Source organism: Pristiophorus japonicus, chromosome 13 (assembly GCF_044704955.1).
Source record: "Pristiophorus japonicus isolate sPriJap1 chromosome 13, sPriJap1.hap1, whole genome shotgun sequence".
NCBI lineage: Eukaryota > Metazoa > Chordata > Chondrichthyes > Pristiophoridae > Pristiophorus > Pristiophorus japonicus.
In genome coordinates, this window is record NC_091989.1 from 61528007 (window position 1) to 61600095 (window position 72089).

The 72089-nt window shown below is 44.2% G+C and overlaps 1 protein-coding gene across 1 annotated transcript; it reads right to left on the minus strand.

Annotated features, from left to right (window-relative positions):
- Positions 1-4171: 4171 nt before the first annotated feature.
- On the minus strand, positions 4172-43946 carry slc15a5 (solute carrier family 15 member 5). Its single transcript, XM_070896669.1, has 9 exons — positions 43577-43946; positions 37612-37834; positions 34399-34568; positions 25009-25229; positions 20701-20887; positions 10847-11035; positions 9290-9421; positions 4394-4502; positions 4172-4316 (listed from the first exon to the last, which is right to left on the minus strand). The coding sequence occupies exons 1-9, from the start codon at positions 43944-43946 to the stop codon at positions 4172-4174; spliced, it is 1746 nt and encodes a 581-aa protein (XP_070752770.1).
- Positions 43947-72089: the final 28143 nt, after the last annotated feature.

The window sequence follows — 72089 nt, forward strand, 5'->3', positions numbered from 1 at the left end:
GCCAGCGCCTCACAGCCAATCTGGCGTGCTTTGATGACCCTAAGATGCTCAATGCCCACAGCGCTTGGTTTGCCCTCCAGGCCTCCATAACCAGTGCCTGTGAAAAGACACTTGGTTACTCAACCAGAAAACACCAGGACTGGTTTGATGAAAATGATCAGGAGATCCAAGAACTAATAGATCATAAGCGCAGAGCATTTTTGTGCCTCAAGCAAAAACCAAACTCGGGTGCTACAAAGCAATGTTACAGACGGCTCAAGGCTGAGGTCCAACAAAATTCCCAGGACCTAAAGAACAAGTGGTGAATGGAGAATGCGCAGGTGATACAACAACTAGCCGACAGCCACGACATACGAGGATTCTTCACTGCAGTCAAGGCCACCTACGGTCCAAACTCCCAAGGCCTCACCCCACTCCTAGCAAAGAACGGGGAAACACTCATCAAGGACACCAAGTCTGTCAGGGCCCGCTGGAAGGAGCACTTTGAAGATCTCCTCAATCGAGACTCTGCGTTTGACTCGAGTGTTCTCAACTCCATCCCGCAGCATGCAACCCGTCACCACCTCAGTGAAACTCCAATGCTGCAAGAGGTAGGCAAAGCCATAAAACAGCTCAAGAATAACAAGGCTACGGGTTCGGATGGAATTCCTGCTGAGGCGCTAAAATATGGTTGAGAGGCGCTGTTGGCGCGGATACATGACCTCATCTCTCTCATTTGGAGGGAGAAGAGCATGCCAGGGGGTCTCAGAAATGCAGTGATCATGTCCATTTTTAAAAAGGGGAACAAATCCGACTGTGGCAACTACAGGGAATCTCCCTGCTATCAACCACTGGGAAGGTTGTCGCTAGAGGCCTCCTCAACCGCCTTCTCCCTGTGGCCGAGGAGCTCCTCCCGGAGTCACAGTGTGGATTTCGTCCCCTACAGGGAACAACGGACATGATCTCTGCAGCACGACAACTGCCAGCCCTTATATATGGCCTTTTTCGACCTTACAAAGGCCTTTGACACTGTCGACTGTGAGGGCTTATGGAGCATCCTCCTCCATTTTGGGTGCCCCCAAAAGTTTGTCAACATCCTTCGCCTGCTCCACGATGACATGCAGGCCGTGATCCTTACCAGCGGATCTGTTACAGATCCATTCCACGTCGGACCAGGGTCAAACAGGGCTGCGTCATCGCTCCAACTCTCTTCTCAATCTTCCTCGCTGCCATGCTCCACCTCACTGTTAACAAGCTCCCCGTCGGAGTGGAACTAAACTACAGAACCAGTGGGAAGCTGTTTAACCTATGCCGTCTCCAGGCCAGGTCGAAGACCACCCAAACCTCTGTCGTTGAGCTGCAGTACGCGGATGATGCCTGCATCTGCGCACATTCGGAGACTGAACTCCAGGATATAGTCGATGCATTCACCGAGGCATATGAAAGCATAGGCCTTAAACTTAACATCTGTAAGACAAAAGTCCTACACCAACCTGTCCTCGCCGCACAGCACTGCCCCCCAGTCATCAAGATTCACGGCGCGGCTCTCGATAACGTGGACCACTTCCCATACTTCGGGAGACTCTTGTTGACAAAGGCAGACATTGATGCGGAGATTCAACATCGCCTCCAGTGCGTCAGTGCAGCCTTCGGCCGCCTGAGGAAAAGAGTGTTCGAAGTGCCCTCAAACCTACTACCAAGCTCATGGTCTACAGGGCTGTAGTAATTCCCGCCCTCCTATATGGGTCAGAGGCATGGACGACTTACAGAGGACACATCAAATCGCTGGAGATATATCACCAACGATGTCTCCGCAAGATCCTGCAAATCCCTGGGAGAACAGATGCACCAACATCAGTGTCCTCGCCCAGGCTAACATCCCCAGCATTGAAGCACTAACCACTCTCGATCAGCTTCGCTGGGCAGGCCACTTAGTTCGCATGCCAGACACGAGACTCCCTAAGCAACTGCTATATGCAGAGCTCCTTCATGGCAAACGAGCCAAAGGTGGGCAGCGGAAGCGTTACAAGGACACCCTCAAAGCCTCCCTGGTGACACCTGGGAGACCCTGGCCGAAGACTGTCCTAGGTGGAGAAAGTGCATCTGGGAGGGCGTTGAGCTCTTCGAATCTCAACGCTGTGAGCGTGAAGAGATCAGGCGCAGGCAGCGGAAGGAGTGTGTGGTAAACCAGTGCCACCCACCCCCCCTTCCCCTGCCGAATATTTGTCCCGCCTGTGACAGAGTCTGTGGCTCTCGTGTTGGACTGTTCAGCCACCAAAGAACTCACTTTAGGAGTGGAAGCAAGTCTTCCTCGATTTCGAGGGACTGCCTATAATGATGGTGTTTAGCCTTTCTGAATGGATACCTCATCTTAGATACATCTCAGATGCACCTATTGGATAAACACTTGTTCTGATTTGTTTTCCTTTGTCCCAAGCTTTATGGTGCTATACACTCGTCATACTGTTCTTGGCTTCTTCCAATATGATTTGGTAGCGGGGGCACAAAATTCTAGTTGCATTTGCTTCCTCTTGGATAGCTAACACAAAAACTGCAACAGGGACCTTCAAGTCACAATTCCATTGTTATTTTTGATGGTATACATCTCAGGAAAGGATGAACAGGATGGATCTCTTTTCTCAAAAAAAAAGGCTGAGGGGTGACCGAATAGAAGTCTTTAAAATTATGAAAGGTTTTGCTAGAGTGGATAGAGAGAGAATGTTTCCACTTGCAGGGAAAAGAATAACCAGAGACTATCAATATAAGATAGTCACCAAGAAATCCAATGGGGAATTCAGAAGAAACTTCTTTATCCAAAGAGTGGTGAGAATGTGGAACTCGCTCTCACAGGGAATGGTGGAAGCGAATAGAATCGATGCATTTAAGGGGAGGCTAGAGAAGCATCTGAGGGAGAAGAGAATAGGAAATTACGCTGATAGAGTTAGATGAGGAAAGACGGGAGGAGGCTCGAATGGAGCATAAATGCCGGCATGGACTGGTTGGGCCGAATGGCCTGTTTCTGTGCTGTATGTCATATGTAATCCTATGAAAGCCTTTAACTCTATGACCATTGCAGCATCGAGTGTTGAAGATACCGAGAAAATCTGTTGATGGACTAACAACAAACTGGTCCTCCTCACAAGAAACAGCTGCCATCAAAAGATCTTCTGCATAGTTATGTTGCTGCATTTCAGGACAAAAAGGCACATAACTAATGGTTACAGTGCCTAGACATAAACAAAAACTGGCTCTAATGGTAATTGATCCAAGCGCTCACCCAGAACTGTAATTAACATTGAGCTGTAAATGACGTGTGTCTTTTGCGTTCAGAGTATTCTATCTCAGCTCCAGTCATTGTGAAAGAACTAATAATAATAATACACGTGTGAATGGCATGATTAATAAAGATTTGTCCTTTGAAACGGAATGGACTCGACAACACCAGACAACTCCTGTACTTTCGGCAGGTGGAATTTACAGCAGTACTAGCTTTGAAATAGATTGCATTTATTTTTTTTAAAACTTTTTCCATCATTGTAATATTGTTCACGCATTAGTAGTTTCTAAATTAAACTATTTTTGTAGTATGAAATGTAATATTTTTACATAAGGAAAAATACCAGATGCAAATGAAATATTACTGACATATTAAACTATTATATAAATCTACACTGTACAAAAATATTTTTTATTTGCCCAAATATTTAATTTTGTTTCATTTGTAAAATTGCACAAGTTCATATCATTATTTCAGTTTGCCAACCAAAAAAAAAACATAAAACGAAATAGGAAGTGACAATAGCAGGCCTCTCATCCAAAATGATGCCAGCTTCTGGGAAAATCACTGCAAAGGAAGATGAGTCAGATTTTGCACTGACTGGTACTGATATTCTTTGGAGAATTTGATTGCATTTCCCATTTTGGGGAGAGCGGGGGACAGGCGGAAATATCTGCATGTGTGAGAATAGGCGCATTTGCAGAACTGACAACACAACAGTTACAAACATTGGCAACGACTGCATTTAAAAGCGTTGGTACTTCAGAGTAAGGCCACAAGTTGACAAGCATAGTTATATAAAATAAAAATCAGGTATCCTTTCCTTGGCACAGTTTATGGTAATACATATTTAAGAGAATCAGGCTGTCTCTTTAAACACAGGTAATGCCAGCACCACCCACTTTGGACTTGTTCTCATAGAACTATCTCCACAGGATAGAAGGTGGAGGAACATTCCAGCACACTGTCATAGAATTTCAGAGACTTTTCATGTTCTATTAGTTTCTCCATAAGACTTCCTTTAACACACTGGTCATCTTCCTGGTGAAGGTCTCTGTACCTGTGTGACAGGGCAGAGATATTATTTGTCTGCAACAAAACAAAGTGAAGCATGGACTTTCCTCTCAATGTAAATACCTGTGAGAAATTCGCCAGAATCCCAGAAGGTTTAGAAGCATGAACGCAGCCACGAGGAAAAAGAATTTATCCAAATTCCCAACATTCAGATTATTTGGAAACCAATTACCTGATGAGGAAGCAATAGCCAGTGTAAAAGGAAACAGCAAAGTAATGAAACCAACTGAATCGATCCAGCCCCGATCAGAATGAATCCCACTTCTATCTGTCGCACATTCAAGGGACACCATCATTCCAGTTGTGCTTGATAAAACCTGCCCGATTCTAATTATTTTTATGCATAATTTTGATTCAGAAGAGATCTCCAGCCAAGAAAAGTTGAAACAATTAACGTTGACGAAAATGTCCGATCTGGTAGAAACCGCTTAATAATGAAAATACTATGGGCAAAACATTCCCTTTATCCAATCATTCATATTAAGCAAATACTGCAGAGAATGTGGGGAATGAATCACTGACTGAACAAATGTTCTCTTTAAATGAATGTTCCCATTAACAAGATGCTCATTAACTCAATGTATGGTACTTAAACTGACATTTTCTCTGAAAAATGAAATGGCCATTTAAAAATTAGATACTTAAAAAAAATATAATTTTGTTTAAAAAAATCTACATATTCATCTTTTCAGGGTGAGTATTTTTGGCTGGTTTAAGTAGTTTTTTTGTTAAAACTGTTGCATTAATAATCAGGTTTAATCCAGGTTCCCTTTAAACAGAGCGCACAGCTGTTGGGTGAGGGATGATGCTATAAATGGGATAACAACTAGCTGAATAAGAGCACACAAGGGCAGTGATCAATGTGGTCATTCTAATTGGATAACTGTGACCAGTGGAGTTCTCCAGGGATTACTCCTGGGGGCCTCTGTGAATCACAAAATATTTATAAATGATCCTGCATAAAGTATTAAAAATAAACTATCTAAGTTTGCAGATTATGCCAAATGAAGTGGAAAAGATCAGAGGAAAGGGATAAAATTCAAAGGAATGCACAAAGGCTTTGCAACTTGGCAGATGAATCAGAATCAGGACTTAATATTGATAAATGTGAGGTGGTATGATTTGTATTAAAAATATTAAATATGATTAGAAAAGAAGGATATATAATTAAATGGGATTCCCAACACGATCTCAGTATAACATCTGACTAAACACTGACATTATTTTCTCAGTGCATGGCAGCAGCTTCAAAGGTTAAAACAATGTCGGGGTATTTAAGTAGATCCAGAGAATATAAATCCAAGGAAGTGTTGTTGACACTTCATGCAAGGTGTTAGCGAGACCGCATATAGAATATTGTCTCCAGCTGAGTCCCTCTGCTTCAGAAAGGATGTTGAAGCAGGGGAAAGAATTCAGAGAAAAGCAATCAAGATGATCCCAGGTCTTGGATCTACCAGTTATGAAGAGAGACTAAGGAAATTAAATATACTCCCTATTACAAGGGAAAAGACTAAGAGGGATATTGTTTGATTTTTGAATAAGAAAAAAATGTCTGTGTTGGGGGTGGTGGGGAGGGGCAGGGAAATAACAAAAGCCTGAGTGATAGAATGAGCTGAATTCCATCTTCTTGTTTCTAGCTTACTACAGTGTTAGCGTTCTTCAGTGTTAGCAATCCTCTCTCCAAGTTACGAGGCTGTGGTTTACATTGCACCAGAGGTCCTCAGCATAGAGTTCAGGTTGACACTTCAGTGCTGTACTAAGGGAGGGCTGCCTATTGCTGGAGGCTTCCACTGAAGTGACCGGGCCACCAGCATGCAGCCCTGCACCCCCTCCTGGGTGCTTGGCCGCTGGCCCGGCTGACACCCTCCCTGGTGGCCCAGTGTTTGCCACGAAAGAGGTTGCAGAGTTTGCAGAGTTTGCAGTGACCCTCCCTTTTAAAAGAAGTGGGTACGTTGTGAGGCATCACTGCGGTGCTGATGTGCTGACCGTCGTGACCTGTGAGCGCCACCCAAACCCGGGGGAGCATTCCGTTACCACAGGAAACAGTTTTTTTTTAAATCAAAAAGCCCAAAAAAACAACTCTTGATCTCACTTTGCTTGCTAGCTATCGCCCCATCTCCAACCTCCCTTTCCTGTCCAAAGTACTTGAAAGTATCGTCGCCTCCTAAATCCGTGACCATCTTTTCATGAATTCAATGTTTGAATCCCTTTAATCTGGTTTTCGCCCTTGCCACAGTAACAAAACGTCTCTGATCAAAGTCGCAAATGACATCCTTTGTGAGTGTGACAAGGGTAAACTATCCCTCCTCATCCTTCTGGACCTGTCTGCAGCCTTTGACACAGTTGACCACTTCATCTTCCTCCAACGTTCAGCTGGGTGGGACTGCACTCATCTAATTACATTCTTATCCATCTAATCGTAGCCAGAAAATCTCCTGCAATGGCTTCTCTTCCCACTCCCGCATCGTTACTTCTGGTGTCTCCCATGGATTTGTCCTTGGCCCCCTCTTATTTCTCATCTATATGCTGCCACTTGGAGATATCATCCGAAAACACGGAGTCAGTTTCCACATGTACGCTGATGACACACTGCACCACTTCTCTCGACCCCTGCTTGGTATCTAAATTGTCAGACTGCTTGTCCGACATTCAGTACTGGATGAGCAGAAATTTTCTCCAATTAAATATTGGGAAGACCGAAGCCATTGGCCCGAAAATTCCGGTTGGAGGCTTCCGACCGGAGATTTTTAATGAAAGTACCTGGTGGTCTAGGAGGCGCCCCGGATTCCGGTGGGGAGGCCTTCTCCTCCCGCGCTGCAAAACGCACTCCTGCCCAGAGGGTTCCGACGCAGAAGATGCAGTCACGTGCGACTGCTCAGCCAATCAGGTAGGTAGTTCACAGGTTCCCATTAATAACACAGAGACGCGGATAACTATGAATTCTCAGTGCTATTAATGGGAAAAAAACAAACACACACTAATAAAAAATAAAAAACAGACCTCACATAATTAAAATTAATTGAAATTAAAGTTAATAAATGTCTTAGAAAAAAACAATATATTTCGGATTTTTAAAAAAGTTTTGTAATTCGGGTTAAAAATAAACTTACCTCAGTGGGCAGAGTTTTTAACAATACAATGTGTTTATTTTATTTAATTTTATTGTGTATGTGTGTTTTTAAGCACTTGTGTTTGTAAATATAGGCTATGTTACTTTCAGGCGCAAGATTTTTGAAGACATTTGCTGGGCAAGATATGCATAAATCCCGCAATCTTGCCCATGCAAATGTCCTCACTCCCGATCTGCGGATGATCTGTTAAGTTCCAGCTTAACAGATCGGAAAAGCCGGTTTTCAGCGCATGCGCATTGCGCGCTGAAAATCGACTTTTCCGATGCCTTCCCAAATCCGTAGAAACTTCGTTCAGGCCCAGGACGTCGGACTATTCACCCCATTATATTTGGTCCCTGCCACAAACTGCGTTCCCTAACCACTGACTCCATCTCTCTCCCTAGCATCAATCTGAGGGTGAACAAGACTGTTTGCAACCTAGATGTCATATTTGACCCTGAAATGAGTTTCCAGCCACATATCAGCGGCATAACTAAAGCCACCTTTTTCCACTTCCGTAACATTGCCCGCCTCCGCTTCTGCCTCAGCTCTTCTGCTGCTGAAACCCTCATTCATGTCTTTTTTACCTCTCGACTTGACTGCTCCAACTCACTCGTGGCCGGCCTCCCACATTCTATACTACATAAACTTGAGGTCATCCAAAACTCAGCAGCCCGTGTCCTAACTCGCGCCAAGTCACGATCACCCATCACCCCTGTGCTTTCTGACCTACAATGACTCCCAGTTAAACAACACCTCGATTTCAAAATTCTCATCCTTGTTTACAAATCACTCCATGGCCTTGCCCCTCCCTATCTCTATAATCTTTTTAAGCTTCACAACCCCACAAGATGTCTGCGCTCCTCGAATTCTGCCCTCTTGAACATCCCTCATTATAACTGCTCAACCATCGGTGGCCGTGCCTTCAGCTGTTTGGGCCCTAAGCTCTGGAACTGTGTCCCTAAATCCCTCTGTCTCTCTTTCCTTCTTTAAAACCTACCTCTTTAACCAAGCTTTTGGTCATCTGCCTTAATTTCTTCTTTTGTGGCTCGGTGTCAAATTTATCTGTTTTGTCTTATAACACTGCTGTGAAGCGCCTTGAGACGTTTTACTACGTTAAAGGCGCTATATAAATAAAAGTTATTATTATAATAATAAATCTGTGACGGGGCTGCGCTGGTGCAAAAACAAAATCAGTTTTAGTGAAATGACCACCCCAAATCCAGCGCGGGGCAATTTCAGCCCCTATATTCTTGGACACCTGGTCAGTGATGTAACGTCAGGCGAGTTGCATTCGATAATAAAGGGCCATTTGATTGGATAGGCCATCAAGGTTTGAAAGTCAATATCATTCGATGTATGAGTAAAATCGGGCGGGGTGTAAAAGTGGCATTTGACCCAATCCAGTAGGTTTCTTGTCAGCTGGGTTAGGTTAAAATGACCCCAGGTGTTTCTACCTGAACACTAACAATTCAGTAGCTTTGCATTGACATATCTAAGTCCTGCTGTTCCAGAGACATCTCACCAGATTGAAGCCTGGTTGTGAAGTTCCATCATTTGTTTAGAGGCTTGAGCAAAATGTGTTCTTCAAAAGTTTCCAATGGCAGAAAACAGGCTTCTAAATCATTCTTAAGCAACACTAACAAAGAACAGAAAGCTTTGGAGAAAGAACTCTGAAGCTCATCAACACCAACTTTATAACTCAACACAAGACCTACACTTCAGCCTATGTTTAAAGTCATTTGTGGTTGTATCATAGCCTTCCTGTGCTAAGTTATGCTTTTTAACTGCATTCAAAGTGAAATCATGGAATTTCCTTTAAGTACATCCTGTAAATAACTGCTCTTACCTCCAGATATTTGGTAGATAGTTTGAATAATAATTGCTCCCACAAAGCAGCCTGCACCATTGAAGAGAGTCATGAAATGCATTGCAATGCCTCGAATGCTCCTTGGAGATAGTCTGAATGTAATCAGTGTACCTGTAAACAAAGGTAAGAATAAGACTCAACCACTTAAAGTAACTAATTCACTTTCAGAGTGGTTTATGTTTCAATGCCATGGAACGTTGGTTCCTTTTCACTGCTGCTTGCTTGAAATAGACCATTTTAATTAACATCTGTATTTTAATCAATTCATTTGTACATATAAGCATTAGCCAATCTTATATGACAAAATATGAAGTCTCTGTGGAAATTAAAACTGTGAATGGAATTCCTGCACACTAATTGTTTAAGACAACAGTTTGATAATACAAAATGAGCTGAAGATGAATTTCAGTGAATTCTATTTTAGAAGTGGTTTAGCTGCCATATTAAAAGATTATTGGGGAGTAGACCATTATGAGGAAATTGCTTTAAGTGCATTCGTTGAGGGCTGTATACAATATTTTGCGGAGAGAACAGCATAGCTGGAATATGAATTTATATTTTATACATATTGGGAATGATGTTCTGTGCTTGTGCCAGCAGTAGGGAGCTTTGGCCATCAGTCGTACATGTCAGGACAGTAAGGTTCATTGACGGAAAATCCCAATGTTCACATAAGAATTTTTTTTTAAGAATTAGGAACAGGAGTAGGCCATCTAGCCCCTTGAGTGGTTCCTCCACTGCAACACAACTTAGAAAATCAAGCCTAATGTTCTACGGGAGCAGTAGAAAGGAAATTGACCAAGTACACCCTCACCAACAGTGACCGCAATTAGCTGCCCTCCACAATAACCTCATTCACAGGGCAAATCATTCTGCACATAAAAAGCGCATTTCTTGGGATGTGGTTGTCATTGGCAAGGTCACATTTATTGAATCTGAAGAGGTGGTAGTGGGCCTTCATCTTCAACCTCTGCATTCCCTGTGAAGATGGTGCTCCGACAATGGTACAAGGTAGGGAATTCCAGGATTTTAACCCAATAACAATGAAGGAACGATGATATTTGTCCAATCCAGGACTCGGAGGTGATGGTGGTCCCATGACATTGCTGCTCTTGTCCTTCTCGGTGGTAGAGGTAGCAGGGTTGGAAGGTTCTGCCAAAGTGCTTATTGAGTTGGTGCAGTGCACTCCTGTCCAGCAAGGCTCCACACCAAAAGCAGATCATTACAATATTACCCCATTAAAGTGAGCATTTCTGTTATTCCTTCCATTAGAAACATTTCAATTTTTGGAGGCTTGTTAAGCAGACAACGCATTACCCTTGCTCCTAGATTTCAGCACAATCTCTTCCTAATGAGCTAGGATGCATGAAGATCTGTGCATTGAGTGTTAAACCATAAAATCTACCCTGTGAATCAAAATTAAAACATTTGTCAAACTACTGGAGTTAAAAAAAGATTTTGGGAAATTTGCAAAAGTAAAGTTTTGGAAATCATTTCTAAAACGAATCACTAATCACATTACCGACTTGTACTTACAAGCAGGTGTGACCAGTGCCTCAGCAATTCCGAGCAAAAGATACTGAGGAGCGAGGTGGAAACAGGGCATTGAAGACACAAGGAGCACCTTTCCAGATAGCATCTGCTCCACAAGCAGAAAGTTCCTCCTGTGCACCTCTGATATCCCAGCGACCACCACGGACAACACTGCGCACAGGTGACCGATAACTGGAAGAATTTAAAAGTCATTGTGAGTTTACATAGGATTACATAGGATATACGGCACAGAAACAGATCATTCAGCCCAACCAGTCCATGCCACCATTTATCCACCACTCGAGCCTCCTCCCGTCTTTCCTCATCTAAGTCTATCCGCATAACCCTCTTTTCCCTTCGCCCTCCAATGCTTGTCTAGCCTCCTCTTAAATGCATCTATACTATTCGCTTCAACCACTCCGTGTTAGCAAGTTCCACATTCTCAACATTCTTTGGGTAAAGAAGTTTCTTCTGAATTCCCCACTGAATTTCTTGGTGACTATCTTATAGTGATGACCTCTGGTTATTCTCTTCCCTACAAGTGGAAACATTCTCTCTATCAAAACCTTTTATAATTTTAAAGACCTCTATTAGGTCATCCCGCAGCCTTCTTTTTTCAAGAGAAAAGAGACACAGCCTGTTCATCCTGTCCTGAAATGTATATTCTTGCAATTCTGGTATCATCCTTGTAAATCTTCTCTGCACCCTCTCCAGTGCCTCTATATCCTTTTTATAATGTGGCGACCAGAACTGTACGCACTACTTAAAGAGTTGTCTAACCAAGGTTCGATACAGGTTTAACATAACTTCCTTACTTTTCAATTCTATACCTTTAGAAATAAACCCCAGTGCTTGGTTTGCTTTTTTATGGCCTTGCAACTTTTAGTGATTTGTGTATTTGTACTCCGAGATCGCTTTGTTCCTCTAGCCCATCTAGACATGCACCCTCCAAGTAATAAGTGACCTCCCTATTCCGACTAAAATGTAATACCCATCTACTCAACTTTATGTTGTTTCTGCTGGTGTCAGACAAAAATCTACCACAAAGAGGGATAAAGATGAGGGAAGCCATTTTGACCATATTCGAATTTTTGAAACAAACATATAGGCCTGGAATTTCCACTTTGGGCGCAAATTGCAACCAAAGTTGCACTAGTTTTGAGGAGTGTTTATTATCCTCAAGTTTCTGCTCAAACTCATTTGCACATCGCCGAATTTAATATCTGCCATGAACCAGCCCAATTGGGCAGTGTATTAGAATGTAATCTTTACAAAAATACCTATTACTTAAAAAAATATGCCTTGATGTATTTAAGAGTGGTAACCCGGTGCAGTTTAATTAATACAGCCGAAAATGGGTTTAACCACAAAAAATAAGCATTTTTAAATCGGTGTCTAATCCACCACATGTGAGTAAGCTGATTTTAAAATCACTGCAAAATGACTTTAATAACTATACAGTACCATCTGCTGGATATATTGATGTACAGTAGTCAGTTTCTTAGTAATTAAAAAAAAATTACATTCAAAAGTTTTTAAAACATGCCAATTAGTGTCCTTGTGCTTAAAAAGCAGCTTAATTTTAAGGGTCTCCTCGATGGCTCGCAAACGGACACAATTAGCAGAAACTCAAGGGTGATAAATTCGATTTGAGGGTGTGGCCAGTTTTATGGGCCAGCTTCTAGGACAATGTTTTTTGAACTACCGTAAAAGTCACACAAACTGAACGCACTGGATGTAATTTGCACTTGAAATGGTAGAAGTTGCTTTATCAAGTATCAATGTAGAAGTTATCAAGACCAGGGAATTTGTTGACTCCATGATAAATTTGTCAACAAAAAAAATGACTGCTTGGGTTTTTAATTGTGCTCTACGTAATGGTTTGACCATTTTCAGGCGACTTGCGCTGCAAAAAACAATGCAACCTAGCAGAAACTCCAGGCCTATATTCTCCCATTTCATCATCTGTCCCTTGCGTGAGTTTGAGATTTTTGTCTCCTTTAGCCTATCTGAAGACCAAACCTGGATCACTCTTTGATAATAACTCCAGTCATTTATCTCTTTGCTATTTGTGGGACCTCTCTGTGCACAAATTGGCTGCTGCATTTGTCAACTTCACAACACTTCAAAACTACTTAATTTGCTGTGAAGTGCTCGGAGACATCCTGAAGTTGGAAAGGTGCTATATAAAGATGTAATTTCTTTCTGTACTTAACTGACTTGATAATTTGGCATTCGATTTGCTTTGTTTATTACTGCCCCACAGTGATGTAGTAATTGCCAAACCTATAATTACCTCCAGATCCCATTCTGCTCAACAGTTAGTTACTTCTACACCATCCATTGTATATTGTGATACTCATTTTTTCTTCCAATGCACTTGCTCTTGTCTATATTGAGCTTCATCTGCCCTGGATTTGTCCATTTGCTTTCTCTGACTGAACTGCCCCACCTACAGTTTAATGCCAACTGCAAAACTGACCAGTTTGCACTGGGTTTCTGAATCCGTTAATGTAGACTGGAAACAGTACTGAAGCCCGTGACACTCCACATAGTACTTCCCCTCACCCTGGCAGCAATCCTCTAACAAGCACCCACCACCTCTTTTTTTCTCAGCTAGTTCTTTATCCACCCTCTTGCTTTGCCTTGAATTCCCACTGGTTCTCGGCAAACTTTTGCAAGGAAGTTTTATGGAAGGCTTTAGGAAAGCTACGTAGACCATGCCATGTGGTTTTTCACCGACCACACGGAAAGACATTTCCTCAAACAATTCCTCAAAATTGGATAAGCTATTTTTCTGGTTAGACACAGTTTGTTATTCCAAATACATCAGCTCTGGGAAAAAGTTGTTTGAAGGAACTGGTAATACATAAAACAAACAAGATGAATAAATCATTACTAACAGCCAGGCTGTAGAATAAATAAGTTATTCAAGGGCAGATGTGACAGCTTAATATTGGCGCTCATCACCCTTGAGATATGTAGATATTAATCTTCAGTAGTATAAGAGCACAATATGATGTGTGCACTGTCTATTGAATAACTAACCATTACTTCCACTAAAGTCACCCTGATGTGAAAGAAGATGTTTATAAAATTCATTGCGGAGATGAAAGAATCAGCAATTATATAACGTACTACAGAAATCAACAGGAGGTATTTAAAACTGTAGGGCTGGTTTTCCGAATGCTCATTAGTGGCACAAAACTTTACGTTCCCATCACATGCATTGAGAAAGTGCCCATAATCTGTTCATTTCTTGATCTGCATGGCAGGTGGGCAAAGCTTCTTGCTGCACATTCAGAGAGTTGCGCCTTGAGAATAAATTATTTCCTTTCTTCCTTCTCTCCAGTTTTCTCCCCTTGCCCCCCGACATACCAGCATTTTCTCAGATATAGCTCCACCGGTGTGACCAGGTCTCCAATACCTCACCCTAGTGGCCAATTTTTCACGTGAACCTGGACGGTGAGTATCAGCAGGCACAAAACCCATCACGGGTAAGTCCAATTCTGACTTCACCCAATGTCCACACACATGCACGTCCCAGCAGAGGAGGGGGTCACTAGATAGAATTTAGGAGCAGGAACCTTTGCTGATCTTTTTCTCTCCCAAGTAATGAAATCAATTGTAGCACCACATACTGCTGCTCAGGCTAAGATAACTAGTCCACCACAGATCAGAATTGAACCTGGAATCTTCGGTCCTGTGTAACTTAGCTACTGCTTGATGAAAAAAGTCCAAGGTCCATCTAGTTCACCTTCTACCATCCTGATAGCTGCATGATACACCGATAATGGGAGTTGTTGACTAATCGCGGCAATCAATCTTTATCAATTAGTCGACAACAGACCCAAACATGGTACAAGGAAAACCCCAGTGGTGGAGCGCTTTGGGAACCAGAGGTCCAAAAATCACTTCTTCCTCCCAAGCATGCTACACTTACCATATGTTATGCATGAGTCAAATTACTCAAATACTGTATCCCAAAATGTTGTTTTCTGAAATTTTCTTCGTATAACCTTCATGGGAGCTATTTCTGTGTCCTTAATAAATACAATTCAGCTTTACTCAGTTGAGAACACTATATATCTTTGAATCAGAAGGTTATGGGTTCAAGCCCCATGACAGACTTGAGCGCATAATCTAGGTTGACATTTCAATTAGTACTGAGGGAGTGCTGCTATAAAGGCTCAATGTGGCGGCAGTCGGGAGCAGCGTGAGGAGGTGTGTCGCTGAGGCGTGAGTTCCGGGGTCGGCGAGTGGCCGGTGCAGCTACAGGGAGAAGGCAAAAAAGAAGTAGAAAGAAACAGAAAGGTGACGTCACAGCCAAGGGGGTAAGTGATTGGCTGGATTGGTGAGTAGTTTTTCTTTTTTCTCTTCTATAACAATGAGTAAACTTTAACATTGTTGTTGCCAATTTAAGTGTATCTAAGGGTTAAGTCATGACAGGAGAGCTCGGTCACGTGATATGCTCCTCCTGTACCATGTGGGAACTCAGGGACACTTCCGGTGTCCCTGACGACTACGTGTGCGGGAAGTGTATCCGCCTCCAGCTCCTGACAGACCGCGTTGCGGAATTGGAGCTGAGGGTGTATTCACTCTGGAGCATCCACGATGCTGAGAATGACATGAGTAGCACGTGTAGCGAGTTGGTCTTACCGCAGGTGAAGGGTCCACAGCCAGCTAGGGAATGGAAGACCAGCAGGAAGAGCAGTGCAAGGAAGGTAGTGCAGAGGTCCCCTGCGGTCATCCCCCTGCAAAACAGATACACTGTTTTGAGTACTGTTGAGGGGGATGACTCATCAGGGGAGGGCAGCAGCAGCCAAGTTCATGGCACCGTGGCTGGCTCTGTTGCACAGGAGGGCAGGAAAAAGAGTGGGAGAGCGATAGTGATAGGGGATTCGATTGTAAGGGGAGTAGATAGGTATTTCTGTGGCCGCAACCGAGACTCCAGGATGGTATGTTGCCTCCCTGGTGCAAGGGTCAAGGATGTCTCGGAGCGGGTGCAGGACATTCTGAAAAGGGAGGGTGATCAGCCAGTTGTCGTGGTGCACATTGGTACCAACGATATAGGTAAAAAAAAGGATGAGGTCCTACGAGACGAATTTAAGGAGCTAGGAGCTAAATTAAAACGTAGGACCTCAAAAGTAGTAATCTCAGGATTGCTACCAGTGCCACGTGCTAGTCAAAGTAGGAATCGCAGGATAGCTCAGATGAGTACGTGGCTTGAGCAGTGGTGCAGCAGGGAGGGATTCAAATTCCTGGGGCATTGGAACCGGTTCTGGGGGAGGTGGGACCAGTACAAACCGGACAGTCTGCACCTAGGCAGGACCGGAACCAATGTCCTAGGGGGAGTGTTTGCTAGTGCTGTTGGGGAGGAGTTAAACTAATATGGCAGGGGGATGGGAACCAATGCAGGGAGACAGAGGGAAACAAAAAGGAGACAAAAGCAAAAGACAGAAAGGAGATGAGTAAAAGTGGAGGGCAGAGAAACCCAAGGCAAAAAACAAAAAGGGCCACTGAATATAAAGGGGCTGCAGGAGGGGTGAAAACTAAAAATCATGGTTTAAAAACTAGTATTAAAACACTCTACCTAAACGCACGCAGCATTCGAAGTAAAGTAAATGAGTTGACGGCACAAATCATTACAAATGGGTATGATTTGGTGGCCATTACAGAAACGTGGTTGCAGGGTGGCCAAGACTGGGAATTAAACATACAGGGGTATCTGACGATTCGGAAAGATAGACAAGAAGGGAAAGGAGGTGGGGTAGTTCTGTTAATAAAGGATGATATCAGGGCAGTTGTGAGAGACGATATTGGCTCTAATGAACAAAATGTTGAATCATTGTAGGTGGAGATTAGAGATAGTAAGGGGAAAAAGTCACTGGTGGGCGTAGTTTATAGGCCCCCAAATAAAAACTTCACGATGGGGCGGGCAATAATCAAGGGAATAATGGAGGCATGTGAAAAAGGAACGGCAGTAATCATGGGGGATTTTAACCTACATATCGATTGGTCAAATCAAATTACATGGGGTAGCCTGGAGGAGGAATTCATAGAATGCATACGGGATTGTTTCTTAGAACAGTATGTTACAGAACCTACAAGGGAGCAAGCTATCTTAGATCTGGTCCTGTGTAATGAGACAGGAATAATAAACGATCTCCTAGTAAAAGAACCTCTCGGAATGAGTGATCACAGTATGGTTGAATTTGTAATACAGATTGAGGGTGAGGAAGTAGTGTCTCAAATGAGCGTACTATGCTTAAACAAAGGGGACTACAGTGGGATGAGGGCAGAGTTGGCTAAAGTAGACTGGAAACACAGACTAAATGGTGGCACAATTGAGGAACAGTGGAGGGCTTTTAAGGAGCTCCTTCATAGTGCTCAACAAAAATATATTCAAGTGAAAAAGAAGGGCGGTAAGAGAAGGGACAACCAGCCGTGGATAACCAAGGAAATAAAGGAGAGTATCAAATTAAAAACCAATGCGCATAAGGTGGCCAAGGTTAGTGGGAAAATAGAAGATTGGGAAAATTTTAAACGACAGCAAAGAATGACTAAGAAAGCAATAAAGAAAGGAAAGATAGATTACGAAGGTAAACTTGCGCAAAACATAAAAACGGATAGTAAAAGCTTTTACCGATATATAAAACGGAAAAGAGTGACTAAAGTAAATGTTGGTCCCTTAGAAGATGAGAAGGGGGATTTAATAATGGGAAATGTGGAAATGGCTGAGACCTTAAACAATTATTTTGCTTCGGTCTTCACAGTGGAAGACACAAAAACCATGCCAAAAATTGCTGGTCACAGGAATGTGGGAAGGGAGGACCTTGAGACAATCACTATCACTAGGGGGGTAGTGCTGGACAGGCTAATGGGACTCAAGGTAGACAAGTCCCCTGGTCCTGATGAAATGCATCCCAGGGTATTAAAAGAGATGGCAGAAGTTATAGCAGATGCATTCGTTATAATCTACCAAAATTCTCTGGACTCTGGGGAGGTACCAGCAGATTGGAAAGCAGCTAATGTAACGCCTCTGTTTAAAAAAGGGGGCAGACAAAAGGCAGGTATCTATAAGCCAGTTAGCTTAACATCTGTAGTGGGGAAAATGCTTGAAACTATCATTAAGGAAGAAATAGCGGGACATCTAGATAGGAATAGTGCAATCAAGCAGACGCAGCATGGATTCATGAAGGGGAAATCATGTTCAACTAATTTACTGGAATTCTTTGAGGATATGACGAGCATGGTGGATAGAGGTGTACCGATGGATGTGGTGTATTTAGATTTTCAAAAGGCATTCGATAAGGTGCCACACAAAAGGTTACTGCAGAAGATAAAGGTATACGGAGTCAGAGGAAATGTATTAGCATGGATAGAGAATTGGCTGGCTAACAGAAAGCAGAGAGTCGGGATAAATGGGTCCTTTTCGGGTTGGAAATTGGTGGTTAGTGGTGTGCCACAGGGATCGGTGCTGGGACCACAACTGTTTACAATATACATAGATGACCTGGAAGAGGGGACAGAGTGTAGTGTAACAAAATTTGCAGATGACACAAAGATTAGTGGGAAAGCGGGTTGTGTAGAGGACACAGAGAGGCTGCAAAGAGATTTAGATAGGTTAAGCGAATGGGCTAAGGTTTGGCAGATGGAATACAATGTCGGAAAGTGTGAGGTCATCCACCTTGGGAAAAAAAACAGTAAAAGGGAATATTATTTGAATGGGGAGAAATTACAACATGCTGCGGTGCAGAGGGACCTGGGGGTCCTTGTGCATGAATCCCAAAAAGTTAGTTTGCAGGTGCAGCAGGTAATCAGGAAGGCGAATGGAATGTTGGCCTTCATTGCGAGAGGGATGGAGTACAAAAGCAGGGAGGTCCTTCTGCAACTGTATAGGGTATTGGTGAGGCCGCATTTGGAGTACTGCGTGCAGTTTTGGTCACCATATTTAAGGAAGGATATACTAGCTTTGGAGGGGGTACAGAGACAATTCACTAGGCTGATTCCGGAGATGAGGGGGTTACCTTATGATGATAGATTGAGTAGACTGGGTCTTTACTCGTTGGAGTTCAGAAGGATGAGGGGTGACCTTATAGAAACATTTAAAATCATGAAAGGAATAGACAAGATAGAGGCAGAGAGGTTTTTTCCACTGGTCGGGGAGACTAGAACTAGGGGGCACAGCCTCAAGATACGGGGGGAGCCAATTTAAAACCGAGTTGAGAAGGAATTTCTTCTCCCAGAGGGTTGTGAATCTGTGGAATTCTCTGCCCAAGGAAGCAGTTGAGGCTAGCTCATTGAATGTATTCAAGTCACAGATAGATAGATTTTTAACCAATAAGGGAATTAAGGGTTACGGGGAGCGGGCGGGTAAGTGGAGCTGAGTCCACGGCCAGATCAGCCATGATCTTGTTGAATGGCGGAGCCGGCTCGAGGGGCTAGGTGGCCTACTCCTGTTTCTAATTCTTATGTTCTTACGTTGGAGGTGCCATCTTTTGCATGAGATATTAAACAAAAGCCCCATCTGTCTGCTTGGGTGGATGTAAAATATTCCATGGGACTATTTGAAGAGGAAAATGGCCCTGGTTTTCATGAGCTGCAAGGCCCACCCATTTGCAACTCAAAGGACTGCCGATGGCCGCCAAGAGACCAGGCAGTACTTTGGCTGAAAGATTTCTCTAAAAGAGGTGGCAGTACCACCTGGCGGCAAAATAACGACTTACGCCATCAATCTGGGTGGCAGCGGGCGTGAACTCTCAATCTCGGCGGCAAATGAGCTTGCCGCCCAAGTGCAGCCGAGGATGGAGTCGGGCCCAGGGAGAGGGGAGCTCTGAAAATTAAAAAATATTAACAAAACAAAACACCGGAACACCTTCAGGGGACCCCATCCAGGTAAGTCACTGTAAAAAAATGTTTTTAAAGGTGTTCACTAATCTTTTCTTTCATGTCTTCATACCTACCGGCGGGGTAAGAGCAGCCTCCATGCAGCAGTCCTTCCCACTGCTGGCGCTGACTCCCGCCCGCATCAATCTGGCAGCTCGGTGGGCGGGAGGCCACTTACGTGACTTGGCTGCCAGAGGACATCAGCGGGCAGTTCCCAGCGGTGCTCCCTTCCCGCCCGCTCCAGCCCAAGTGGAAACTGGGAGAGAGAGGAAAACGGCAGCAAAACTCGGCGGCAGTCGGTGGCAGCAAGCGGCAGTGGGCAGCAAGGCCACCAATATCAGGGCAAGGGAGCTAAACATAAGAACATAAGAAATAGGAACAGGAGTAGGCCATAAGGCCCCTCGAGCCTGCTCCACCATTCAATATCATGGCTGATCTGATCATGGACTCAGCTCCACTTCCCTGCCTGCTCCCCATTATCCCCTATCATTTAAGAAACTGTCTATCTCTGTCTTAAATTTATTCCATGTCCCAGCTTCCACAGTTCTCTGAGGCAGCAAACTCCACAGATTCACAACCCTCTGAGAGAAGAAATTTCTCCTCATCTCAGTTCTAAATGGGCGGCCCCTTATTCTAAGATCATACCCCCTAGTTCTAGTTCTACCTGTGTGCTGGCTGCTTTGAATCCATGAACCAATATTGCCAAAAACAGATTATCTGCTCATTCATTCATTTGCTGATTGTGGGGCCTTACTGTGTACAAAATAGCTGCTGTATTTTCCTGCACAACAATAGCGACTGAATGTCAAAAGTGAGCCTCTTGGTTCATTTTGAGGTTGTGGTAAATGCTATATAAATTCAAGTTCTTTCTCAATTGTAGAAAGCCATCAGCCCAGGCTAGAAAAACAGTCTGCAATGAAACATTTCGTGAGGCAACGTTAGTATTGTGTTGACTTCCTAACACTTACCCATCTGTGCCAATGGTGATATTGGGTCTCTACGAACAGACAGTAAGCAAGCTCCAATATATTCCAGGAAAGGTGCAAGCAGCAATACAGGAATGAGCCCTATTACATTCAGTGCTGCTATTGGAAGGAGAAATCCGCTCAGGTTCAGATTGGAGTGCATTGTTTGTATGAAGTATGCCGACGGGATCTGCGGTTATAAATGATAATGTTAGCACGATTTTAACAAGCCTTTATCTTGGAATACGTAACCAATGTGAGCAAAGGCTTCTAAATATCATTGTGTACATAAAGTTCACCTGAAATGTTTCCTCTGATCAAATTACATAGAGAGATGAAATTTGTAGACTAGTATTCAATATAAGCAACACTTCAGCATTATCACAATATCAGCAAGAGCAGAATCAACAACAGCAACACCTTTTATTATTTTGGGCTAAAATTCCACATTTAATAGCACAGTTTTTGGGCGTTAATTGCGATTAACGGCCTTTTTTTAAATTCTGAAATAATGGCAAAAAAATAAGGCTTAAGTTTCGGCAAAAGTTTAAAAAATTTTGTCGTAGTGTTAACGTACCACCGTTTATAAGGGCGGAGATATATTTTTTTGCGTTAAAAATAACGCCTGTTCTGTGCATGCCCAACATTCGAATCATTTACTTGAGGCTCTCAAGTTAAAATGCAGGCGGGGAGATTACTCTGACCGAAAAATTCCTTATTCTCTGCTTTTGATATTGGTGAATGCGGGGGGGGGGGGGGGGGCGGGGGCAGTATAATTTTCCTAAAGAATCATTTTAAAAGCAAGCAATGTTTCTCTCTGCCTCCTGCACAGATGCCATTCAGAATGCCTCAGAGAAAGCCCGGTCACACATTTGTAAATCTTGCGTACTGTCAGGAATTGTCAGCGAATTCTTCCTTAGACATTGTTCACAACACCTATTATGTAGTAGCCCACTTTCACTATGTATTATCGACTGGAGCAGTGTTTGCTATCAATGTTGACTTTATTCACTGATTCCCACTATTCTCAGGATATACTCTTCAGTCTACTTGAACAAAAACCCAATTCTTAGTAATATTTATCGGAGTAAATTTAACCTTCTCCCCTCAACATTTTCTGGGCTTAGCTGGAATACCACGACGATATTCCGATTACCCAGACACATTTGCCCTTTGAAATACAGTCTCCTCAATCGGTTCACTAATTTCCTTAGACACTGTGATTATATTCTTATTGATCATTTGAGAAGCATTTGCCTCAAAACGAGAAGTTCTATCTGTGGAATTACCTCAGAAAACCCCGAGTTGGAAGGATTCCCACTGACTCGATTATGGATGGCAGAGATTTCAGCCACCACCGAACTGTTTACGTCCCGTCTCCGCTGCTCACCGGGCTCGGCATGGAGGCACACAGGTCAGCACGCCGGCCGGCAGGATCGCTCCCTCGGCTGGACACATGTGCTCGGCGCTCGGTTCCCACCTTCCCCCAGGCAAGTACCTCTCCTCCCCGGTCTCGGTGCATGGGCACTCGGGTAAGTCTTGCCTTTCTCTTCCAATGATTTCGAGTAGATTTTATTTTAAAAAGGCGAATATGTGTTACATGTAGGGCCCACCTTAGAGTTGTTGGAAATGTGTGTTTAAAAAAACCCAATGATTTTTCAAAACCACGAGAGTTTGTTCAGTACATTTCTGCAGAAGCTCCGTTTCCCAAGATGGCGCCATTAACGCCGATTTCAATGGGACTCAACCAGGTAAGGCAAGCTTTTTCAAATCAGTATTAATCACTGTCCTTAAAAATGTCCTTATTGGGGAAACTCTCAAAAACGGCGTTATCGTTGGTTTTGACTCTGAGTGACATCACAAAAACGGTCTAAAAAAAAAATCGGCTCCTATTTTTTAACGACGGCATTACACCACTGGTGAAACTAGCAAAATGGCCTTAAATCTATTTAGCACCAAAAAAAAACTTTTAATGCCAAAAAATGGTAGTAAAACGTTCCAAGGTGCTTCACAGTAGTGTTATAAGACAAAACAAATGCATTTTACACCGAGCCACATAAGAAGAAATTATGGCAGAAGACCAAAGAGATAGGTTTTAAGGAGCATCTTAAAGGAGGAAAGAGGTAGAGTGGCAGAGAGGAATTATACAGCACAGAAGGAGGCCATTCAGCCGATCGTGACTGTGCCAGGAGCTAAATCAGTTAGTTTCATTCCCCTGACCTTTCCCCACATCCTTTTAAAATTTTACTTTTTTTCCCAAATATTTATCCACTTCCCATTTTAAAAGTTAATATAGATTCTGCTTCCACCATTGTCTCTGAGTAAAAACATTCTCCTAACCTCTCCCATTGTTCTATTGGTAATGATCCTAAGTTTATGTCCTCTAGTTACTGATTCACTAAACAGTGGAAATAGTTGTCCCCTATTTACTTTATTAAAACCGCTCTTAATTGTGAATACCTCTATCAGATCTTGTTAACCTTCTCTGCTCTAAATAAAAGAGCTCCAGTTTCTCTCGCCTCACCTCATAATTAAAGTTTGTTATCCTTGGTATTATCTTAGTGAATCTCTTCTGCACCCTCTCCATGGCCTTGACATATTTCCTAAAATAAGGCATCTAAAATTGGATATAATATTCTAACTATGACCTAACCAATGATTTGTACGCATTTAGCATTACCTCTTCACTTTTGTACACTTACCCCTATTTATAAAGCTTAGGATCCCATGAGCTATATTTTTACAGTTTTATCAACTTGTCCTTCACCCTTTAAAGATTTGTGTATCTGAACCCATAAATCTCTCTAGTCCTCTACTTCTATTAATGTTTCGCCATTTAGTGTCTATTTACACTCCTTATTCATCCCCAAAATGCATCATCTCATATTTCTCCACATTAAATTTCATCTGTCATCTATCTATCCAATATACTAACCTGCCTATAACTTTCTGAAATCGCAGTCCTCTTCATTGTTAACCATGCTAACTATTTCTGGGTTGTCTAAAAAATTTTATATTGTGCCCCTATACTCAAGACCAGATCATACATATACATATATATTTATTTTATTCAGATAGATATTGAGAACATTCATGGTCTCAACATTGCCCCTGATTTACATTTGTCCAATCTAAAAAATGTCTTTTACCCAACTTCCTAGCCATATTGCCACATTCACTTTAATACCATATAGCTCCTCGGCAGCACCTTATCAAATGCCTTTTGAAAATTTAAATACACAATATCCATTGCATTTCCTTTATTAATACACTCCTTTATTTCCTCAATAAACTCTATTATGTTTGTCAGACTTGATTTAACATTTTCAAATCTATGCTGGTCGTCCTTAATTAACCCATATTTTTCTAGGTTTGCATAAGTTTTATTCAGTTTTATGAAGGTAAACATTACTGATGTTAGGCTGACTGGTCAATGGTTACCTGGTTTATCATACTTTCCCTATTTTGAACTGAATTGTTACATTGACCTGTCTTCTGGCACAACTTCCATAGCCACAGATGTTTCAAAGATTGTGGTCAGATCCTCTGCTATTTCTTCTCTGACTTCCCTCAGCATTGTGGGATGCATGTCCCCAGGGCCTGGTGTTCTTTCCACTTTGAACTCTACCATTTTTTTCATTTTTACTTCCTTATCTATCATTTTCCTATTGACTCATTCCTCCTCCTTTCCTTGTACCCCTCCATTCCTATTATCATTCTTCTGTGAAAATCCAGGCAACGCACTCATTCGGTATCTCCACTATTCCTTCATCCTCCAAAAGAAGATTTTCTTTGTCATCTTTAATCGCCCCTACCCTTTCTTTAACTATTCCTTTACTTATTTATAAAAGTCATTGCTTTTCCCCTTTATGTTCCCCGGCAGTTTTTCCTCAAACCCTCTCTTAGCCTTGCTAATGTTTTGACTTCCACTTTGTATTTTCTATGTGCTGCTGGGTTTTATTTTGTATCATTCGCCCTAGTTTTGTCATATGCCTCTTTTTTCCTTCATTTTGCTTTTCTCTGAATGAGAAAGAGAGTGGTAAAGGGGAATGTGAGCCCATTAAAGACAGATCCAGGCAAGATTATAATGGATAATAAGATAATGGCAGACTTGGTAAATGAGAGGACAAAATACAGTGGTACAAGGGAACCTAAAAGTAAGTTAAGGGGAGGATAATTCAAGAGACCCTCTTCACCTTCAGAGAACGTCTAGTTTTTAACCTTAACATCTCCTGCCTGAGCATTTCCCATGAAGGATTCGCTCAGCTTATTTGAATACGCTAACTGTTGCAAAGTGCTGAAGAGGCTTACCTGGAGTATGCAGAACCTGTATAGAATCTGAAAGGCAAATAGTGGAATTAATCTGACAAGGCATTTGACATTGTCCACATGAGCTTCGCTATACCAGCCACCGTAGTTCTCCTTAGCTCGGTCCAACCAGCTGCTCACGTCTCCACTGATGTGACGGTATCTTATACAACACATCTTCAGAGCGTTCACTAAAACACCAAAAGTTGTTATCAGGGAGCCACCTGCAAATAAAGATTCACGGGTAAAAGTATGTCAGGGATCACTGTAACATGTAACAGTTACGTCTGGTACTCTCTAACATTGTGCAAGACTTTTAAAACAAGCTTATGGTTCACTATAGAGCAGGTGTTGTGAGTTAGTACTCTTGGTGCAGAGCTGTGAGTGACGGGAGCGGGCATTGGGATTTCTGGTGTGGAGCTCAGTGGACTCTGCACAAGTTTCTATTTATAATGGATGGAAGATCGTTAGGGGATCGCTGACTTCCATGCCCAAAATCCCTGTATACGTTTGCATCACGTGAAGCTCTGTACCAGAACTAATAGTTTATAAAATCTACGTCCTCCGCATCAGTCCATCTGCTTAATGCACAGCAACAATCACTTGTTACACATCTGATTGTATCGCACTCTTAAAAGGCTATTGTGTAATGTGCCTCAAGACACCGTTTGAGAGTTAAGAATTTATTAAAGAATAAGTCATGGATTCTGAAAATATGCAGAGAACTGTTTTTGGGTGGAATTTACCATCACTATTCGCTCAACCATTAACCTGACACCAATAGTGCATCTCTGCACACCATGAAGTAAAGCTCACACTACACGCTTGACTTTGTCACGTGCATTTCCAATGTCCTTCTGCTTCCATCAGAGTCCCATCCGAGAAGTACTTAACGTCGCCCATTCCGCAAAGAACCACAAGCTTCAATAAGGCACTAAAAGTGGTCCAGAACATTCCAACCCCTTTATCCACTGGCAGACAGCTTCTCATTAGTCTTTTATCAAAATGTTTTTTTTGATATAGCTTTAAAAGTGTCCTCGGTGTATGTAGTGGGTATGGTACTGGACAACAACCTAAAGGTCATGCCTTCAACTCCCACAGTAGTTTGTTGTGAAATTCAATTCAGTAAATCTGGTAATTTGTGGGATGGTATCAGAAAAAAATGACCATGAAAGTGGCTGGATTGTAGTAAAACCCAATTGGTTCATTAATGTCCTTTAGGGGAAGGGTATCTGCCAGCTCAACCTGGTCTGGTCTACATGTAACTCCAGTCCCAAAATACTTGGTTGACTCTTAATGACCTACAAATGCAAGACAAAGTGGAACTCCAGCAGATTGTGGGAGCTATAAAAAGCAACAAAGTGATACAAAGAAAGGTGCAATAAGGGAATAGGAAAAAACTTGCAAGGGGTATCAAAGCCAACAGGAAAACTTTTTATAAATACATTAAGAGAAGAGTGGCAAAGTGGAATTTGGCCCCGTTAACGACTGATGCAGGCGAGACTATAATGGTAACAAGGAAATGGCAATCTTGTGAAATGAGTACTTTGTATCTGTTTTCACAGTGGAGAAAGAGGACAAAATACCAATGGTACAAGGGAACCTAAAATAAGGCAAGGGGATTAATATAAGTTTAAAAAATGTTATGGGGAAAACAATGGAAATTAAGATAGACCAGTCTCCAGGACCTAATGTTCTCATTCCAGGGTATTAAAATAAATAGTTGAGGGTATAGTAGATGCACCAGTCATCATTTTCCAAAGCTCTCTAGATTCAGAAATTGTGCCTTTGGATAAAAAATTGCAAATATTACTTCATTATTTAAGAAGGGAGGGAGAAACAGGTAATGACAGACCTGTCAGTTAAACTTCAATTATGGCAACGTTATTGGAATCTATCATGAGACAGAGTGCCTAAGCATTTGGACAAGAATCAGTTGATCGAAGAGTGTCCGCATGGATTTGTGAAGGGCAGATCATGTTGTGGTATTGTAGTGAATGTTTATGGGTATTGTCTATATGGACTTCCGGAAGGCATTTGATAATGTTCTGCACAAGAGATTATTAGTAAAAATGAGAGCACATGGAATTGGGAATAATCTTGTGATGTGGGTTAGTAATTGGTTTGGAGTTGGGAGACAGAGAGTAGGCATAAAGAGTTTGTACTCTGATTGGCATGATGTAGTGTTCCCTAGGGATCTATACTGGGACCTTTGCTTTCCATCATATATATTAATGAAGAAAGAGAGAGTTGCATATCCAAGTTTGCAAATAACACTAAATTGTAGATAGCACAGTAAACTGTGTGGATGGGAGCAGGAAGTTACAAAGGGAGGGAGACTAAGTCAAAACTATGGAAAATGGTGTTCCATGTGGAAAAATGTGTGGTCATCCACTTTGGAGCTAAGAAAGACAACATTTTCTTAATGGCGAGAGACTAATAGCTGTGGAGAAGTAAAGGGATTTGGGTATCGATGTATACAAATTACTGAAAGCTAGTGTACAGTAATAAACATAATCAAAAGGGCTAATTGGCCTTTATCCTAAAAGGGTTGTATTTAACAAGTGAGGAAATGATGCTCCAGTTGTACATCATCATCATAGGCAGTCCCTTGGAATCGAGGAAGACTTGCTTCCACTCTTGACATGAGTTCTTAGGTGGCTCTACTGTCCAATATGAGAACCACAGTCTCTGTCACAGGTGGGACAGATAGTCGTTGAGGGTAAGGCAGGGTGGGACTGGTTTGCCGTACGCTCTTTCCGCTGCCTGTGCCTGATTTCTACATGCTCTCGGCGACGAGACTCGAGGTGCTCAGCGCCCTCCCAGATGCACTTCCTCCCCTTGGGGCGGTCTTTGGCCAGGAACTCCCAGGTGTCAGTGGGGATGTTGCACTTTACCAGGGAGGCTTTGAGGGTGTCTTTGTAACATTTCTGCTGCCCACCTTTGGCTCGTTTGCCGTGAAGGAGTTCCAAATAGAACACTTGCTTTGGGGGTCTCGTGTCTGACATGCAAACTATATAGTCTGCCCAGCGGAGCTGATCAAGTGTGGTCAGTGCTTCAATGCTGGGGATGTTGGCCTGGTCAAGGATGCTAATGTTAGTGCGTCAGTCCTCCCAGGGGATTTGTAGGATCTTGCGGAGACATCGTTGATGGTATTTCTCCAGCGACTTGAGGTGTCTATTGTACATGGTCCATGTCTCTGAGCCATACAGGAGGGCAGGTATTACTACAGTCCTGTAGACCATGAGCTTGGTGGCAGCCTCCGACCGCAGTTTTTCTCCCAATTATACGGCAAATGATGCGGGTCGTTATTTGGGCCTACCAATCTATACGCTCTGACAACCGGACTCCCTCCCCCAAGCCTGGCAACACAGGCAGCATCATGTCCCATGGATAAGATATTTCTCAGTTTACACTTGTCACTGTGAGTCCTAGATATTTATCCAGTTCTTTCACACTATGATCATATTGTTCCCATATCACGAAGATTGATCGCATTTTCCTCGAGACCAATTTTCCCCCCAGTCCTTCCTAACTCGCCTTTTTCTATTTTTTTCCTATGTGCCCACAATAGCGAAATGCACCAAAAACTCAAAACATTGGAATATTTCTCTCACTAAATCCTAATTAAATACAATATAGTTCAGATTGGCAAATTGAATTAATCTACAAGTGTCACAAAATGGGTGATGAGGACTGAAATAACTAGTTTGCTGAAGACTGGTTATAAACTTATGCATGTTGCACATAATCCTATTTCACACACTTTGTAAATCACTACAATCTATTATTTCATAAGAGGCGAGGGCCCAGGGGCAGCACGGGCCAACCCACACTGCGATATGTGTGTGCACTAGGTCCGTGCAGCAGAGCTGGTCTCCAGTCATCTTGGATAACCCTTGCCACTGGACCAAGGCCTTGCTCTGTCAAGCCTGTGTGGTGGCTGATGTGCAATGGCCACCCCACATTAATAAAATCTACACACAGGCATCTTCCGCCTTTCAACATGTCGTTCGGGACCTGGAATATTAGGTCCTTCATTGAAACACCTGTGAACTCATCCTTTTTTGGTGTGGAAGCAAGTCATTCTTGATACGGGGGACCGCCTATGATGATGATGATGATGATAATCTCATAACACGGTAGACCTCCTCCTGTCTCTCACTCTTTTTCATTCCCTTGTAGAATGTAGTCTCTCATTATTTGTCCTTTCTACCCAGCGCAGTGTTCCTTCAGTACATGGATACATTTTCCTGTAAAGTACAGAATTTCTTGGGGGATATGTGAACACCGTGATCTCCAAACGTCTTGGATCCCCTTGCCACTGGACTAAGACCTTGTTCCGCCAACCCTGTGTGGTGGCTGGTATGCAACGGCCATCCCACGTTAAAAGAATTCACGCACACGCATCTTCCACCCTATAAAGTGAAGTTTGGGACCTGGAACTTCAGGCATTGGTCTCATCAGTCACCTGAGAACTCATATTAGTGTGGAAGCAAGTCATTGTCGACTCCGAGGGTCTGCCTAAGAAGAGAAGGAAAGGGATCAACTATTTCAAGAATCTGGTTAGTTTTTGTGCAGATTGTTAACAGATGGTCTTGAAGGGGACGTGAGTCTACTTATTTTTGAAACTATATCCATTTACATCTGGCTCCACCCTCCTCTCATCATGCTGATGTGCTGGTGCCTTAACACCAAGGAGCCTCAATATTTTATTTCAAGCAGAATGAGAACTCGTACCTGAATTCAAACACTGTGTTTGGATATTTGCACATCTGCTCCAGCTGGTGGCAGCCAGAACCTATCTGAGAAATATGGGGAGAACCGGAGGAAGTATTGTTCTCGGGGAATCACCCGGTAACTGCTGACTTCAGACTTTTTCAGACTTGTGCTCAGAACCTCACCGGTCACTTCGGAATATCTCAAGCTCAGAGTGACACTGGGAAATACCCAGCCCCTCTCAATCTTTCCAATTTACAGCAACTGCATTGTGAACGATCGGCCAATGAGCAAGGTGGACATCTTTCTGGAAAGGAGTCTTATTTTATTTTCAGAGTGTTTGGTGGACATACAAAGTGCAGCAGATTTGGGCCAAGGATTTAGAAATCACTGGTATTTGTAGTATGTGGGTTCATATTTGTTAAAGTCTGTCAGGAACTGTCTGAGGTCATTGTTTCCAATGGATTCATTATATTTATTTATTCATTCTCGGGATGTGGGCGTCGCTGGCAAGGCTGGCATATATTGCCCAGGCTTAGTTGCCCTGAGAAGGTGGCAGTGCATCCTGAACCGCTGGTAGCAACTTTTTGATACACCTTAATTGATGGATTGATCTGAATACAAGGATGAGAATTTTAAAATCAAGGAAGTGGTGGACCGGGAGCCAATGTAGGTCATTGGGCACAGGGGTGATGGATGAACGGGACTTGGTGGGAGTTAGGATACGGGCAGCAGAGTTTTGGATGAGCTCAAGTTTACCGAGGGTGGAGATGAGAGGCTGGCCAGGAGAGCACTGCAATAATCGAATGAAGAGATAACAAAGACTTGGATGAGGGCAGATGGGCTGAGACAGGGGCAGAAATGGGTGATGTTATGGAGGTGGAAGCAGTTTGTCTTAGTGATGGGCAGGAAATGGGGTTCGGAACCTCAGCTCAGAATCCAAATAGGATGTTGAGGTTGTGAACAGTCTGGTTCAGCCTCAGACAGTGATGAGAGAGGGGGATGGAATCGATGGCTATGGAATGGAGTTGTGGCGGGAACCGAAGACAATGGCTTTGGACTTCCCAATATTTAATTGGAGGAATTTTCTGCGCATTCAATACTGGATGTTGGAAAAGCAGGGTGACAAATCAAAGGCAGTGGAGGGGTTGAGAAGAGATGGTTGTGAGGTAAATCTGGGTGATATTAGTGACCCTTGAACATTCCTCTTTTTCATGAACCAATCTAATTTCCTTTAAAAGAATTTATGGACTCTTCTTCAGCAATGCTTTGTGACAGAGAATACCACATTCTAATCACCAACTTGTAGAAGAATGTTTTACTTACTCCCTTTCATTTTTGTTGTGATTGTATCAAATCTTTGCCCTCTCATTTCTTCTCACTGATCAGTGGAAACAACCTATCATAACACTTCATAATTTTGAAGCTCTCATGTCAGCCCTTAACCTTCTCAGCTCCAGCCACAGAGAAAGTGATCCTCAATGTTTTGTCTCTGTATTTAGGTTCTGCCCAGATTACACATCATCCTCCAGTTGAGAGGCAGTCTTCTCCCATCCCTTCGGCAATGGCTGTTAGCCCTCATTTTATTTTATTCATTCTCAGGATGTGGGCGTCGCTGGCAAGGCCAGCATTTATTGTCCATCCCTAATTGGACTTGAGAAGGTGGTGGTGAGCCACCTTCTTGAACCGCTGCAGTCCGTGTGGTGAAGGTACTCCCACAGTGCTGTACGGTAGGGAGTTTCAGGATTTTGACCCAGCGACAAAGAAGGAACGGCGATATATTTCCAAGTCAGGATGGTGCGTGACTTGGAGGGGAACTTCTAGGTGATGGCGTTCCCATGTTCATGAGACTAGAACTGGTTGATTTTGCCCTCTGATTTCTTTTCCTCACACTGTGCCATTGCTACACTTCTAATAAGTACTTATCCCCGGTGTCCTGGCCAATAAATATCCTTCAATTAGCATAATAAAAAAAACAGATTATCTGGTCATTATCACATTGCTGTTTGCGGGAGCTTGCTGTGCGCAAATTGGCGAGTTTCCCAAAAAGTACTTCATTGGCTGTAAAGCGCTTTGAGATGTCCGGTGGTCATCAAAGGTGCTATATAAATGCAAGTCTTTCTTTATTTTTTCAAATACATAATTAATTTGAGGTTATCAGCATTGCCATTTGGCACAGTTTATTTCCAGCTCATTGCTCCTAAAATGCCAAGCACAATGTCCTTGTGCCGGGTAATTCAGTTACTGCATACCAATTTGCAATGATACTCATATGAGCTACTATAAGTGAAACGATTTGAAATCAGATCCATTATCTGAGCTGCAAATAGCACTGACTCGGCAAGAATCACTATCAACATACCATCAAATTACTCCCTGTACTGCATTCAGTGACAGCACTGAGTGAACCTGAATCAGTTATGTTAATGACTAACTTCAATCTTCACAAAGCCTGTTTGACAACTGTGACAGACTGCTCACAGCTACAATGACTGAACTATGGGCATTTTATAGCTAGACTTCTTGTGACCAAACCGCGACTTTCGGAACTCACTTTAATTGCCACCGTTTGCAGGTAATTGTTACCGGCCCTAACTAACTTCAGATCCCCTGAACTATGGTGCACAAGGTTAACCTTACTGTCTCAACAACTTCTGTTTGCATAGCGCCTTTAATCGTCCCAAGGCGCTGCGCAGAGGTGTAAGGAAAATGGCCCTTGGTTCAAAGAAGGGGAGATTAGGAGGGCTGACCAAAAGCTTGATCAAAGAGGTGGGTTTTAAGGAGCGCCTTAAAAGAGTAGAATATGGTGGAGAGGCTGAGGGTTTAGAGGGAGAGTTCCAGAGAGCAAGACCCAGGCCAGCTAAAGGAGTGGCCACTAGTGGTGGGACGAAGGGAGGGAAAGATGCACAAGAGGTCAGAATCAGGGGAACTGGGAGCTCAGGGGTTGGGCTTGCAAGGCTGGAGGAGGTTACAGGGTAAGGGAGGGACAAGGTCATGGAGGGATTTAAACACAAAGAATTTTAATTTTGCGAAATTGGGGAAATGGGAGCCAACACAGATCAGTGAGGATGGGTGATTTTTTTTGCCTAATCTGAGGCAGGCCGAGTCAATGCTGGAAAGCTGCTTGATGGGAGAGGTTTTTGCACCATCAAATGCTTGCTGCTCCTCCATTTTCACCAGGCTGGCCCTTAGGGCTGTATGTCCAGATGTGACGGGGTGTGTGATACAAATTTGCACACTTCATATGCTCGAGCATGGAGCCCTCGGTCAGGCCCCGACATCCGGCACTCCGATATTGGTGGAGGAGGGCAATTGGGTCAAGAAGAGAAGATGTTACAGGGTTTTGATCAAGTAAATATGAAGAAACTGTTTGCAGGAAAGGTTTGTAACCAGAGGACACAGATTCAAGATAATTGCCAAAAGAACCAGTGGAGAGGTAAGAAGAAATTTCTCTATGCAGCGAGTTATGATCTGGAATTCACCGCCTGAAAGATTGGTAGAAGCAAATTCAATAATAACTTTCAAAAGGGAATTGGATAAATACTTTAAAAGGGAATATTTTTAGGACTATGGGAAAGAGCTGGGGCAGTGGAACTAATTACATAGTTCTTTCAAAGAGCCGGCACAGGCACGATGGGCCAAATGGCTTCCTTCTGTGCTGTATGATTCTAGGGGACGGTGGCATAGTGGTTATGTTACTGGACTAGAAATCCAGAGACCTGCACTAATAATCGAGAGACGTGAGTTCAAATCCCACCACGGTAGCTGTGTAATTCAGTTAATTAAATAAATCTGGAATTAAAAAACTAGTAACAGTAATGGTGGCCATGAAACCACCGTATTGTTGGAAAACCCCATCTGGTTCAGGGAAGGAAGTCTGCCGTCCTTACCTGGTCTGGCCGATATGTGATTCCAGACCCACAGTGACGTGGTTGACTCTTAATTTCCCCTCTGCAGTTCAAGAAGGTGGCTCACCACCTCTTTCTCAAGGGCAATTAGGGATGGGCAATAAATGCTGGCCTTGCCAGCGACGCCCACATCCTGTGCACGAATGAAAAACACAATTCTATGATGGTAGGGGCCTGTGGAAAAGCTCCCAGAGCACAGCTGTGTGCCAGGACATGATCACACTTTGCACACGCCATTAGCCATCTGCCTCATTCTCTCTCTGCGCAGCAACTTTAAGCCCCTAGGCTAGTGCAACTTTGGGCCTCTGCTACAGAACCTGCCTCCTGTAGGTTAATGACCCCGGGCTCAGGGGGACATCTCTGAGCGGGTGGAAGCCCTGTGCCTTTGAAGATGTACCACAATTACCCGGTATGTCTATTAGTTGTGTTTGTAACAGGCTGGGAGAGATTACAGCACCACCTCTGGCGGAGGCCGGCCTGCAATGTTGTTTTTTTTTGGTGGTTGCAGTGCCATCCTGTGGATGAGGTAAGAACAGCAGGCATTACCATTACTGTTACAGCGCTATATAGATTGTGTTCGATGTACAACGTTAGTGGGGTCAGAAAAAAAATCTAATTAAAATTGAACTATTCGCTAAATTGTTTCAAGTCTAATGAAAACAATTTTGGGGCAGTTTAATTGTAATACAATTAGAAAAAAGAACAATATTGCCAAAGTGGGTAAACAGTTGCGAACAGTTGTAATTTCATTACTGGTTCCTCTCACCTGTTTTGGGTCGGTATATAAGTCTGTTCTGTACCATGTGAATGGTGAGCAGAGTCATCAGTATGGAAGTAAAAGGAATAAGGAAGCCCAGGTTTTTGGCTATAGACTGTTGAATATAGGCGATACTCACAAAAACAACTGCAGAGTTCAAGTTCACAAACCAGTGAAACCTGTGGGAAGATGGATCAGGAGTTGGAGTTCAAAACAAGACCGCAGATTTTGGTTGAATTTATCTACATGGTGATCTTAAAATTCTACTAATATTACTTAGCGGTGAAGCATTGGAGCTTACAGCGCAGAAGGAGGCCATTTGGCCCATCATGTCTTAGCTGGATCAATCCAAAACTAATCCCACTGCCGTGTTCTCTCTCTCATTCCCCAACCTCCTGATTACAATCCGCTCCCCCCAGTCACCTCCGACCTGAGCCTCAGCCCCACCTTCTCTCTCAATCATCTATGTTGCTGCACCTCTCTGACAGTCTCACCCCTCCCCTGCTTCGCCTCGAAGCGAATACAGTATGAAATAGTAAAGAGTCGGGCTGGCCTGGCTCAGGAGCCATTCTAGGCAATATTCTAAATGACTTATGTATCTCTGGCCGTTAACCCTTTCTAAGATGACCTTGACTTTATATAAATAGCATAGCATAAATCTGTGCTGTATAATTCTATGAAATCAAACCAGACCAAATTATTACACCGCCATAGAGAGAGAGAAAGAGGGAGAGAGTCAGAGAGAGTGTGAATAGCTGAAAGATACAGTAGCATTAAAAAATGGAAAAGAAGCAGAGGGATAGTTAAAGGAAGAGAGGTATAATTATTTTATCTGTGAGCAATAAATGCAGATCAACTATATTATAATACATTGTTACACTCACATACGCACACATTCATACACTCACATATACACAGACACACTGATATACTCACATATATATACACACACACACACTCACACTCACATATACACAGACATACTGATATACTCATATATACACACACACACACTCTTACACTCACATATACACAGACACACTGATATACTCACATATATACACACACACACTTACACTCACACAAGCACACACACACACAAACACAGCTCCTCTTTGGGGCTACTAAGCTTCTTCAACATAGAATCATAGAATAGTACAGCACAGAAGGAGGCCATTCGGCCCATCAGGTCTCCGCTGACTCTTTCGAAGAACAATCCAGTTAGTCCCACTCCCCCCGCTCTTTCCTTATATCCCCGCAATTTTTCTCCTTCAAGTATTTATCCAATTCCCTTTTGAAGGCTCCATTGAATCTGTATCCACCACCCTATCAGGTAGTGCATTCCAAATCCTAACCACTCGTTGCGTTAAAAAAAGTTTTCCCTCATGTCACCTCTGGTTCTTTTGCCAATCACCTTAAATCTGTGTCCTCTCATTATTGACCTCTCGTTTCTCTTTGTTTACTTTCTTATTTATTAAAAGAAACAAAAAAAGCTATGACCAAGAAATTAATATTCCCAATATTGCATATAATTCAAAACTTTGCACGCAGTAATGAATTTTACTTAAGCCACTTACCTTCAAGAATAATCTATACAACACAGAACAATGCAATTTTTTCCTTAAAAAATGAGGCAAATGCACATTGAACACATCAGCATCAAGGGCACGAGATCCCCTTGGATCAATGAGATCCATACCATTGAGAGATGAAGGAAGTTTAAATGAAGACCAGTTTGTTTTGAAGAGAAACACAAATATGGCATAAAGGAATTCCTTTGGATCAGTATCCATGTCAGTAAAAGGCTGGTTCCTTGCATGAAATATTGTTTGTTTTGCATTAAATATACTAACATAATAGAAACATAAACTGAGGCGTTCAGCTTGTTGATGCTGATACTTTATTTTTCTTAAAGCTATGCCTTCGTGAAATCAATCTTTTGTTATGCTGGCCTCTAGACTGAGTAAATTTACCGTAATCTGAGGCAACTCCTGCTGGTTGCAGGTTTTACTGTTTTGCACCTGATATTTTAGGAAAATAATATTATGCATTGAGGTAATGCTGAGGCAGCATTTCAAATTCTGTATTCTCATGCTGTTCTTAGTAATGGCAGTTCTGTTGGAATAGAGCTCAGAGCAGTGCGAGGGGTTCTACATACGTGTCTGGCCATGATTTGTTGTGTTTAGAGCTTTGTCAGACAGTCAATGTTTATTTGGATGTTCATTGTCTAAAGTTGCCAGTCTTTGAAGCACTTTTTTTTTGGTCTTGCTAGCTAGGGATTCAGTCTCATACTTAATGGTGTGTGAAGTGTTTATCTGATCTTTTGCATGAAATTTGTAAAAAAAAAGAAGATAGATGGAGTGTCGCCTCCGAGTCAAGAAATCGTGGCTTCAAGTCCCACTTCATTGACTTGAGCACAAAATCTAGGCTGACACTCCAGTGCAGTACTGAAGGAGTGCTACATTGTCAGAAGTGCTATCATTCAGATGAGACGTTAAATGTCTGCCCTCTCAGGTGGACACAAAAGATCCCATGGCACTATTCGAAGAAGAGCAGGTGAGTTCTCCCCGGTGTCCCGGCCAATATTTATCCCTCAACTAACATCACTACAACTGATTATCTGGTCATTATCACATTGTGCCTGTTTGTGGGAGCTTGCTTTGCGCAAATTGGATGCTGTGTTTCTTACATTACAACAGTGACTACATTTCAAAAGTATTTCATTGGCTGTAAGGCGCTTTGGGACAACCTGAGGGTGTGAATGATACTGTATAAATGCAAGTCTTTCTTTATTTCCATAGACACTTTCAACAGTACTGCAGTGATTCCATAGGATGAGGAAGGTGAAATCAAAGATATGTTTTCACAAGCCACAGCTGAAGGACGAGCAAAATAAGGGAGCGTGCAGTATCAACAAAATGAATACAAAAGCAAAATACTGCAGATGCTGGAATCTGAAATAAAAACAGAGAATACTGGAAATCTCAGCGGGTCAGGCAGCATCTTTGGAGAGAAACAGAGTTAACCGTTTCAGTTCTGAGGAAGGGTTACAGACCTGAAACGTTAACTCTGTTTCTCTCCCCAGATGCTGCCTGGTCTGCTGAGATTTCCAGCATTTTCTGTTTTTATATCAACAATAATAAGTCACACTGTCATATCTTCATCAGAAAATCATACAAAATTATTGGAAAACATGTGAGTATGTCCAGGAAGAGCACTAACCAGTTGAAGAAAGTTAGCAGTTCGCCTTGGCCATACTCTTGCAGGCGATAGGCACTGAATGGACAGACAACGGCCCGGATTCCTCCTGATCCCAAAGATGCTGACATGAGGCCAATGTAAAACAGCACAGTCTGCTCCTTTTTAGCAAGAGCGTGAATGGTGTGGTGCGTATCAATGTAGAAATCCTCAAAGGGGAATGCAACAACAGGCAGCATCACAGTACCTTTGGAAATCAAACAGAGAACATCATCTTTACAGAGATAATCATCCCTTATGTAACTTATAGCGCATCTCATCACATCTTCAAGACACCCCAAAACACTTTGCAAACGACGAATTACCTTTGAAGAGCCGTCAGGCAAACACAGCAGCCAATTCGTGTATGACAAGGCCCCGTAAACAGCAAATGAGATGAATATCCCGTTAATCTGTTTTCAGTGGTGTTGATTGAGGGAGGAATGTTGGTCAGGGCACCGGAGAGAGAACTCCCTACTCTTCCTCAATGTTACAATTGGGATCTTTGACATCGATCCGAAACACACAGACAGGGCTTCACTTCAACGTCTCAACTCAACTTGAACACACATTCTAATACAGAGGGAGCGCTGTGCTGTTGGATGGGATGTCAAACCTAGGCTCCGTCTGCCCTATCAGATGGATATAAAGCAGGGGTGGGCAATTATTTGGGCTGGAGGGCAACTTAACAAGTTTGGTGAGCTGTTGAGACCCGCCCACCAATGTTTCACCAATCGCGCGGTCCCACGCACGCCGCTCCCCAGCTCCAGCCGCAGGAAGAGATATTACGCATGCGCGGCTGCATAATGGCCGGCAACGCAGCAAATTTAAGGGGATCACGCGCAAAAAGAATTAAAGGGAACATTGCATAAACATAAACATTGCATAAACATAAATTCAGATAGTAGTCAGATGCTATCTTGCATACACATTATGTACTCGATACTGCTTAGAAATGAATCAAAGATAAAAGTTGAAAATGTTGTAGTATCTTCTGATCTCTATAAATCAGTGCTGTGAAATAGAACTGTACCCTCTTTAGAGCCTGTGTCAGGATCAATTTCCCACCTCAGTCATCCTTATGTCCCTTTGCAAAGATTACTAATGCTGGCCCAATTGGTGCCAGATGAGGACTCCCCTGCCGCCGTACTCTGGAAAGGACTACACTGGGAGAGGAAAGGTGCAGCGCCGGTCACTTTCTTCAGTAAAGGATTTGTGGAGATGAGCAGCCATGACTCCACTCTAAAATGTATAGGGCATAGGGCCCGGAATTACGTAACGGATCTTTTTAAGATCAGGCCAGGGAGAATCACTTTTGTGAATTGTTACTTTGAATGAAGTATTACTATGTTTTTTCCTTGGCTGCAGTTCGGGTCTGTCTCTGACCCATGAAAAGTGAAAGTGGATAGACGAATGTGCAGCTCGAGCTCCGGCTCGCGTTCTATATCTGTCCCATCCAATGGGCCGGATAGACTGACTTGGCGGGCTGGACATGATCCGCGGGGCGCATTTTGCCCACCACTGATGTAAAGGATTCCTTGTAACAACTCAAAGGAGAGTAGGGGGAGTTTTCCTTGTGTCCTGGCTAACATTTATCCCTGAACCCACATCAGAAAAACAGACTGGGGGGGGAGAAATTCAACATCATTGGGCCCATTTTACGTCCTGATGACGAATCTTGCAGTGCGATGGCTCACGGCCGATCTGGACGTACATTCAGATGACTGCTAAATTTGTTGGGGACTTTTTTTTTAGGCACCCTGGCACTCGTCTAGGCCAACTTATAGACCCCTTGTGAATGTCAATGAGGTGCCTAACCATTGTTTAGGGACCCCGTGGAGAAATTCGGGAGCAGCGCAGGTGTCAGGCTTTCAGGAGCTTACTGAGGCCTTGTCAGCGGCTGCCAACCAGTGGATTTAAAAAAAAGATACTTCAAATGTGGAGTCTGGAGGTGCAGGAATTTCATAATAGTTCTGATTCCCAGCAGTAGAGCGAGCTGCTGAGGGTTGCGATCACTCTGCTCCTGCCCTCCCTGCCACCCCAGAGACTTACCTGAGGGCGGCTCCCAGCGAGGGAAGTAGGCCCAAAGTTGATGTGGCCACACAGGCCAGCTGCCTTGGGTGGGTGAGACAACTAGCTCCGAGGCCCAATTTATGTTGAGCATCACGCCTCCGAGTTTGGACACGCCATGGAATTATCCAATCAATTTATCTGATTGCTGTTTGTGGGAGCTTACCGTGCACAATATGACAGCCATGTTTCTCCACATTACAATAGGGACGACACTGTAAATGTAATTAATTTGGCTGTGAAGTATTTTTGGATGTTCTGAGGACATGAAAGGTACGAAATAAACACAAGTTCATTCTTTCTTAACCAAAATCCTGCACTTCCAACATTATATAATTTTTTTCTGCATAAATATGAATTAATATAACCGAATATCATCAATAATTACATGATAATTAAAAGATAGCATCTGTCAAAAAAGATTTTCAATGAACAAATCTCATAAATATAACTATGTTTGCAGCATTCATCAACATTGTGACGTTCAAAGAAACAGTATTATCATGATAATTTAAAGTTCTTTCACATGTGTTGAGCCTGTTATGTGCTGGCAGCAACAGCTACATAACATGATAAAATCGAGCATCTTTACATCTACTTTCCCAGTGAAGATACTTCACCAAATATTTTTTTAATTCACTCCTGGGATGTGGGCGTTGCTGTCCGACATTTAATGCCCATCTCTAATTGCATTTGAGCAATTGTGGTGAGCAGCTTTCTTGAACCGCTGCAGTCCCATGTGGTGTATGTACTCCCAGAGTGCTGTTAGGGAGGGAATTCTTATTATTGTTTTTCCTAGCAGTTTGTTACAACTGTCTGGCTTGCTAGGCTATTTCATGAGATCAGTTAAGAGTCAACCACATTGCTGCGTGACCAGGTAAGGACGACAGATTTCCTTCCCTAAAGGACATTAGTGAACCAGATGGGTTTTCACGACAATCCGATAGTTTCATGGTCACCATTACTGATACTAGCTTTTTATTCCAGATTTATTTAATTGAGTGAATTTAAATTCCCCAGCCACTGTGGTGGGATTTGAACTCACGTTTCAGATCAGGCCTCTGGATTATTAGTCCAGTGACGTAATCACGATGCTACCATTCCCGTAAATAAATTGTTGTAAAATGAGGTCTTGATTTTGTCAGAGCGTAACCAGATACAGCAGTGTGAAAGCTGTAGCCAAACCTTATTTCACTTGGAATTTACTGCCCTGTAAACATGACTTTACAGAATTAAAGTATGTTTAGCAAAGAAAAATAACCCAATTTAGGTAGTTACATCTTTTTAATTGATTAGTTATTAAAATCTTAACCTTATATTTTTTACATCAAACTCCAACACCACACTCTCCTTTTGCCTTACAAAATATCACAAGTCGCAGCTAATGTAATGTGTTGTCCAGTCAAAGGTGTGGAAACTGAGGTCAATGTGGTTCAGCCTTGGTGTTTATTTGGTTTGACCTTCAGCATCCACACAATGCCAAGCCCCGGGAGACGCAGGTCAGTTGTAATCACGTTCCACAACCACCTTCCAAGTTGCCTTCTGGCCATTTGGCCTCGAACTGCCTTTGCCCCCAGTAGTGGTCCTCGGTTTCCAATTGAGACTGACAGTTATGGCCATATCAGCCCAACCTGTGATCTGGGCATAATGTCTTCCTCTGTGGGCTAGCTGCATTGCTGTTAAACATCACCGTGTTTTCAAACCATCTGAATTTTTCAGGGACACTACTAATTTATTGGTGCAATTTCTGAGTCTAGTTGAACTGGTTCCCATTAAGACTAAGTAGGATTTTACAACAAACACGGGCCTCTTACGAGAAGCTGATTTGAATGGAAATGTGCATTTCCCCTGCTAATACTCATCTAAAATCTATATAGAAGCAATTTCCTCGAGCTATTTTAAGGAAACAAGTACAGAATAATAAAAGTAGTAATATTTTTTTTAAAACACCCAATTTATTACCAGCTATTACCTGTGCACTTGATAGGTGATAATGTTTAGATAAAAACAGTCATGTATAAGCTCGTAATACAGGCACTTTTGTTGGAAAATTGGAGAGTAGATTTTCCGATCCCACACTCCCAGCAGGGAGCTGCACTTGAAGGGAGCACAGGTCGGAATGGTGCAGTACACTGTAGTACTGATTCTCCAACCCACACTTCCTTCAGGCACAGCTCCCAGCTGGGGGCACAGGATCTGTGCATTCACCCTCAGGCTTATTCTTAAAAGAAAATAACCCCATATAATTCACTTCAAAAGTACTAAATGTGGAGATTCTCCACAGCTCCTGGTGTGTACACCATGATGCTCAAGCTACAGATTCAAGTTATACTGCCATTGAACTCAGCGATAGCAGAACTCTGCATGTTGGTGCTTGGACCACTAATTTGTAATATCATAAGCGTGGGAACATTTACATTATCAAAACATTACAAAGTAACTCCTGAAAGTCCCCAAGAGACCCGTGGATTAACTGGCTTTTTTAAAGTGGGGTTCTCACTGGATTGGAATTCTATTGCACCCAGTGTGGTTGGACACCCACATGATATGTCACCGTGAAAAAATGTAACATCCCCACCGACTCTTGGGAATCCCTGGCCGCTCAAAGTGGAGGAGAGGCATCCGAGAAGGCGCCTAACACTTCGAGTCTCTTCACCGGGAGCACGCGGAAGCCAAGTACAAATAGCGGAAGGAGCGTATGACAAATCAAGCACCTCAACCACCCGTCCCTCCCACCACCATCTGCCCCGCCTGTGACAGATCCCGCATTGGTCTCATCAATCACCTTAGAACGCATTTCAGCAAACTCACCGACACACACTCACACACACACACATGCACACACTATCGTGCACACTCACATACTCACACATGCACACACTCATGCACACTCACATACTCACACATGCACACACTATCATGCACACTCACATACTCACACATGCACACACTATCATGCACACTCACATACTCACACATGCACACACTCATACACACTCACATACTCACACATGCACACACTATCATACACACTCACATGCACACACTCACACATGCACACACTATCATGCACACTCACATACTCACACATGCACACACTCTCACATACTCACACATGCACACACTATCATACACACTCACTATCATACACACTCACACACTCACACATGCACACACTCACACATGCACACACTATCATGCACACTCACATACTCACACATGCACACACTATCATGCACACTCACATACTCACACATGCACACACTCATACTCACACATGCACACACTATCATACACACTCACATACTCACACATGCACACACATATACACTTACATGGAAGCAAGTCATCTTCGACTCTAGGGGACTGTCTAAGAGGAAGATATGTCTCCTCCCAAACCCATGACCTCTACCACCTAGAAGGTCAAGGGTAGCAGGCGCATGGGAACACTACCACCTTCACGTTCCCCTCCAAGTCACACACCATCCTGACTTGGAAATATATCGCCGTTCCTTCATCGTCGCTGGGTCAAAATCTCCAAACTCCCTCTCCAACAGCACTGTGGGATTACCTTCACCACATGGACTGCAGCGGTTCAAGAAGGCGGCTCATCACCTTCTCAAAGGACAACCAGGAAAGGGCAATAAATACTGGCATTGCCAGCAAAACGCCCACATCTTCAGAATGAATAAAAGAAACAATTTGCTAATATATTATTAGCTGTTAACTTTAAACACATTGAAATTCCCTCTACCCCTATTCAATCCCATCATTGCGTGGTGCACAAGGAACTGAAGGAGGAAACGACAAATATACTTCGAGATAACACATGTATATGCCACAATAAATCAATGGGAAATTCTGACACATCCAGTCATACCTATAAAGTGAAGGAGTGCACTGATATAAACCACCTTGGTTCTCCCCATGCAAGACTCTGCAAACCATCCCACCAAGACTGGAGTCAGAGTGCTTGCTCCAACAAAGCACAGGTTGACAATTGCAGCCTGGTAGTTCTTGTAGCCCAGTTTCAGAGTGCAGAACAGAATCATGTTACACACAATCCCAAAGTAAGCAAAGCGTTCGCACAGTTCCACCGAGAGCCGGCAGATGAGAATCTGCAATTTCTTTCTGGAATACCGTGCCCTTGCTGTCTGCTCCGGCCTGAAGACACTCGGTTTCCTTCTCCTCTGTTTAGAGGGATTAAGAGAATCCGTTTCTTGCCGATTTTTCAAATCCACCAGTGCCATCCTGGACAGCCCGAGCGACAGGCGGACTGAGGGCCGGAGCTGGAGATCTGACGGTTCTTATTATCCAATTATCAGGCTGCTGCCACTCGCTGCCTGCATTCCACATGCCACTGCCACTATTCCACAGCTTTTATCGCGCCTTGATGTTGTATTAATAACCGATCTGCAGTCTCACTATTGGAGCTGTGAGGGATCGGAGTGTGTTTGGCTGAGCCCAGGGTACCCATAAAGGGCCAGATTGGGAACATTGGCCTGCTTGGTTTTACAGAGACTGACCTGCTGGGAAGACCCCTGATTTCTGCCTTTCCCTCAGAGTGCCAGCACTTGCGGATTTTATTTCTTTTCATTTCAAACAAATTGCTTGTTTTCAGCATCCTGTTGTATCAGTGTCAATGTTTTGTGATCTCCATAACAACCCGAGATAGCATCGAACGCCACTGCCTTTGAACACATGTTTTTGCAATAATATTCAATATCAGTCTGCGATGAATACAGACGTTGCTTTGCTGGTCTGTGAAAGGGAAGGTGAAAGTTAGCAGGTGTGTGGCAAAATGTAACGCTTCATTTAGGGAACTAAAATCCTTTCCAGTATCAAGAGCGAGGTGTGAATGGGGAGATCCTCATAAACCTATTCAGCCCCCATGGAAATGTTACACTGCCCCTCATTGTCTGATCACATGCTCGCCACCCATTTGTAATTTCACATGAACGATGATGAGAACCAAATGATGAGAGCCCCACAGGATAAACATATACCAAACGCTGCCTGCCCTGCCGATAGATGTATGTGGCCTGTGCACTCCTTTGCACGGGCAGTGTGACTTTATGAACCCTCTGTCCTCCTCACTGACATACACCAGTTGGTCACGTACATACAGGGTGCTGCCAAATTCCAGCCAAGGCCTGGAATGAGATTATTGAGTGGAGTGGAGCCGGCCCCGCCCTGCCCCTCAGACTAACCCCACGAGGAATGTTTAGCTATTCCTTGCTAAAACCTCCGACCATCTCCCAAGTCAAAACGTGAAGTTTTACACCGAGAATCCAAAACAGTCACCCACAAGTCAATGGTTCGCTACACGTGCAATGATAAGTAAACAGTGCACTTGGAGCATGTTTTTGATAAAGGACTACTATTAGAAAATGCCAGTCTGCATCCCTGGGGGTGAGAGCATTTAGTGTCAGTGCCACCTCCCTCAATGTGGCAGGAGTGGTATTTTGTGTAGGTTTCCTGCCATGCACACCCAGCACTCTGTCTCTCTCCTCTTCTGCCTTATTGAGGAGATTTTGTACGGTGGACTCCGTGAAATTCTGGCATCATCTCCTCTGCCCTTACTCCCTCTCTGGCTGCCTCTGCCATGGTGTCTTGTGTTGGCCATTCCTGGCTCAAAAACATACTACTGGGACGGCTAGCTGAGAGTAACTGACTGAGCCCAGTACTGCTCCTCCAACCGACTGCTGTCATCTTCAGCCAGAACCACCTTCTTAAAAGCTGCATTCTGATTTACAGGCACACTGACATAATACTCGGATTTTACAGGGAGGGAGGAGGGTGATTGGGAGGGGGGGGGGAAGAGGGGGGGAGAGGGGGCGAGCTGGGGAGAGGGGGCTGACCGGGAGAGGTGGAGGGAGGAAGAGGGGGAGGGAAGGAGGGAGAGGGGGCTGACTGGGAGAGGGGGAGGAAGAGGGAGGGGGAAGGAGGGAGGGAGGGAGGGGGCAAGAGGGAGGAGAAGGGAAGGAAGGGAGAGGGGGGAAGGAGGGGAGAGGGAGGGGGGGTGACCAGGAGAGGGGGCGGAAGGGAGAGGGAGGAAGGGGAGGAAGGGAGAGGGGGGAGAGGGCGAGGGGGGAGGGAGGGGGCAGAGGGAGAAGGGTGACTGGGAGAGGGGAGGAGGGGAGAGAGGAAGGAGGGGGAGAGGGTTAGGGAGAGGGGGTGACTGGGAGAGGGGGGGAGGGAGGGGAGGAGAGGGAGAGGGAGAGATCGGGAGAGGCAGGGAGGGAGGGGGGAGGAGGAGGTGAGGGGGGGTGATCAGGAGAGGGAGCTATTGGGACAGTGGCGACTGGGAGAGATAGGGCGAGGTCACAAATGGAATGGGGAGGTCTCGCTGTGGCCGGCATCGGGCCATGGATTTAATGTAGAACAGTGTGTAAGTTTGTGTGAGTGTGTGTATGAGTGTGTATGTAGGTGAGTGACTGTGAGTGTGTATGAGTGTGAGTACGTGTGTGTATGTGTGTGTGTGCGAATGTGGGTGTGAGTTTGTGAGTGTTTGTGTGTGTATGAGTACGCGTGGTGTGTGTATGAGTTTGAGTGTGTGTGTGTTTGAGTGTGTGTGTGTGCTTGAGTGCGTGTGTATGGGTGTGAACCGTGAGGAACTATGGAGCAGCCTCCTCCATTTTGGCTGCCATCAAAAGTTTGTCACCATCCTCCGCCTGCTCCATGATGACATGCAAGCCGTGATCCTAACCAATGGATCCACCACAGACCCAATCCACGTCCGGACCAAGGTCAAGCAGGGCTGCATCATTGCACCAACGCTCTTCTCGATCTTCCTTGCTGCAATGTTCCATCTCACTATCAACAAGCTCCTTGCTCAATTGGGACTAAACTATCGAACCAATGGGAACCTGTTCAACCTACATCACCTCCAGGCTAGATCCAAGGTCATCCCATTTACTGTCATTGAACTACAGTACGCAGATGACGCTCAGGTCTGCGCACACTGAGAGGCTGAACTCTAAGCCATCGACAACACCTTCACTGAGGCATACGAAAGCATGGGCCTTACACTAAACATCCGTAAGACAAAGGTCCTCCACCAACCTGACTCCACCACACAGCACTGTCCCTCGGTCATCAAAATCCATGGCTCAGCCTTGGACGACATGGACCATTTTCCATACTTTGGGAGTCTACTAACAGCAAGGGCAGATATCGATGACAAGGTCGAACACTGTCTTCAGTGTGCCAGCGCAGCCTTCGGCCACCTGAGGAAGAGAGTGTTTGAAGACCAGGACCTCAAATCTGGCACCAAGCTTATGGTCTACAGGGCAGTAGTGATACCCGCCCTCCTATATGGCTCCGAGATATGGACCATATACAGCAGACATCTCAAAGCATTGGAGAAGTACCACCAGCACTGCCTCTGCAAGATCCTGCAAATCTATTGAGAGGATAGATGCACCAACATCAGTGTTCTCGCTCAAGCCAACATCCCCAGCATCGAAGCACTGACCACGCTCGACCAGCTCCGTTGGGCGGGCCACATCATCCGCATGCCCGACACGAGACTCCTTAAGCAAGCGCTCTATTCGGTACTGCTACACGGCAAGCGAGCCCCAGGTGGGCAGAGAAAAAGTTTCAAGGACACCCTCAAAGCCTCCTTGATAAAGTGTAACATCCCCACTGGCACCTGGGAATCTCTGGCCCAAGACTGGCCAAAGTGGAGGAAGAGAATCCGGGAGGGTGTTGAGTACCTCGAGTCTCGTCGCCGAGAGCATGCAGAAACCAAGCACAGACAGCAGAAGGAGCGTGTGGCAAACCAGGCTCCTCACCCACCCTTCAACCACTGTCTGCCCCACCTGTGACAGAGACTGTAATTCCCATATTGGACTATACAGTCACCTGAGAACTCACTGTTAGAGCGGAAGCAAGTTTCCTAGATTTCAAGGGACTACCTATGATGATGATGATGTCTGAGTGTAAGTGTGTATGTGTGAGTGTGTGTGAACACATGGCATGTTGGGACTAGTAGGGAAAGCTGAATAAGGGAATGTTGTCAAAGTATTGAAAATTACAGCTTAAAATGTGGGAAAGGCAATGTCACCTTATTTGGCTTTTTAAATTGTTGAGCACACACTGGTTGTGGCCCAGGGTAGATATAATCATTTAGTCACTAAATCAAACATCATTTCATTTTTATGACTTGACATGTTTTGTTCTCAAAATGAAACCACCAGTTAATTTGGTGCTCATTATTTTAATGAACAAATACACCTCAGCTTTGGAAGAAATCTTTTGATGCAGAACTAAGGGAATTGATTTTATGAAATATCAATGTTTTCGTGGGACCCCTGAGAGTTTGTATAAGATTTTGAAATGATTACACACTTTGGACTAGCTCTGTGCGGTCAGGAGTTAAAAAAGCGTGGTTTAAGATGACCATCTTCTTTATAGAATGATAGAATGATACAACATAGAAGGAGGTTATTTGGCCCATCATGCATGTGTTGGTCTTTGAGCCATCCAATTCATTCCATTCCCATGCTCTTTCCCCACAGCCCAGTAAATGTTTTCCTTCAATTCTCTTTTGAATGTTACTATTGAATTTGCTTCCTCCACCCTTTCAGGCAGTGCATTCCAGATCACAACAAATCGCTATGTAAAAAATGTTTCCTCATCTATCCCTCTGGTTCTTTTGCCAATCACCTTAAAACTGATTAACTCTGGTTACAACCCTTCTGCCACTGAAAACAGTTTCTCTCTATCTACTCTGTCTAGACCCCTTATGATTTGAACACCTCTATCAAATTTCCCCTTAACCTTCTCTGTTCTAAGGAGAACAACCCCAGCTTCTCCAGTCTATCCACATAAGTGAAGTACTTCATCCCTGGCACCATTCTTGTAAATCTCTTCTGCACCTTCTCTAAGGCCTTGACATCCTTCCTAAAGTAAGGTGCCCAGGATTGGACACAATACTCCAGCTGGGGCCTAACCAGTGATTTATAAAGGTTTAGTATAACTTCTTTGCTTTTGTGCGCTATTCCTCTATTAATAAAACCAAGGATCCCTTATGCTTTTTTAAACAGCCTTCTCAACTTGTCCTGTCACCTTCAAAGTTTTGTGTACAAACACCCCCAGCTTGTCCCTGCACCCCCTCTAAAATTGCACCATTTTGTTTATATTGCCTTTCCTCATCCTTCCTCCCAAAATGCATCATTTCACACTTCTCTACATTAAATTTCATCTGCCATGTATCTGCCCATTTCACCAGTCTGTAATTAAAATATTTGAGCTCAATTTCTAGAGACAATATGGAGCAGAACACTGACCTCAGTAGAAAATCTCTGAATATACATTTAAAAGTGCAGTTTTAAGAAGAATGAAGGAATGCTTGCAGTCAAGTTATAATCTGATCTCACAAGGATAACATTCACATGCTGTGATTGCGACTGCCATCCACATGGGGAATCACACGCTCAGCTTTTGTGTGAGATATAACCGATAAAATGGTGTAAAGCTAAAATGTCAATGTGCAGAATTTTGTTAGCTCTTTGTCCCAAATTTTCACTCTATTATCTACCACTTTATGTTACGATCCAGCAATGTTGTTAAAAATAGATTTGCACTTAGATCATTGTGTGAATAATGTGAAATTGTCTTGCTGCAGAACCAGACCAGTACCTGCCTCGAACTTGTTAGAATTATCAAACAAATAAAAATACATAAGCTTCTGTTTTTTTTTGCTCTTCTCACTTCTGCTGAAGGCACCGATTCCTCACTCAATAGATTTCCATAGGCACCAGTTGCCCTCAAACAAATGGCCAATCTCCATGAATAGGCTTTGACATTGAGTGTCTGCACATTTTTTGAACACAAGGAGAGTGGAGCATCCTGAGCACTGTGTAACCTGAGCCACTCAGTGATACGTAACGACCTCAACTTTATCAATGTAGGGGCACCAAAACAAACCTTTCCCCGGGTCCCCGCAAGCTAACACCACTCCTGACAAGGATTATTTCAGTTGACCATTCCCTCACCCAATGCTGACCACCCTACATTGGCACCCGGTCCATCAACGCCTCGAATTTAATACTCTCACCCTTGTATTCAAATCCCTCCATGGCCTCACCTTGGCCTCGCACCTTCCTGTCTCTGTAATCTCCTCCGCCCCTACAACCCTCCAAGATCTCTGTGCCCCTCTATTTCTTCCCTCTTGTGTTGTTGGACGTGCCTTTTGTTGTCTAGGCCCTAAGCACTGGAATTCCCTCCCTAAACCTCTCCGCCTCTCTACCTCTCTCTCCTCCGTTAAGTCGCTCCTTAAAGCCTACCCCTTTGACCAAGCTCTTCGTCACTTGTCCTAATATCTTCTTACGTGGCTCGAATTCAAATTGTGTCTGATGATGCTCCTGTGAAGTGTCTTGGGACATTTTACTATGTTAAAGGCGCTATATAAATGCAAGTTGTTATTGTTATCTACCCACATGCAGGATTCCTGATTACTATCCTGGGGCAGGGGGGCGGGGGTGGCGAGGCCAATTTAACCATCAATCCTGCCACTTTGTGATTGAATCTGAGATCTTATTGGTCCGTATGGCTCAGTGGCTCATTGGATAATCTCCCTGGGCCATCAGTGGAGCTTAGCTTCAGCATAAGTTGCACTTGTTGCATAATGGTTATGTTACTGGATTAATAATGCAGAGGCCTGAACTATTGATCCAGAGACATGAGTTCAAATCCCATTGGGGAATTTAAATTCAGTTAATTAATTAAATAAATTGGGAATAAAAAAGCTTGTTTCTATGGCCCCAAGTTTCCACATGATTTGCGTCTGATTTTTAGGAGCAGCTGGTGGAGAACGGACTATCTTAGAAATTGCAATTCTCCACATTTTTTTTTCTGCAGTTCTAGTCAGTTAGAACAGTTTCACTTTGGAACAGAATTTTTTCTTCAAAAGGGGGCGTGTCCGGCCACTGACGCCTGATTTCAAAGTTTCCACAGTGGAAACGTACTCCAAACTAACTTAGAATGGAGCAAGTGAAGATTTTTGTAGAACTGAAAAAACCTGTTCTACACATTAAAAAATCAGGCGCAGGTTACAAATTAGGCGTCCAGAACGAGGTGGGGGGGAGGGGGGGGGAAGGGAACTCATTAAATTCTACAATAAATCCTTATTTATACTTCTACAAATATTATACAAATAAATCCAACCTGAATAAAAATTTATAAGCAAAGAAAAGATTAAATAAATCATCTTCCTACCTGTGTGAAAATGCTTCAGCCAGGGAGAATGCTGCAGGAAGCCTCACAAGTTGAGGCAGCCGTTCCCGAACGCCGGGGGGGGCGGGGGGAGGGAGGGAGTGTGGGCCCGACCGACCGCAGCGGGGGTGGGGGGAGGAAGCCATTCCAGACGGTGGGCGGGGGGGGGGAAGGAGACAGTGAGAAGGCTGCAGGAAGCCTCACAAGTTGAGCAGCCATTCCCGACGGCAGGGGGGCGGGAGGCCGTCGGGAAACGGCTGCCTCAACTTTCTGAGGCTTCCTGCACCTTCTCACTGCTGTAAGAAGCCTCAGTGCTGATCATGGAAGGGCAATGTGCTTTTATTAAAAAATGTTCAAAAATTAAACAGCTACAAAGAACTACAAAAATGGCCGAGTGCCAATGTTTCCTTCACACTGCGCGTGCGCGAATGCTCCAACGCACACGCGCAGGGTTGCCGGCAGTAAAAAACTAATTTAAATTGTACCCGCCCCCCATCGGCGCGAGTGGTAGGCTCCGCCCCCTTGGGCGTTGCGCCCAGTAGACATGGAGCTGCAGGGCGCACCAGAATCGCGCGATTTTTTCCGGCGCCGTTTTCGGCGTGAAAAACGGGCGCCCAGCTTGGAGGGGCGCCCGTTTTGTAGCGTGTGGAAACTTGGGGCCTATAACTGTAAACTGTAAAAAAGTAATAATGACCATGAAATGACTGGATTGATGTAAAAACCCACCTGGTTCCCCAATGTCCTTTAGGGAAGGGAGTCTGCTGTCCTGACCCGGTCTGGCCTATGTATCTCCAGACCCACAGCAATGTGGTTGACTCTTAACTGCCTTCTGAAATGATCTAGCAAGCCACTCAGTTGTATAAGGCAGCTCACCACCACCTTCTCAAGGGCAATTAGGGATGGGCAATAAATGCTGGTCTTGCCCACATCCCATGAACGAATTTTTAAAAAGAGACACGCTTTGCTTTAAAACAAAAAACTGCATTTTATTTGCATGCATCCACTTTGAAATTTGGTAAGGTATTTGTTATTTGTATGTGTGACAGTTATAGAAATTAATTTTAGAAACATAGAAACATAGAAAATAGGTGCAGGAGTAGGCCATTCGGCCCTTCTAGCCTGCACCGCCATTCAATGAGATCATGACTGAACATGCAACTTCAGTACCCCATTCCTGCTTTCTCACCATACCCCTTGATCCCCCTAGTAGTAAGGACTTCATCTAACTCCTTTTTGAATATATTTAGTGAATTGGCCTCAACAACTTTCTGTGGTAGAGAATTCCACAGGTTCACCACTCTCTGGGTGAAGAAGTTTCTCCTCATCTCGGTCCTAAATGGCTTATCCCTCATCCTTAGACTGTGATCCCTGGTTCTGGACTTCCCCAACATTGGGAACATTCTTCCTGCATCTAACCTGTCTAAACCCGTCAGAATTTTAAACGTTTCTATGAGGTCCCCTCTCATTCTTCTGAACTCCAGTGAATACAAGCCCAGTTGATCCAGTCTTTCTTGATAGGTCAGTCCCACCATCCCGGGAATCAGTCTGGTGAACCTTCACTGCACTCCCTCAATAGCAAGAATGTCCTTCCTCAAGTTAGGAGACCAAAACTGTACACAATACTCCAGGTGTGGCCTCACCAAGGCCCTGTACAACTGTAACAACACCTCCAAGCCCCTGTACTCAAATCCCCTTGCTATGAAGGCCAACATGCCGTTTGCTTTCTTAACCGCCTGCTGTACCTGCATGCCAACCTTCAATGACTGATGTACCATGACACCCAGATCTCGTTGCACCTCCCCTTTTCCTAATCTGTCACCATTCAGATAATAGTCTGTCTCTCTGTTTTTACCACCAAAGTGGATAACCTCACATTTATCCACATTATACTTCATCTGCCATGCATTTGCCCACTCACCTAACCTATCCAAATCACACTGCAGCCTCATAGCAGCCTCCTCGCAGCTCACACTGCCACCCAACTTAGTGTCATCCGTAAATTTGGAGATACTACATTTTGGCGTATGAAATTTATATTTAGTCTGGACTTCGTTGCAATTTTGATCCTGTATGTTTAACTGATTGCCAAAATTAAAATGCAATAATGGGTCCAGTTGACAGTAAATGACTAATAAAATGAATATTTGGGCTTGATTTTCTGGACCTTTGCACTCGGGCTTTCACTCCGGAGCGGCTTGAAAGGCGGTGTTGAGGTCCCCAGCACCCCGCCGCGATTCTCCGGTCGGGTTTTGTGGCAGCGCTGAGCAGTATCGCCCGGAGAGCTGCACCGGGTGTGCAATGCCCCTGGTTGCAACACCGGCATGAGTTTTGAGTCTTGCTCGACCCGTCTGACTGCAATGACTGCCTGGGAAATCAAAGCGGTCCCGCGATGCTGGTGGCGGGGAGGAAGATAATGGACTCCAAAAGTAAAGGCAAGTGTTTTTTGTTTTAGATGTTTGTGCGATTTGTGTTGCGGTGGTGTGGGCAATGTTTTAGGATTGTTTTTCTGGTTTTTGCTTTGTTTTTCCCCCTCCTCTCTCGGAGTGCTCCCGGCCCGGCACTTTAGCTCGGGAGTTTCCCAACCTTGCGCCACGAGAAGTGTACAACGCCTCCCTTAGCGCTGTGTCCCCTGCGCAGGGCCCAGATGCCCAAACTTACATACTAAAGCGCAAACTATTCCTGGCCGCCAACTTTCCTGTCCCACCGCCATTATCGCCCCGAAAACAGAAAAGCCGAAAATCCAGCCCAATGTGCTTCAAAGACTTTGGGGGTTATTTTAACCTCATTCCCCCAGCGGGAAACAGATGCAATCAGATTGGCCACTCCGCTCAGTGATGTCAAAGGTAAATAAAATTGGTTGACCTGCAAAATGGGCAATTGGTCTCATTGCAACATTTTCCTGCTTGGAGGATTAGCTGAAAATGACTCCCTTTTTTTGCATGTCTTATTGTCATGATTCGGGAACACTCTAGATATGTTTTCTTATGGTCCAATCAAGCTCCACTTCCAGGAGGAAGCTTCCGCTCTCTCTGAACTGAAATGTGATCTTATATGCAACGTAATCTTGGTCCACAGGACCACAATGAACCATTTTACTGATGAGGTACATGCTGGAAACAGTACTGGTTGCCATTGTAAGCTCTTGATTGCTGCTGCTGATGGACAAACAATTAAGATCCATTTACAGTATGAGTGTAGCGTTAGTGTACAGTGTTTTTTCTTCACACCAATGTTATCATGGTAATGCAGCCTAAATTCAGTGTCACTGCCTGACCCGACACTGGATTGAAGCAGAGTAAGAATCATCACTCTACTTCACTTTCACTCCATTTTCACACTCCAAGTTTGGCGTCAGAGCGCTTTCAGCTTTACACCGACACTAAACCTTTGCAATGTGCGTGCACCATCTGACAGACTAGCTAAAACTTACAACTAAAATTAAGCAGCTTCAATGGCTTTCGCTGGTAACTCATTCCACGAGCCCATTGCCCTTGGCACTTACAAGTTCTGCCTGACTTCCGTTCTTGCTCCTGATATTCAACTTGTATTTCAGGGCAAAAGATTTAGCAAAATGGAAAGGGAAGTATGGGAGGCCAAGAATAAACTCGTATCGTGCTGTGCAAAGTCCTAGAAGTTAAGGGAAGGGGACAAAACAGCCAGCTGAAAACAGAGAGGAGTGCAACAGATAGCTGGTAGGCCGATATACTTAAGGCATTATAAGATCTATTTGCTAATGCTCTCTGATATTGGAACTCTGCACCAGCATCAGCATTTCACTTACATTATGAAAGACAGTTATTGACAAAGTCCATTATCTTTTCTCACACAAATGTCAATGGACAATCTCCGTTCTAACATAATCTTGCAAATGTCAGTCAGTTCACCCCTCTTCCAAATGTATAACAGTAATTTTATTCCTGTAGACCAGCTTTAATTCCGAAGGCACTAAGTGCTCAGCTAATGGTGAAGGATTCAGGAAGAAATATCTGAGGATTGATGGAAAAATAAATTACACATTGAGTTGTTGTGATCTGGAAAGCACTGCTTGAAGGGGTGTTGGAAGCTGATTCAATAGCAACTTTCAAAAGGAAATTAGATAAATACTTGAAGGGGAAAAATTTGCAGGAATTTGGGTAAATAGAAGGGGAGTGGGACTAATTGGATAGCTCTTCCAAAGAGCCGGCACGGGCATGATGGGCCGAATGGCCTGCGTCTGTGCTGTTTCATTCTATGATTCTATGAACTGGTTCATTATAGTGCGTAACTCGTGAATGTACCACCGTTCACAATATTGCATTTATTTTAGAGGAGTTCACATGATGTATGAAAGTCTGCAAAAATCCGTTTGGGGAAATACCATAAGTCTTTACATTGAGCTGAACTGTTACAATACAGAGGTCAGATGATACTTAGATTAACTAGACTCCTGTTATTTTCAGCTTTCAAAATAGGCACATCTTTTCTGTTGTATATCATTCACAAAAGATATCTGTACATTTCTGAAGTTGAATGTTAAAAGTGAAATTTGAGATTAGCACCATAGGGGGCAATTTTCACAGCCTTTATCTAGCATTAATGGGATGGTAATGACCTCAATGGGGTTGATAGCTGTACCACCTTGTTAACACCAGTGATGTGGCAGCTTCATTTTAAAAGCGGCCAAAGTGCCTGCCTGTTCCAGATGTTAGGTCCCTTTAAATATTGAAATCGGGGTCCTTTGATGTAAATATGACCCCAGTTGCCACTCTCGGTCAGAACTGGTCATAGCCCACGATGGTTACATGTAAAGTTTTGGCAAAGGCTTTCTGGAAGATCACTATCTGCTCCATCTGTATTCAATGGAGCAACAACAACTTATATTTATATAGCGCCTTTAACGTAGTGAAACATCCCAAGATGCTTCGCGATAAAAATTTGACACCGAGCTGCATAAGTAGAAATTAGCGCAGCTTGGTCAAAGAGGTAGGTTTTAAGGAGTGCCTTGAAGGAGGAAAGAGAGGTAGCGAGGTGGAGAGGTTTAGGCAGGGAGTTCCAGAGTTTGGGGCCTACGCAACTGAAGTCATGGCCACCAATGGTTACATAAGAACATAAGAACATAAGAATTAGGAACAGGAGTAGGCCATCTAGCCCCTCGAGCCTGCTCCGCCAATCAACAAGATCATGGCTGATCTGGCCATGGACTCAGCTCCACTTACCCGCCCGCTCTCCGTAACCCTTAATTCCCTTATTGGTTAAAAATCTATCTATCTGTGATTTGAATACATTCAATGAGCTAGCCTCAACTGCTTCCTTAGGCAGAGAATTCCACGGATTCACAACCCTCTGGGAGAAGAAATTCCTTCTCAACTCAGTTTTAAATTGGCTCCCCCATATTTTGAGGCTGTGCCCCCTAGTTCTAGTCTCCCTGACCAGTGGAAACAACCTCTCTGCCTCTATCTTGTCTATCCCTTTCATTATTTTAAATGTTTCTATAAGATCACCCCTCATCCTTCTGAACTCCAACGAGTAAAGACCCAGTCTACTCAATCTATCATCATAAGGTAACCCCATCATCTCCGGAATCAGCCTAGTGAATCGTCTCTGTACCCCCTCCAAGGCTAGTATAATCCTTCCTTAAGGTGACCAAATCTGCACGCAGTACTCCAGGTGCGGCCTCACCAATACCCTATACCCTATACAGTTGCAGCAGGATCTCCCTGCTTTTGTATTCCATCCCTCTTGCAATGAAGGCCAACATTCTATTCGCCTTCCTGATTACCTGCTGCACCGACAAACTAACTTTTTGGGATTCATGCACAATTATAATGGTTAAACGATTATAATCAGCGATGCTCAGGAGGGCAGAATTAGAGGAGCGCAGACATCTCGGCGGGGGTGGGGGGGTGGGGGGTTGTGGGGCTGGAGGAGATTACAGAGATAGGGAGGGGAGAGGCCATGGAGGGATTTGAAAATAAGGATGAGAATTTTGAAATCGAGGCATTGCTTAACTGGAAGCCAATGTAAGTTAGCAAGCACAAGGGATGATGGGCGAATGGGACTTGGTGTGAGTTAGGACACGGGCAGCTGAAGTTTTGATCACCTCTAGTTTACGTAGGGTAGAATGTGAGAGGTCAGCCAGGAATGCGTTGGAATAGTCAAGTCTAGAGGTAACAAAGGCATGGATGAGGGCTTCAGCAGTGGATGAGCTGAGGCAAGAGCAGGGACAGGTGATGTTACGGAGGTGGAAATAGGCGTTCTTAGTTATGCCGCAGATATGTGATCGAAAGCTCATTTCGGGGTCAAATATGACACCAAGGTTGCGAACAGACTAGTTCAGGCTCAGACAGGAGTTGGGGAGAGGGATGGAGTCAGTGTCTAGGGAACGGAGTTTGTGGCAGATAGTCGTATTATGTTGTATTCGCAACCATCAAGGTATGTTGTGCAGGACCTTCCCCTTTTAAGTCCATGTTGGTCATTTGAAACCCAGCTTCTCCAGGAATAAGGGCTTCATGCCATTGGGTGAACTGTGTTTCTAGGCAAAGATCAGAATAATGGCTTCCTTCAATGACCCAGTGCCGACACTGCCAGGCTCTATCAATCTGATTGCAGTCCACAACCCAAAGTGCAGGTTGTAGAATAATCAATAGAACATTCAGTGGAACACTCTGTATCTATTTGAAGCCCCCTGTAACAAAGTATCGATATGTAGCAAATATTTCAGTTTCCAAAGCAATCCATTTGTTTCCACAGTTCTGGATGAGTTTGTGAATCAGTGCCTGTTACAACTTTAACAATGTATCAAGCGGCTTGACCACACAACGGTCCATTGAAACAAAATTGTTTCATTCCCTTGCTACTTCCAGTTGATGTGGTGTATTTGGACTTTCAGAAGGCTTTCGACAAGGTCCCACACAAGAGATTAATGTGCAAAGCTAAAGCACATGGGATTGGGGGTAGTGTGCTGACGTGGATTGAGAACTGGTTGGCAGACAGGAAGCAAAGAGTAGGAGTAAATGGGTACTTTTTAGAATGGCAGGCAGTGACTAGTGGGGTACCGCAAGGTTCTGTGCTGGGGTCCCAGCTGTTTACATTGTACATTAATGATTTAGACAAGGGGATTCAATGTAATATCTCCAAATTTGCAGATGACACTAAGTTGGATGGCAGTGTGAGCTGCGAGGAGGATGCTATGAGGCTGCAGAGTGACTTGGATAGGTTAGGTGAGCGGGCAAATGCATGACAGATGAAGTATAATGTGGATAAATGTGAGGTTATCCACTTTGGTGGTAAAAACAGAGAGACAAACTATTGTCTGAATGATGACAGATTAGGAAAAGGGGAGGTGCAACGAGATCTGGGTGTCATGGTACATCAGTCATTGAAGGTTGGCATGCAGGTACAGCTGGCGGTTAAGAAAGCAAATGGCATGTTGGCCTTCATAGTGAGGGGATTTGAGTACAGGGGCAGGGAGGTGTTACTACAGTTGTACAGGGCCTTGGTGAGGCCACACCTGGAGTATTGTGTACAGTTTTGGTCTCCTAATTTGAGGAAAGACATTCTTGCTATTGAGGGAGTGCAGCGAAGGTTCACCAGACTGATTCCCGGGACTGACATATCAAGAAAGACTGGATCAACTGGGCTTGTATTCACTGGAGTTCAAAAGAATGAGAGGGGATCTCATAGAAACGTTTAAAATTCTGACCGGTTTAGACAGGTTAGATGCAGGAAGAATGTTCCCAATGTTGGGGAAGTCCAGAACCAGGGATCACAGTCTAAGGATAAGGGGTAAGCCATTTAGGACCGAGATGAGGAGAAACTTCTTCACCCAGAGAGTGGTGAACCTGTGGAATTCTCTACCACAGAAAGTTGATGAGGCCAATTCACTAAATATATTCAAGAAGGAGTTAGATGTAGTCCTTACTACTAGGGGGATCAAGGGGTATGGCGAGAAAGCAGGAATGGGGTACTGAAGTTGCAAGTTCAGCCATGAACTAATTGAATGGCGGTGCAGGCTCAAAGGGCCGAATAGCCTACTCCTGCACCTATTTTCTATGTTTCTATTCTATTTCTGTCCTTCGCAGTGCCCACAGTTTGAGACTTATGGAAACTACCTTCCATATTATGACAAGATGTTGTACAATCACTCAGGAGCAGAACAGGAGGCTGAAAAATCAAGCTCAGATCCCTAAAGCTGGGTCCGCACCACTTTCTCTCCCAGCCTGATCTCCAAGTAGGCTTTATAGACTGGCTTAAAGTAGGCCCTCCGAAAATAAACCATCACAGTAAAGCCTCCCACATCGATTGCCAGGCCACCAGCTTCTGGTCGGGGGTTGGAGGATCATCGGGGAAAGAGGAGGCTGAGGAGGGGGAAATTGGTGGCCTCATGGGGGCCTCATGTGGGGGGACTAGAGGCCAGATACTGGGGGTGATTGGACCCCTCGGGGGTGAGGGGAAATCAGATGCCTCACGGAGAAGGAATCAGAGGCCTTGGGGGTGAATTGGAGGCCTCGGAGGGGTCCTACTGCGGGGAATGGGTCAGGCAGGGACGCTGGATCCAGCAGCTAAGTAAAGGCACTTACCTCCTGGAACCAGCAGTCCTCACCTTACTTTAGGTAGTGGATTCCCCGAGTTAAGTTTGTAATGGTGGTTAAACCTGAGGCCCGCAGCCTCATTAATATTCAAATAGGAGACCCACCTCCTGGCAGCGGGTTGGCTGCCCGCTTGCTGTCCCGCCTCCATTAAAACCAGAACAGGCCAGTTTGGAGATGGGTTGTAGTTGGGATTCAGTTTTTTTAAACACTTTAACCTCCCACCCGACCCCAACCCACCTGTTTTTTGGGGCTAAAATTCCCCAAATGTGCCATGATGTTGTTGCTTCATTTTAGATATTCTACTCAGGTACAGCATTACTGACCACTCCCATAAGCGGACCTTGCCTCCCCTATGATCTGTCTTTATCTATCCAATATCCAGTTAAATAGTAACAAGATCCAGGGATCAACCAGAGAACATTTGCTACTGTCTGCCGGCTTACTGAGAAGTACCACATGCCACTCTTCTTCTCTTAGGCCGGCTCCCGGAGTCGAGAATGACTTACTTCCACACTAAAATGAGTTCTAAGATGACCAATGCGGGATCTACAGTCTCTGTCACAGGTGGGGCAGATGGTGGTTGGAGGGATGGGTGGTTGAGTTGCTTGATATGTCGTACGCTCCTTCCGCTGTTTGTACTTGGCTTCCGCGTGCTCCCGACGAAGAGACTCGGCGCCTTCTCGTATGCTTTTCCATCACTTTGAGCGGTCTTGGGCCAGGGATTCCCAAGAGTTGGTGGGGATGTTACATTTTTTCAAGGAGGCTTTGAGGGTTTCCTTGAAGCGTTTTCTCTGCCCTCCTGGGACTAGCTTGTCATGACGGAGCTCGGAGTAGAGTGCTTGTTTTGGGAGTCAAGTATCGGGCATGCGGACAACGCGGCCCATCCATCAGAGCTGATCGAGCATGCCATCACTTGTTTACTCTCATCTTTGGCAAGCAGGTTGAATCCATTCTATCGAACTGAGACTCAGGCTCTAAACCAATGGACGATTTATTTCAATAAAGCAGGTACATGAATGTTATACAGCGTAAGACAAAATATTATAAATGTTATTGTTCTTCTAGGTACATATCAAAATATTAAAGATGCTGCTCCCTGAGCTTTCTCGCACATGCATATTGAACCTATGCAAATAGATGTTCACTTCTTGTGTGGTAAAATTCACCATGGAATCAAGGATAGGCTGAGCTCATCTTCTTAATCAAAATGTTTTGATTAGATCCTCTGCATGCTGAAGGCTGATTGTAGCTTGCCAACTGAACACCTGCCAACTGCTGTCCCAGATAAACTTCTGCAGAGATATCAATCCAAACCCTTTGGAAATATAAGAGATAACCCACATATAAAAGGGACAGTAATTCCCATAATTCAATTAGAAGGCCAGCCATAGTTTGACAGTTTCATAAGATGCTTGTCATTGACTGTGACAGCTCTAGCCATTTAAATAATGAATACCTTAAACTCTTAAGAACCAGTCATTAATTTGCAGTTTATATTTATATGCCCCAAGAAACCTGCACAGAAAAAAATGTCTGGTTTCTGAGGTAGTTTTCTTTGAAAAAGATCTAGTATTGTTTGAGCAAAAAATGATTCCAGATCAATAAATGAATAAAGACAAAATATATTTCTGTCACACAAGGCGACCCTCCTCACACTTATCCCACTTCATCCTCACTACACCAACCATCACACAGGAGCTTTGTGTCCTGTGCTGCATTGGCACTTCAACAACAGACCTGCCTCCATTATTTTTGCCTTCCATTGGATTGTGGCAGCCACCTGTTGCCACATGTCTGCTTTGAAAAGGTTGAAAATTTCAATTCCTTTGTTTGTAACTTTTGAAAAGGCTGATTTTCCCCTCGTAAAAATGACATTTATGTTTAAGTGGCCACATCTCCCTAAAGGTTTGTTGCAGTCACTCAAGGTCAGCCACCCTTGAACTCGCCGATGTGTAAGCAGGGTGATCGATCGATTAAATCCCTTCCCACACATGTGGCAGGTGAACAGTTGTGGTTTCTTTCTGGTGATGTTACTAACATGTATAACTGGGCGGAGGAGCGGTGGGAGATCATGGCGGAGGAGCGGCGAGAGTTCGTAGTGGAGGAGCGGTGAGAGATCGTGGCGGAGGTGCGGCGAATGTTTGTGGCGGAGGAGCGGCGAGAGATCGTAGTGGAGGAGTGGTGAGAGATCGTGGCGGAGGAGCGGTGAATGTTTGTGGCGGAGGAGCGGCGAGAGATCATGGTGGAGGTGCGGCAAATGAGGGTATGGGGCCCAGAAGAGCCGAGGGCCCAGGGGCAGCACGGGCCAGCCCACACTGCGATATGTGCGCGCACTAGGTCCGTGCAGCAGAGCAGGTCTCCAGTCGTCCTGGTTAACCCTTGCCACTGGATAAAGGCCTAGCTCTGCCAAGCCGCGTGGTGGCTGATGTGCAACGGTCACCACATGTTAAAAAAATCCACGCACAGGCATCTTCCACTCCTTCAATTGCAGTTCTGGACTGGCGCCTTCATTGAAACATCTGTGAACTCATGTGGAAGCAAGTCATCCTCGTTTGAGGAACCACCTATGATGATGATGTCTCCCCTCCTCCCTTCACCCTTCGGCAAGAACCCAATGAAAGGCCCAATATGAACATATGAACATACGAAAAATGATGGACAGGTAAAGACCATCTGGTCCATCGAGCCAGTCCCACACAACTGCGATATCTTGTGTATCACAACATATACACTTCATCCCATAAGAAACCATGTGATCTCGTGGGTAAATACATAATTAGGGTTCACCTCAAAAAATCCTATGCCCTCATCTAGTGCAACATCTGTGAGGGCTAAACTTGCAGTCTTGCAACTTTAGCATCCTTTTCCGAAAACGCATGCTGATACCCAAAACTATGGGCCACAAATATAAAATAGTCAATAAATCCAATAAGGAATTCAGGAGAAACTTCTTTATCCAGAGAGTGGTTAGAATGTGAAATGTACTACCGCATGGAGTAGTTAAGGTGAATAACAGGGATACATTTAAGAGGAAGATAGAAAAGTAAACGAAGGAGAAAGGTGGAAGGATATGTTACGGGGTTAGATGAAGTAAGGTGGGAGGAGGCTCATGTTCAGCATAAATACAGACATGGTCCGAATAGCCTGTTTCTGTGCTGTAATTAATATGTAATTCTATGTACTACGTCATACTATGTGATACTTCCATAGTCCCAGCAGCAGCAGAGGGACAACCATCTTCTACATATTTGATTCACTCCAATTGTACTCAACCCTTAATTCCATTTCTAAGCAGATATTTGCCCAGTCAGTTGTTATACTAGGAACTACTTTATCTGGGTGTCTATTCTGTAATCTCCTCCAGCCCTACAACCCCCCGAGCTGTCTGCACTCCTCTAATTCTGCCCTCTTGAGCATCCCTGATTATAATCGCTCAACCATTGGTAGCCGTGCCTTCTGTTGCCTGGGCCCCAAGCTCTGGAACTCCCTCCTTAAACCTCTCCGTCTCTCTACCTCTCTCTCCTCCTTTAAGACACTCCTTAAAACCTACCTCTTTGACCAAGCTCATCTGTCCTAATATCTCCTAATGCGGCACGGTGTCAAATCTTTTGTCCCATAATACTCCTGTGAAGTGCCTTTGGATAGTTCACTACATTAAAGGTGCTATATAAACACAAGTTGTTGTTGTTGTATATTTAGGAAACTGTGAAAGCAGAAAGAAAGTTCTTGGATTTATATGGCGCCTTTCGTGACCTCAGGATGTCCCAAAGTGCTTTACAACCAATGAAATACTTTTGAAGTGGTGTCACTGTTGTAATGAAGCAGTAGCCAATATTTGCACTGCATGGTCCCACAAACAGCAAGAGATGAAGGAATTGAGAGTAATATCTCCAAGTTTGCAGATGACACTAAGCTGGGTGGCGGTGTGAGCTGTGAGGAGGATGCTAAGAGGCTGCAGGGTGACTTGGACAGGTTTGGTGAGTGGGAAAATGCATGGCAGATGCAGTACAATGTGGATAAATGTGAGGTTATCCACTTTGGTGGCAAAAACATAAAGGCAGAATATTATCTGAATGGTGGCAGATTAGGAAAAGGGAAGATGCAACGAGACCTGGGTGTCATGGTTCATCAGTCATTGAAGGTTGGCATGCAGGTGCAGCAGGCGGTGAAGAAGGCAAATGGCATGTTGGCCTTCATAGCTAGGGGATTTGAGTACAGGAGCAGGGGAGGCCTCACCTGGTATATTGTGTACAGTTTTGATCTCCTAATCTGAGGAAGGACATTTTTGCTATTGAGGGAGTGCAGCGAAGGCTCACCAGACTGATTCCCCGGATGGCAGGACTGACATATGAGGAGAGACTGGATCAATTGGGCCTGTATTCACTGGAGTTTAGAAGGTTGAGAGGGGATCTCATAGAAACATATAAAATTCTGACGGGACTGGACAGGTTAGATGCAGGAAGAATGTTCCCGATGTTGGGGGAGCCCAGAACCAGGGGTAACAGTCTAAGGATAAGGGGTAAGCCATTTAGGACCGAGGTGAGGAGAAACTTCTTCACTCAGAGAGTTGTTAACCTGTGGAATTCTCTACCGCAGAGAATTGTTGATGCCAGTTCGTTGGATATATTCAAGAGGGAGTTAGAAATGGCTCTTGTTGTGGAAGAATTATCTCTTAGTTTATAATACTCTTGTTTTTGGTACTGTACCTTGTAAACATTCAAGCAACAAATTGCCTGCTTAAAACAAAAGACACATTTAGACCCTAACGTTCGTTGACCCTGAGCCATGAAGATAGGGGAAGTAGGGAAACGGACGGTTGGAGAGGCAAACAGATGTATATTGCTTGTACTAATAACAGGAAGATAGTTCCTTGTTTTTCTGCTGATGCAAGGAGACTAACCCCACTTGTGTGTGCGTATGCTAGTTAACCTTTGACTTACCACAATGTAAAGATAGATTGTCATAGCATTACCATATAGGGTAAGATGTTACAAAAATGTTAGATAATTGGACAATGGTGTAAGGGGGCGGGACCGCCCCCAAAGGTATAATTGTAACTTGGAAACCGCTCGGAGAGAAGGTGTGGCGAAGCTGCGGAGTTTCCCCACTTTTCCCAGAGCACTCTGTACGAATATACTGTGATGTTTCCCTCATTGTTCTCGGACTCGGTGTGGAATTTATTTCCCTTACAGATTTGCCGCTGTGAGCAAGGTGAATACGGTCGCTTCGGGTCGCCTAGCCGGTGGAGAGGGACGAATGGTCAAGGTTTGACCGTCCAGTCAATTGGGCCCCGGAACAGGGTGACCCCTGAGCCCCGATTCACCAAAGAACAAAACGTCCATGAACAGTGAGAAAAACCACAGTTGAGCCGCGGGTTAGAGTCTAAGCTAGCTTGGTATGAGTGATGTGTGAAAGAAATGAGTGTTCCCCGCCACTTCGATTGTCACAAACTATCTCAGTCACCTAACTTGAGCCGGAATTAAGAGGGCGAATATCCCACGTGAAGGCCAAGGATTAAGGTTGAAGGGAACATAGAGAGGACAAAGTGGCGACGGAAAAGTGGAACCGTGAGTGAAGTAGGGACTAATCTCCTTGCGACTTTGAGTCACACAGGTCGGGACATTGGGGGTCGTGTGTAGAACAATTAATGTGGTTGTAGTAAGTTGCGGGTGCAGCTGGAAAAGATCGTAGTGGGTCGCGGAGGCGCCATTTTTAACAAATCGCAAGTGTGTTGAAACACCTCTGACGATAGAGACTGCAAGTCCTGAACGGACCGCTGACAGTAGTAAGACCGCGACGGGAAAGACTGCGATGTCCGGTAAGGAAACGGAGTGGGGCCCCCCCGGGGTCCCTGACCAGACTGTACCTAATCGACCAAAAGGGATTGATAGATAGAATGCGAAAGGAGGGATGGGCCCCGACGAAAAAAAAAGTGTGAAAGAACAGAGAGAGTGGTGGGAGACGCAGAAACAGAAAGAAAAACTGGGACATTTGAGAGGACGAAAAGCAGCCCTCAAAGCCTACGTGCTAGACTCCGTTCTAGTTATGAAAAGACAGGATAAAGTTGCAGCCTTGAAAGAAAACAAATTGAACGAAATTGAAAGAAAAATTGTCTTCGATTGTCTGAATTAACGAAGTTACCGAGAGACGAGCCCTCTGTGTAAAATACCAAAACCTAATTTGAAGAAAGGAGATCAAAAAAAAAGGACATAACTAACTAAATACTAGTTGATATTGGCTGTGAAAAAAAAAGATATTGGTTTAATTGAAAAGATTTTTGGAAGAGGTAAAAGACACTCTCCATTGAAAATGATTTTAAATTACGAGAAAGTTTCATTGCAGTTTGAAAATATTTCCAGAATAGACGTGTTTATCAAGAAAAGTCCCGAACAGTCTAAACAAGTCGGAGGGTTTTGAAAATAACAAGAAGAGATCTAAGCTATGCGAACTCAGCACAGAAAGAAAAATTGGGAATTAGAAAATCTTACTGATTTTAAAATTCTTATAGGAAATGTTGGAATGTATACAGCTTGTGTGAAAATTGAAGTTCAGTAAACAAAATAACTATTAAAAATGTGTGGTATCGTTTTAAATCAATTTTAAAAAAAATCTTTGGCAAGTACTTGAATTAGAAGTTGAGGAAAAAATTTAAATTTAATCTAAAATGCTGTCTGTCCTGATGAGAAGACTTCTATTATGACAACTTTACTCATGATTTCTGCTGTTTTAACGGATTCCTAATTTCTAAGCAAGTTTTGAAGGCACAAAGACTTAAAAAAAAACGAAATTCGGATGATTACATGAAGTCACGTAATGACATCAGGCCTTCTTACAAACCTGTAAAGAAGTTAACCCTTTCCATTGACAACTGTTTTATATTGGACATTATTCATTTGGATTTCTTAATTGAATAAAGAAGACTCACCTGATAGATAAAGGAAATGGTGGGATAGTCAGAATAAAATAAAACAGAACTAGCCCATGTAATAATACTCGCCTGATATAAATAATGAAAAAATTATTCTCGGAACAGACTTAATAAGGGAATTTAAACTATTAATAGACGCTGAGCTTAACAAAATAATCTGGCCGCAAGCAGATGGACGTAAAAGCAAGTACTCCGCGCCCTTACGAAACATTGCGAAAATGGGCAGTGCTAAACCACTGGCCCGGGATTAGGGATAAGAGTCGGGGATGGACGGAGTGATATGCGAGGCCCTAGAGCCGGTATGGGCCAAAACAAAGCAGGACACGGGCCTCGTTGACATGGCGCCGGTTAACCTCCCAGGGCCCGAACATGAGGGACATAGGAGAAAACCCGGCAGAAGGCCTCCTGGGGGCAGTGAAGCCGCACCAGTGGAGAAAGGATGGAAAAGTCACAGCCCCAAACTGCATTAAGCAGACATTACTGGAACTACACCATGGAGTGGCCCATACAGGCAGGTGACCCATGATGGAGTGGCTCACAAGAAGATTGGTGGTGGGATATAGTCAAACACTGTCAGCGCTGTATAACGTGTGCGCAACATAATCCTGGTAAGCCAATTAAGATACGAATGGGGCACCAACCAAGGCCCCAAGGGCCATGGGAAAACATACAAATAGATTTTACTGGACCACTGCCCGACTCACGGGCGAAAACGACATTGCTTAGTGGTAATAGGTCAGTTCACCCGATGGGTGGAAGCTTACCCAACAAGGAACGGTACGGCCACTGCGGTAGCTAGAATTCTGGCGGAAGAAATAATCCCTAGATGGGGGGGTGCCATTGCAAATGGACTCGGACCAAGGCACCCACTTCACGGGGAAGGTAATAAAGGCCATATGTCAACTAATGGGAATAAAACAGAAATTCCATATACCATACCATCCCCAAAGTTCAGGAATGGTGGAACGGGATGAATCGAACCCTTAAGATAATGATCGCAAAGGCAATCCGAGAAACTGGGACTACATGGGTTGATGTGTTACCCATCATTCTGATGAAACTAAGGGTGGTCCCTAATCGAACAACGGGCTTATCCCCTTATGAGTTAATGACGGGAAGGGCGATGCAACTCCCAGAAGGAATTTTTATGGGAGGAGCGGATGTGGGACCCCTAAGGGATAGAATTCGGAGATACATATATCGGAGATGAGTAATAGTCTCCAGGAATTGTGAAAGCAAACCAGAGAAAGGCAGGCTCAATGCGATAAAAAAAAACTGGAGTCCACCGCCTTCCCGGACATACCTCAAGCCGGAACGCGCATGATGGTGAAGGTTCTCCTAGGAAAACCCGGGTTCGCCCCGAAGTGGAGCGGGCCGTACGAGGTTATGATTAGTGGAGATACATGCGCCTGTATTGATATTAGGGGAAAAGGACAATGGAAACATAGAACCCAGCTTAAGGTTTTCGAGCCGAAAAACTAATGCCTGTAGTATCCAACATTCTTTGATTCGCCCTCAGGTCAATAGAGACACTACAAGCAACCTATATGGCCATTTTGCCTTTGACTAGTTGTTAATATAAAGTGATAAGATGAAACTGTGTGCCACAGTCTGTATAGTAGCATTGGTGTACATCAAGTGCGGCGCGTGGGAAGCGAGACGGAAGCGAGAGCTCCATGTAAACACCTTTTTGTATATGTCTTATGTTTATGCGCGAAATGGGAACTTTTCTAGTTGCTGGGTGTGCTCACATATCCCTATACATTCCAAAGGGGGAATTCCTTTGCGCCCCGTTCCACTGACCCTAACTGAGACTGTCAAGTGGCTTCTGAGCCAGAATGGCATGGATGGGAGGAGGACCATCATACCGCTACCGTGTGGACAACCACGGGGACGTCACCGAATGGGAGAGTGCTGGGTACCTCATTAGTCAAACGTTCCAGTGATGGTACCAACCACCCTATGACCATAAAAGCGAGCCCCCATTTCTAGTCCTCACCAATACTTCAGGGATCGGGAGGCCAACCGGGACCAATTTGTTTAACCCGAAATGACACCAGCGGAAGGGGACGTGTCATAGGGTACAGCGATTGCCCACACAACCTCAATATCACAACAGGTGCACGGGTCACTATCCTCTCACGCCTTCCGAATAAAACAGGTGGAGGTCTGTGGGCCCAATCTTGGGACCCCGACACAATATATGAAATGGCAGCGTATAACAGCACGTATTTTGTGTGCGGGCATAGGGCATATCCCTGGTTACCCAGGCGATGGACAGGGTCCTGTTATTTGGGATATGTGGTCCCCTTTGTCAAACAGGTTCGTACCCTGGTAGAGGTGCGTACACCAGGTCGACGAAGACGAGCGATTACCCCGGTAGAAAGACTCTTTGGAGTTGTGATGTTCCCATATAGGTTAGGGCGCACCATGGATGAACTAAGAAACATAGAGAGGGTTCGAGAACAAATAGCTAATGACACTGCCGAGGCGATGGAGAGCATAACAGCTGAAATGGTAGCCAGACGTACTACCGTACTTCAGAACCGAATGGCCCTAGATTACGTATTGGCCCAGAACAGAGGCACTTGCGCATTGATTGGGGCCGAATGTTGCACTTATATACCCGATAATTCGGAGAATATAACCAACCTAGCCGACCATATAAGGAGAGAAGTGAGGAAACTAACCACCCCGGATGGTGCAGTTGGCTGGCTGGGGGGATGGATGTCTAAGTTGGGACAAAGTATTGTACAGGGGCTGATTTTGATTGTGGGCATATGCCTGGCCTTGTACCTTGCGGTAATGATGATTAAGATATGTATGTCCAAGTTATGTACCATGATACCCATAGCTGCCGGGACTTACATCAACGATACAACAACCCGACTTCCACCTGCAACATATCAGAAGCTGCACCTCCATTTGCAGCAGTACCACCAGCTCCAGGCTCGCCCAAGGACCCTGGCACAAGACGATTGTTCTTATCTGCATGAGATGGGAAAAAATCAACAGGAGGGACTGTTGTGGAAGAATTATCTCTTAGTTTAAATACTCTTGTTTTTGGTACTGTACCTTGTAAACGTTCAAGCAACAAATTGCCTGCTTAAAACAAAAGACACATTTAGACCCCAACTTTCGTTGACCCGGAGTCATGAAGATAGGGGAAGTAAGGAAACAGACGGTTGGAGAGGCAAACAGATGTATATCGCTTGTACTAATAACAGGAAGATAGTTCCTTGTTTTTCTGCTGATGCGAGGAGACTAACTCCACTTGTGTGTGCGTATGCTAGTTAACCTTTGACTTACCACAATGTAAAGATAGATTGTCCTAGCATTACCATATAGGGTAAGACATTACAAAAATGTTAGATAATTGGACAATGGTGTAAGGAGGCGGGACCGCCCCCAAAGGTATCATTGTAACTTCGCTCGGAGAGAAGATGTGGCGAAGTTGCGGAGTTTCCCCACTTCTCCCAGAGCGCTTTGTACGAATAAACTGTGACGTTTCCCTCACTGTTCTCCGTCACGGTGTGGAATTTATTTCCCTTACAGCCCTTATGGCTAAAGGGATCAAGGGGTATGGAGAGAAAGCAGGAAAGGGGTACTAAGGTGAATGATCAGCCATGATCTTATTGAATGGTGGTGCAGGCTCGAAGGGCCGAATGGCCTACTCCTGCACCTATTTTCTATGTTTCTATGTTTCTATGAGATAATGACCAGATCAACTGCTTTTTAGTGATGTTGATTGAGTGTTAAATATTGACCCGGACACCAGGGAGAGCTCCTCTGCTCTTCTTCGAATAGTGCCGTGGGATCTTTTACGTCCACTTGAGAGAGTAGACTTGATTTAACGTCTCTGAGAGGCCAGATTGTGTCTTGATTTAACATCTCTTCTGAAGGACAGCACTCCCTCTGTACTGCACTGGAGTGTCAGCTAGATTTTGTGCTAAAATCTCTGGAGTGGAACATGAACCCACAACCTCTGATCAGAGAGGTGAAAGACAGTTCTGCAATTTGACCAGAGGAAATTGATACTGCAGTGAGTTATAGCAAAATGACTAATAGACTAGCAACACATAATCAGACGCGTTAAATCAAGCTTTAGAGGTTTTTTTCTGACCAAAGTGTTCCTGAAGCGCCTGGGGATATAACTGCAACTTGTTGTTGAGTGAGCTACCACTAAGCCACGGCTGACAACAAGAACGTATATTTCCAAAAGGCGTTTGATAAAGTGCCACATAATAGGTTTGCCAGCAAAGTTGCAGCCCATGGAATAAAAGGGGCGGTGGCCACATGGATACGAAATTGGCTACGTAACAGGAAACAGAGAGTAGTGGTGACAGTTGTTTTTTGGACTGGAGGAAGGTATACAGTGGTGTCCCCAGGGGTCAGTACTAGGACCACTGCTTTTCTTGATATATATTAATCACTTGGACTTGGGTGCACAGGGCACAATTTCAAAATTTGCAAATGATACAAAACTTGGAAGTATAGTGAAAAGTGAGGAGGATAGTGATAGACTTCAAGAGGACAGGGACAGGCTGGTGGAATGGGCGAACACGTGGCAGATGAAATTTAATGCAGAAAAGTGTGAAGTGACACATTTTGGTAGGGAGAATGAGGAGAGGCAATATAAACTAAAGGGTACAATCCTAAAGGGGGTGCATAAACAGAGAGACCTAGGGGTATAAGTGCATAAATTGAAGGTGGCATGGCAGGTTGAGAAAATGATTAAAAAAGCATATGGGATTCTGGGCTTCATAAATAGAGGCATAGAGTACAAAAGCAAGGAAGTTATAATTAACCTTTATAAAACACTGGTCCGGCCTCAATTGGAGGCACAATTGTGTCCAATTCTGGGCACCGCACTTTAGCAAGGATGTGAAGGCCTCAGAGAGGGTGCAGGAAAGATTTACAGGAATAAGGGACTTCAGTTACATGACAAACTGGAGAAGCTGGGGTTGTTCTCCTGAGACCAGAGAAGGTTGAAAGGAGATTTGACAGAGGTGTTCAAAATCATGAAGGGTCTAGACAGAGTAGATAGAGAGAAACTGTTCCTATTGGCGGAAAAGTCGAGAACCAGAGGGCACAGATTTAAGGTGATCGGCAGAAGAACCAAAGGCGACATGAGGAACAACGTTTTTACGCAGCGAGTGGTTAGGATCTGGAATGCCCTGCTGAGAGAGTGGTGGAGGCAGATTCAATCGTGGCTTTCAAAAAGGAATTGGATAAGTACCTGAAGGGAAACAATTTTTGGGCTATGGGGAAAGGGCGGGGGAGTGGGACTAGCTGAGGTGCTCTTGCAGAGAGCCAGCATGGGCTCGATGGGCCAAATGGCCTCCTTCTGTGCTGTAACCATTCTATGCTTCTATAACATGGTTGATGTAGTAAAACATCAAACAGGGAACAAAAGCCTATTTGAAGGTTTTTGAAGGTGGGGTGATATATAACAAGTCAGAAGGGTTGCGGAATACAATTCCAGAGCACAGCTGAAGGCTGCACCATTGATGATGAAGCAGAGTTTGGGAGCATGTACAGTTGGCCAGAATCATAAGACCATGAGCTCAGACATAGGGACATAAAGGAGTCTTTGGAGATAAAGTGAGATCTTGTGAGAATCTGGAAATGAGGGTGAGAATTTTGAGTTCAATGCACTGGGGGATGAAAACTGT

Excerpts from the sequence above, each read along its gene's own strand:
- slc15a5 (XM_070896669.1), bottom strand. The coding sequence starts at position 43,946 with ATGGCACTGGTGGATTTGAAAAATCGGCAAGAAACGGATTCTCTTAAT. Across the intron at positions 37,835-43,576 it reads TGCACTCCTTCACTTTATAG|GTACTGTGATGCTGCCTGTT; the intron begins GTATGACTGGAT and ends TGATTTCCAAAG. Across the intron at positions 9,422-10,846 it reads GGCACTGGTCACACCTGCTT|GTACACTGATTACATTCAGA; the intron begins GTAAGTACAAGT and ends CTTTGTTTACAG.